The following is a 72,089-nucleotide window of genomic DNA, read 5'->3' as shown; positions in this document are numbered from 1 at the left end:
GCTTAGCTTAGTTAGCCAGCTAGCTTGGTGCATATTTTGGGCCTAAACCAGATGAAACAATATTGTGACCTGTGAGGTGGTCAAAATTGACTTGAAATGAGTGGAAATTTATGTTATTGAGGTTAGTAATACAAAAACTCCCAAATTATGTGATTTTATCAGATTTTATCAATTTTTGAAAAAAAATACAGATCCAAAACCAAAACAAAAACATGCAAGGGCAGTTTTGCTAAAACTAAATTCAGATCCAAAACACAAGGAGATACAGATTCAAAAGTAAACCAAAACTTTACTCACATCCATAATGCTTTGCAAGTCTGCAAAACCTTCTGTAACATTGAGTACCATCAATAGCTCATACACAATTGCACATGGTCAGACCTTATGCAGATTTTGCTAACCTCGTTGCTCACAGTGAAAGCTCAAGCTGTGTATGCTATTGCAGTGGCAAATTTATGTACGACCCTGTAACATAGTATAAACATACTGACACACCAGTGTTTTGCTGACCACTACCCCATCACCACCCCCAAACACTCACTTCCTGTCAATCACTCTGCGATGGGTCTGCATGGTCACTGTGATTGTAGTCTGATCACTATAAAGCCTTCACTCATGCTCACTGTGATGCATACACATGCGCAGTACATTACAATTGGCCATCTGCATGTGTAATTTCAGTTGTGATCCATAATGAATCATGCTCATTATTTGATATACTTTGATTGAAAAGTTTATGTGTGTTGTAACACCACCCACAATTTTGTGCTCTGATATGTGCAACTCAGTAATTAAAGGTATAATAATATTGATTACAAAATGAGTGGGAGTGGGAGTATTGAGGTTACCGAATGGGAATATTGTGGGCCTTGATTGGGATGTGTGTGCCACATAATCTCAGACCTCAATTGCATATACTGCATGTGTGTATTCCAATGAGCACACAATTCTGTAAATTAGCAGCTCCACCATTATGTGTATGACAGCAATCTCACTCTGTGAGACTGCTGAACCTTCAGTTAACCACAGGGTGTGAAGGCATACCTTATATGTATTGTGCTAGGAACAAGTCCATTAAGGTGTGAGCCTTAATGATCATAATTTAATTGCTTTTGTTAGTTTGAGTGGCAGAAATGTAGTGGGTTTTGAGAGATTTCAGATCATGTCTAAAATGCCTTAATGGCACATGTGAAACTGTAAGGTTTTTTATCTATAGATATTCATTGCTTTTTTATAATTTATTAACCATCATAGTTTGGAGAAGCAAACCTTGCTACCTGCAGAAGAGAAGGGCAACAAAATGGTACACTCATGCGGGTGGAGGCCAATGCTCGCACTGCTACGGGGTCCCAATACCTACACCGCTGCCACCTGCACCACCACTGCTAACACCTGCAACCCCCACCAGGGCCTGCCACCACTAACACCTGCTACCTCTACCATGTCCTAAGCCATCGCTAATGCCCGCTACCTCCCCCAAATCTCACCTCCACCAATGCCTGCAAAGTGTGTGTTCTATGGTTATTTTAATATATATTGTGCAGTAGAACTACATCTTCCAGCAGGCCTGTAATGCCCCGCATTCTGGTAATTGTGGTTCTCCAAGTTTCAGCATGTGTTTGAGGATTACTGGACCTGTAGTTCTACTGCAAAAGCCAATATTTTTAACTATTTCATTTACACTACACTACTCTCAAAACCAAGCTCCACCGCACCAATGGTACAAGGCATAACACCAGGGTTTCATCTATGGCCTGGAGTGCCCTTGAGAGGGGGAACCCTTTTTTAAGGGAGTCCCCAAATCCAAAAGGAATCCTGGCTTGATCTGACTAGCAGTCAGGGGTAATACTTTGACTGGGGACCCGGCGAAAGTGTTCTGCTGGCTGTGCATTACCTGCCCTGCTAGAAAAAGCTTGTTGGTTGTTATGGAAATTACAGGGGATACCTTCGCATTTTTTCCCCTTTATTTCCAGAACCAGGACTGAATCAGAGCCCGGTGCTGGTTGCACTGAATACAGGGGACCACTACATCAATTTGCGTCAGTATTTTAGCAACCAGGGCTGGTTCTGAATAGCCTGGTGCTGGTTGTGCTTAAAATAGGGGACATCTACATTTGGTGTCCCCTGTATTTAGCACAAACAGTACTGGGTCTCCGAAGCCCATGTCTGGTTGTTCTTGGGGGGGCATGCCATTTTCCACAATCTAAATTTGTCCTCTATCCTGACTTATTCCTTTCCAAAATTTCCCCATAGATTATAGCAGAAATTGGTCATAACTGAAAGTGGCAGAAAAAAATTACAGTTGAAATATTAGATTACTCCCAAATCCTCATTTTTTTCCCTGAGATTTGACATGTAGCACTGAATAACAGTTCTATCCACTCATGCCAAATTTCAGCTCAGTACGTCCAATATATTTTGAGGTGTAGTCCCTTAAACACCTTTATCCCCTTAGGAATTCTCTATGGGAGAATTCCATTTTTTTATTGAGCCTTAATATAAATGCACGACCAAGCCCTTTTAAAATATGTTTATCTAAAATTATTCATTTGTATGTATGTTCAGGATAAGCTTGAGAACTACCCAATTTTTACTGTGTTTTCACTGAAATGTTCTTTGTGATCCTTAAAATAACATAGACTATGCACACACACGCACACAACCACATCAATCCTAGCTATTACAGAGATAACTTACTGGGCTTTTTCCAGCAGCAGCTCCTCATGTAAACTAGGGGACAGAGCCTCTTGGCCTCACACTACTTTGAGAGACAGCAGTCAGTTAGCTATTGATCTGTCTCCTGCCCTCCCCTCTCTCCTGCCAGATGGTCCCATCCATCCCACCTCCTCATTGGCTGGCTATAGTACTGAGCAGCTTGGGTGGAAGGCTTTCCCTAGTACAACAAGGGGAGGGTGACAATTGATTAATCTTGTGACATCATAACACCACATTGGTACAGTGGTAAGGCAATTGGCTGTAACACACATGTTTGGGGCAGGGCCAGGCTATGGCTAGCTGGAGGTGTGTGAAACTGCATGTTAATGTGACCAGCTATGGAGAGACAAGGATGGCCTGAGAGAAGTTAGTGTCCTATGAGTGAGGGATCCAGCTTAGCTACTTCCAGCTGATAGTCTCTGCAAAGGTCCAGAACACAAGCCCCATCACACCGTGCAACCTGTATGGCGCCAGATGCATGAGGTTCTGGAAAAAGTTACTGGTTTGTGCTGCATGGCTCTGGTGCTCTGTGCCTGGGAAGGCAGAGGAGGGGCTGCCCAGAACTCACCTCTTTTATAGTGACCTGGCATGCAGCCTCTTCCATCTGGATGTTTACAGACCACTTCTGCATCCACCCTGCCACCACCAGTGTGCATCATCTTTCCCTTCCTCCAAGTATGAGTCCCCAGGGTCACTGATGCTGCTGATTCCCCACCTGTTGGTTGGAGGAATGAGCCATTCTGATCATCGGGCACATGGCCCACTCTGGGATCTACTTGCCCAGCTTTTCCAGGGTGACTTCTGTATCCAAAACTTACCCAGAAAACTTTGCTGGGTAAATCAGACAGTGCACAGAGAAGCAGAAACATGGAGAGCAATCAGGAGTACCTGGGGTGCTGTCTCCTTATCATTGAATAAAATTAATAATCACTCAGTAATGACGGATAGGCACTGCTAGTATTTTTATAATTATGTTTAGGAACATTCATTGCTATAAGTAAAATAGAGGAGCATTTGAAATTAGTTAAAGAATTTGACCAGTTACATTCAGGTAGACTTTGGTCTAAACAAAATAGTCATTGCTGTAAAATTTAATACCTAACTTACAGTAGACAAATATCCACCACTTTCATCAATATCAAACTATTGTAACAATGAATGTTTGACTGATATATTTTTAAAGCTGGATTGAATAAACTGCTAATCTCACTTTGGTCCTGATTCTGTAAAAACAGGAACATATCTCATTTTTGCGAATCTGGATTGCAAAACATTGTGGGTGCATATTCCACACAATGGACATGACTCAGATGTGGAAACAATGCAGATATTTATGCAGATTGAGTGATGTGTGTAAGCCGCAATGGACATGAGAAGCTATTGTATTGTGATTACGCTCACACAGAGGATTCATTCACAAAGTGAGTAACAGGTAGTCAGCATTTGGGAGAGGTAATGGGGATGGTCAGAAAAATGCAGACATGTTGGACCATTTAAATACTGTTTTCTGCATGTACATAAATTAGCCACTGAATTTTTGCTCACAGCAGGAGAGCCCTCTGTGTATCTAGAAATCAGCTATGTCCGAGACAGCTTAGCCTTACCCAGAAGGTTGTTGTCTCCCTGATCTGCATTCCATTTTTCTATTATCTGGCTTGATAAAATCAAGTGGCACAGTCTCTAATATAGAATTCCTATAGAAATACCCTCCCCTTACCTGCTATTCCATTGGCTAACTGGTCTAAAGCAAGAGCCCACTGTTTTACTCTTTGATAGCCCTCACTGCCTCAAAGTTTAACCCCTGTAATGACAAATATCCTTCTGTCAGCCTTCTTGTAATGGCCAATGATCTTGCTCCCAATCTGTGACTGATAAATACAATGTACATTTTCAGCATATTACTTACCTTGCACAAAGTAGTATTTGGGTTCCAAATGTATATGGTACAACAAAGCCATTAACTGTGAATATTCCACCTATAATAAAATCTCCTTCTTGGGAATATTTATATTCAAATATATATTGAAGATTTTGGTTTAAATTACATCCAGGCTCTGGTTTCTGTGTTTCCGATCTACAGAGTGCAATGCTCAGTATGCACAGCCACATTATTTGATGGAAAATATTAAATACATTTTCAAAAGGTTGAAAACTATTTTTGAATTTGTGCTCTTCTTTATATCTTCTCACTGACAGAATCATAGTTCTAATAATATATTTAAGACACAGGAAAAGTACAGTGAGATAAATATTAGTAAATGCACATTATGACCTCATTTACTGTTGTTGAACAATCAATTTTTCCTACATAAAATACCCTTGATGTTGCACATGTGTAAATAATAAATTTGTATTTAGAGTTAAAAGTAGACATGTGCTTGCCCCTGTTTTTTTACTTTGGTTTTGGTTTTGCATATGGATTCATCTTCGTGTTTTGGTTTTGCAAAACTACCCTGAAATATTTTAGTTTTGCATTTGGACATGCATTTTTTTTACGTTTTTAAAAACAGCTAAAATTATTTAATTTCTACAATCCAAAACATAACATTCAGATTTAAAATTCTGAACGGCAGGAAGATCAAAACCGTGACTCAGATCTGTGTTATCTACAAAATTAGGGTGTATTTGGATTTCTGTAGAACCGAACCACACATCTCTAGTTAAAAGTATCTATTACTTCTAGGCAATTGCATTGTTATTTTATAGTTAGACCCCCTTTCCTTCAAATGTCCTGACAAGCAATTAATAGCATTACCATTTAATAAAAAGGCATATTTCCACCTACCAACCCAAACATTAAATGAAAAACATTCACATAACTACAACCAATATCATGTTTATAAATTTAAAAATTCACACAATGGGCCATCACATTAAGTTTTTAGTCCCATGGAGACCCAAAATTTTCCTAATAAAACTCCCCAACCCCACATTACATTAATACACCTCACCAATACAACATAATATTAATACACCAACATATCACTAATACCCCACAAACCCCCATTTTAGTACCTATACTTGCACTTGTTTAAACAATTCCCCCCAAATAATTATAATAAAATGAACTGCTCTCCTGCTGTCGGGGAGAGTAAATTATGGAAATTGAGTGCAGCAGAGGAGATGAGAAATAAATAGAAGGAGCAGAGGAGTGGAGCAAGCAAAATGTGTGTTCTTTCTTGTCTTAACAAACCTTAGCCCCATATATTAATTGTCTCTGTTCTCCACCACATTGGCCAATTATATATCTTGGGCTATATTTTACAAAGCAAAGTTTTTTAAGCCACTACTTCTAGGTGGGTTGGAGGTGAATATTTAAAGCAGTGCTAACATTGAGTGAAAAGCCGGCATGCTTCACACTGAATATTAGTGCTACTTTAAGTTCTGAATACCAAACAGTTAAGAAGGGATGGCTAGCAAATACTGTTTAATAAGTATAACCATTTAAAGGTAATACTTATTGCTAACAACTTGAGTTTTTTGAGTTTCACCTCTCACAAAGATTTCCACTCTGAGGGCCTAATTAAAATTTGGGAATAGAGTAATATAGAGCAAGTACCTGTGCACCTGGACCATGTTGCAGTGGAAGGGGTGCAAATACATATATATTGTTTGCACATGGGGTAAATACTGTCTGCTTATGTATGTAGTCCACAAATGCTGGACAGCTTAATTTTTACACTGCAATTTAGATTTCAGTGTGGACACACTCCACCCAATCTAAACCTCTCAGTACATTTTAAATCTGCCCCACCTGCAGTGGAGCATGGTTTCACCAAGATGATCAGTTACTTGCTATATCTTACTCTATTTCTAAATCTGAATCAGGCTCAAATTTATACTCTGAGTATCACTATGATACCCATTCTTTTTTATCTTTGCTAGGAAAATGAGCCTGCTTGCATTGATATAGTGTATGGTTTGTAATCATCCCTTCTCTGTTGAGCCACAGACACACTGGACAGAATTTACACCATATTGATGTAAACTATTGTCTAATTTGTCTATTAGCCAATTAGTGGCCTGGCTGTTGATTGACAGACAGGTCACTCACAGCCAATCAGCAGCAGCTTACTATAGTAGTATCTGCTGATTGGCTGGAGGCCAGGAAACTGCAAGAAAACTCGAGGGTCTTTTCCCTTGCTGTGGAATAGCTGTTTGTGTAAACACATATAGCTCTTCAGTCCAAAATTATTCCAGACAATGCATTTTTTATTGGCCTGTGACACTACTGAAGTAGAGGACCAATGTGCACCAAGTGGTACATGAGTATTTTCTTATCCATGCACTGGGATGCTACTAGAGAAGAGGACCAGACATTGGGGACAAAGTGAGCATAGTGTGAGTGTATGTCATAAACATTTACTTTCTATGTTGTGTGTGTGTCCTGTCTTTATTTTAATATTTTATTACAGTGGGGTAACGGTGCCAGCCACCTGCTGTCACTTGAATTTCTACAAGTGCAAAAAGGTAGGCACGCTAGGGCTTGTAGACCAACTGTAAAAAACAATACTACATTATGATCATTATTATTCTTACCTCTAAACCCAAAGGTTCTAAAAAAAAGGGGACAAAATGTGTAGAGGTCCCCCGTATTTTGGTTGTAATCCAAAATAGTTCAGTTTACTTACTTTTTTATAGCTGGGATCTCAACAGGAGAATAGGAACAACCTGAGCCAAGGGGTAGGTGATGAATGTTTTAGAGATAATCTGGGATTTCTACTGGACATGGAGACTGAACACCAGGGACAAGTTGAGTTTAGTGTGTGTTTATTATTGTGTAATAAACTTTTAATTTCTAAGGTGTGTGTCTCCTGTTATTATTATACTAGTTTTTTACAGTGGATGTACAGGTGCCAACTGCCTGCTGGCACTTATAATTCTAGAAATCTCTAAGGGTAGGCATGCTGGGACCTGTAGTCCAAATGTTAAAAAACAATAGTAGATATTTATTATGATGACTATTACACCTGTACCCACCATCCAGGGGTGCAGGAGAGTGTCCTGTGCTTCAGCCCAGGCCTGGGGTGCTCAGGAAAGGGGGGCCAAATTTATTAGGGGACACCCATCTCCCCTGGGATTCCTGGCCTAAGCTGTATAGTTTGGGGTGTTAAAGCTTTGTCCATGGTCCCCTGAATGTAGCATTATACCCCAGCTAGTGATGCCCAGTGTTGCTTTTAAAAAAATCAGGGAACCCCATGCCAATTTCCCAAATTTTTAAAATGAGAAATTGCTCACAGAGCACAGTGGTGGTTCATTAAATTTGGGGGAGGGGGACCCCTACACATTTTGTCCCCCATGTTTTTTTAACCAGAACTGGCTCAGAGAACATTGGGCTGGTTATGCTTTTGAGGAATGGTTCTACTCTGTTTTCTTTACTTTTAATCTTTTCTTTGCTTTATCACAGACAAATACAAACACAGATCATAATGATCTGTGTATGTTTCTAATAAACACGCTGCTCAGGAAGGGGGTCTATATAAAACTTCTATTTTTGGACTGAGTTTGCTTAAATCACACCCGTTATCGCAATCATGATTCTTCATAAATTCCTGTGTTGTCTTCCAATCTATGGAAAGTACTTGTGAGTTTGGTCAATGGTGTATTTATTTCTATTTGTGTTTTCACCCATGTTTTGCAGAGAGAATCATGATTTCACACCTGTTTCCCTTTAGTAAATTTTTGATTTTTAAAAAATGGCTGAGTATGCAATCTTGACCAAAGTCTTAGTAAATTTACCACTCAATATAAGATTCCACAGTAACTATGTAGTATAGGTGTCATATACACAATTGTCAGATGTTCCCAAATTTACTTGCTTTATGCTGGAGATGTGGCCATTTCTTGGGTTTTCCTCTCCATATTTGGTGGCACTGTCCAGTACTGGCTGACCTCTGGTGGACAGTTCAGTGGCTATCAAGGTGGATCATTGGTCTCCCCTTTCATTAAATGCCTGAGTTTGAGCTGGTTAAATTAAAGGTCATATCCATTTTTACTTAAAAAAGTTTTTATTTTATCCATGCACTGGGATGCTACTAGAGAAGAGGGCCAGACATTGGGGACAAGATGAGCATAGTGTGAGTGTGAGTGTATGTCATAAACTTTTACTTTCTATGGTGTGTGTGTGCGTCCTGTCTTTATTTTAATATTTTAATACAGTGGGGGTAACGGTGCCAGCCACCTGCTGTCACTTGAAGTGATATGTGATGAATGTTGTAAAGGCAACTGTGCCATATTACTAGTGGTCCTCAACCTTCTCTCCTATCTCCCAGTGGTTCATGAGAGTAAATCATTATATGTTTATGGAAGATATCACCTCTTCTATGAAATTACCCTCCTCTGCTTTTGACTACTTGGTATAGTTGGTTGAGTTTTAAGGAGACCTCTTTGTTATGTTTGAGTGTGGCATTTCTGATACTTTAATTTCTTAGAAGAGTTTCCTTCCACCATATCTGCACCTTTGAAAATGTGGGGTTAATTATCACAAGAAAAGATGATAACAGAATTTGAGGATGCTACTGCAGAAGTGTTTATGCAATATTTGCATATCTGATGCTGTTTAGAATATTGTTTGTGTCAAAGTAATTGGAAACAAAAAAAGGTGAAAATAAATCAGTTATAGTAGGGCACTCAACCTCCAAATGGTTTATAGCATATACAAATATTTCTTTATTAGGTATACTTTAAAACATGAAACTGGTAACAATAAATGCAAAAGTATTTGCCAAGAATGTTTTCATTAATCAAGAACAAAAGTCAGAGGTTTGAAGACGATCAGATTCCCTCGTAGTTCTGGCCATAAACAATGCTGATCGACAATCTGCATCATTATTCCCATAATACTGAGGAGCCGTCTCATTTATGAAGAACTTTGCACATACACTCTAATTGTATTTAATTAATAACTTGTTGCCATATGATTAATTATTGAAGTCAATCTAACTTCACAATAATACTATCAAACTGACATATTCATAGGAAGCATTCATTTAATAACAGGTTGTGATATTACCTTTATTGATCATATTAGGATTATAATCCCTTAATATTATATATGATATTCTTTATATTTAAGGAAGAATTACTGGCACTATATTATATCCAAACCATTTTGGTGGAATTTCATTTACACTCACATAACTGAATCCATTTATTTATATGTGATTAATATCTGATTACCTACTGTATATAAACATAGTATATCTATAAAGAATAGAGACATTAGAAAGCAGTTTTCAATCATATTAATCACTTTATTTCATTCTTTATGCACATAAAAAATTTTTTACTTTTATCTTATACTTCACTTGCTATTAACCAATTTGTGTTTTGATAAACTAGCATATGTATATTAAACTATTATCCAATTTATTGTTACCAGTTTCATATTTTCAATTATACCTAATAAAGAAAGATTGTATATGCTATAAACCACTATTACTGATTTATTTTTCCCCTTTTTTGTTTCTGAATATTTGTATCAAATCAGTAGGTAGCACCACTACTTTATTGCCTATATCCATAGAATAAATTATCCTTATTTTGATATATTTTAGGTACAAAATTCTCCTACTTGTTAATATTACTTATAATACCCTACATTACATTTTGTGGAAAGACCTGTTCTTTTGTGTTCTATTGTGTAAAGTAAGTCAGTTATTAGTGGCAGTAGTTATTTCCCATGACAAAATGAATGCCATTCTCATGCCTGTGAAAAGACCAAAAAAGCCCTCTTTTTTGTGTGGAGCTATTTTTACCCAAATCTGACAACATTTGTCAAGCCATCTATACCATTTGTGAACCCACAGTAAGTAGAGTTGGGGATGTTAACACTATATGTACCTAATCCCTGTTACATCATTTGCAGCAAGCTAATGCAAAGTTTTAGAAAAATCTGGTAAATAATAACAATAAGTCCAGCATAAGCTAGGTCGTAGCTTTTTGCTAGATCCTAGCACATGCAATTTCCACTGCCAACATGTTCATTATTAATCTCCTTATTATTAATTGGAGGTAGTCCCCATGTATCAAATTTGCTAAAGCTAACTGACTCTTCCCCTATCCTGGATTCCCCAGAAGAATTGTGGCGCAATAAGGTTGATGCTGCTGCCTTGGGTGACTCTTCATCCTTAGAAGACTAATTTAAAATAATAATTGACTGAAACAATCCTTTGCAAGAGGAATCAAACATGAAATAAGCCATCCAGTTGCCCAACAGGGCTATGCAAGCATTTTACTTGCATCAATTATCCACCATCAATGCATGTGCTTTTAGACAGTTAATTGAGGTTATTTATACAAATTCCATCTCAATAATATTTTTCTAGAAGAGCAATTCCTTGCCTGTACTGAGACATTAGCGACACATTAGAGAAAGAAAGAAGAAACTAGTTCATGGCATAAAGGAATGGAGTATGTGAAAATATGCTTATGGTCTGTGTCTGACAGTCCATATTTGTTGGTGATGGTTGTGTAAAACAGTAAATTAACTTTTATATACAGTCATTATATGTAATATAAATATACCATGTAGAACTGTGCCTGTATATGGTGATAAGGGAAAGTGAGGACACTAAAGATACGGTGTGTTAAACTGGTCCTTTTGATATTCTATATGAAATAAGAGGGCTGAAACATTGTATAATTAAAATCCAAATACCTTTTTTGGGGATTATGTGAGAATGTAAATAGAATAGGGGTTTTATTAAAGAGGTATTCTGACCGCCAGCTTTGTGTGTGCCAGAATCGTGTACCAATCCATATTTTGGCAACCATTCTCATTCCTTAGTTTAAGCCATCTTTCTTTCTGACTGGTACAGATCTTAATAGATGCAAAGAGCTTATTGCCAGCAAGTTATCAGCTCAAATGACACATGACAAAACAATGTCTCCTGCTTCAGTTTCTCATGAATAGTTGTTGCCAGGAAAGAACTGACCTTTTCCTATAGACCTATTTGGAGTGTGAATGATGAGTGTGGATGTACAACAAAGTGAAGCACCGTTTTGAAATCTACCTTTATTCAAACTGACACACTGAGCATCAATAAGATGATGGAGGAATATTTAAATGACAAAGTACAAATTAGCATATCACACAGTCCTTTTGATTACTGTGAAGAAAAAAAAGCAAGCCCCTTGTACAAAATAACTTTGGTGTACTTAAGCTGCCCACCCTCCAATGAGTACTCGGAAAGAGAGGTTATCAGAGCCGGGGAACCATGTGAGCATTCAGCAAAGGAGGTAACTTCCCCAATATTTGGAAAAACTCATGATTGCTGCCAATCTGCAGTGTAGTAAGAAATCTGTGGGCCCCTTAGCAAAATTATGAAGGCCCATCTCCCTTACTGGGCACACTTAGCATCCCCCCTTACTGAGCACACTAAGCACTCCCTCACTTACTGGGCACACTTTGCACCCCTCCCCTACAGGGAAAACCTAGCACCTCTACCCCCCTGCCAGGCAGACTTAGCACCCACATTACTGAGCACAGATATGTGGGATGGCCCTAGATGCAGGGATAGATAACTGTGTGTGGCATTGCTGGGAAAAGTCATGCCATCATCACCCCTCCAAGTAGGCTGAAATAACAATATGCAGGTGGCACTAAATGCAGGGAGAGATAGCTGGGTGTGTTGATGTTGACAGGACGCATGACATCATCACCCCTTCCAGCATGCTGGCATATCCCTCACTCATAGTGTTTGCCTCTGAATGCAGGCATAAATTGCTTGGCATGAGGATACTTGGAGGTGGCATGATGTCTTCACCCCTCCTAGCTGGTTGGTATATCTTTCAGTAGGGGTGACACTAAATTCGGGGGGTGAAGGACTGGGGAAGGGCTGCTGGGAGGTGTGACTTGAGAGTCTCTACCAGCATCCTGGAAACACTGCTTTATTATATAAATGAAGCACCTTGATTCAGGAGATACTGGCCTGGTGGTGCGGTCAGGCCACATAGCTGTTGCACCCCCTGCCCCAAAGGTTTCTATGCCACTGGACCACTTTGCTTTTCATTATGGGCTGTTTTAGGGCTTTGTTATTGGCCTTTTTTGCATAGGCAAACATTATTGCTCTAAAATATTTCTATATGCAACTATTTGTAACCAGATATAATGTAGTGCCTCACAAAATCTAAAATAATTAACAGAATTATGGACCATATTTTGTATTATTTGATAATATTAACAAGAAGATAGAAAGCCAGTTTTTTTTTCTAAATTAATCAATTGATTATAATTTTTTACCTGCCTACCACTTTTTATGTTTCCCTGTACTGTTCTCAGGCCTCTGAGCTAGTTTCCATCATACTCTGGCTCTTCTTTGCACCTCATAAATATATTACAGGTGTATTTTACCTGATTAGAAAGGAGGGAGAGGGGGTAATATGGACAGCATTTCTTGCAACCCTTATCAGGAATTCTTGGCTATAAACATCATATTCTTTTATTGACTTTTCTCTTCTCAGTTTCTGCAAAACAGCTCTTACAAGGACAAGGCCACATCTCAAATTAACTTTTCTTAATCAATTAATGCTTTAGCTGCCTTCCACTACATACTACACCTCATTTTCCCTGTACTGTCCTATGGCCCCTTATATACAGTAGTTCTTGATGAATGAAAACAACCTTTTTATGGGGTTATATACTGTAGTTTATTAACCTGCCATCCTCTCTGCCACTGTTGTGCCATAATTTTTCATAAATGTGCTATATTCTTTAAAACTGCCATGTGTTTGTGCTGCTGCTCTGTTGCTTAGCTTAGCCAGCCTTTGGCCAAAATTGGTGATTAAAATTGTGAGCTGTGAGGTGGTCACTCAAGACTGATTGGAAATGACAGGAACTTAATGTTAGTGAGGTAAATAATACTGTACAAAAAAGGCCAAAATTACTTGATTTTAGCCAGTTTTTATCAATATGTGGAAACAATACAGATCCAAAACCAAAACACATGAGGGTGGTTTTGCCAAAACCAAACAATGACAATGAATTAGAACCAAAACCAAAACTCACGGACAACACTCTCTATTGTCTGAAAACATGGCAGTCTAGTTGGAAAACAAAAATAAATAGTAAACTAATATAATACTAATACACTTAAAACATAATATAGAAAATTAAAAGTTCATCTTACATTGACATAAAAATAATCAGCCAGAAATAATTATTCTTTGCTCTTCTAGCACTAATAGGATTTGGTACGGGATCCTGGCAATTGGAATCCTGGCAGTCAGAATACTGACAGCAGCATGTAAGTACCCTAAAGCTTCCCCTAACCCAACTTTTCTGCAAAGTAACCCTAACCCTCCACTCATGCAGCCTATCCCTAATCCTCTCCCCTGCAGCCTAATCATAAGCCCATGCCAACTACTTAACATTGGGATGCCAATGGTTGGGATTGTGTAGCCAGGATTCAGACTGCTCATGGGATTCTGACTGCCAGCATCCCGGCTGCTGGGATGCCACCTACATCCCCATTATATAATGCTCTGATATGTATAAACATTCACATTATGTCCTGAATCAATGAAACTTACAGTAACATTTTCTGTCATACAATATAGAGGAAAAAGTCATAGGGTTAAAGTGATGCAATAATGAGATAAATATAACACCTGACTTTTATAACATTTTAATCAATGTGACTTGATTCTTAAACCGGGTACACACTAGATGGTATGCCCACATCTGGCCGGGTACACACTAGACAGCCGGGTACACACTAGACAATATGCCCACATCATGGCCCCCACAAGTGGTTGCCATGATGCATTCTGCTGTCATTCTGTCACTGCCGGCATTGGCTAGTGAGTATTGTGTATGGATTAGCCAATGCTGGTAACCCCATCGGGACCTGGTGCATATGACACTGTGCTGGGTACACATCAATAAGTGTGTACCCAGCATTAGAACCAGAGAGATAATACAACATAGAAAAGTGCAATATAAATGTAATGCATGAGATGATGGGATTCCCTGTTACTGTTACTGATGGAAGTCAACTGAACATATTCTCATGTTTCAGCAGGGTATACAACATCCTCCAATATGCTTTCTTTCTGCTCATTATGGGCCACATCATGCTCGATCTGGTATAATGTCTGTTGCCAAAGTCACGGGTGCAATACTATGTGTACTAGCATGCAAAGGTGCCAAGAAGGGGTAGGGGCGGGTACTAATTACCCAGGAATGAACTTGCTAGAGGGGCCCAGCAGGGGCCCAGCAGATGCCTGGGTCTGGCACCACCTCCCTCACTCTTATCTCACAGCAGCCCAACACACGCTGCTATGTGCTAGGTTGCAAAGGGAGACTGTTCTTTGCTTATTAGCAGCCACAGCAGTATACTATGAAAAAAATAGACGGCGCTGATATATGACAGCAGATAAAAATTGCAATATAAAAATTATTATTTATTAATAAACACATATGATATGTGAATAGTCCCTACATGGGATTCCTAGAGACCATCTTTAAAAAACATATATTATAAAGAACATAAATCATACACAAAATAACAATAAAATATAAATATAGCAGCCGGTGAATAAAGATCTCCAATCCCCTGTATTAAGGGTGCCAAAGTCACTTTCAAGAGCAAAAAAACTGTACACAGTATAAGCTCAAGATCCAGCGGTAAAGGTATCGTTCCCAATAGTTATGACACTATGTAACAGACGGGCCACAAGCTGATAATTGTAACAACATAGATATCAAAACACAATGCAGGTGAGTTGGAGTTCAAGATGGAATGAATACTGATAGCCACCCAATACTGGGGCAATATTGATAGTGGATATATACAAGAGCTCAGCGGTACTCACAGTACTATAGTGAGCAAAGCCACTCCGGTATTGATATGTAATAAGCAGCCTCCGTGGTCAATAGCAATGTCCCAGGCAGAATGAAACAAGTGCCCTCTCTCTATACCGCTCCGGCGGTCTGCAGTCTGCGGCGTCCATAGCCATCAGGCTTCCTTGAGAGGTAGAAGAACAGGGACTGAACTTTCTTAGGCAGTGATCCCGTAATGAAGACCACCTGCGCTGCTGAAGTGGATCCCGGCAAGCCGCTATGTGTCAGCCAGTCAATTAGCCGCTGAGGAGGAAAGGATAAACAGGCAAAAGAGCTCACACTGCAGCATGCAGTAATGGATGGAGTCACACCACCGGATAACACAGCCGTATCCTCAACGCGTTTCCCCGCTCTTGGCGGCTTTCTCAAGAGGCTGGTATACTATCCTGTGGAGGGGAGTGATCACATTTATTGTGCCCCCCTTTGGATTTGTGCCAGGCTGATGGGTTATGGGGACATGGCAATGCCCCTTTTACCCAGGCCCAGCACAGCTCTTGACGCCCCTGTTAGCATGTGCTTGAATGTTCAAGCAGTGAGATGTTCAATCTCAGTGCCCATGCAAGCAGTAACACCACCAGTGGATCTAGATAATCCACCATTGGTGCACCATCACGTTCACCATTGACACATGCACCAGCCCATTGGCAGGTGCAGTTTCTCTTTCTGAACATGGCCTACAGTATGTGGAAGAGTCTAGGTGTCTGTTACTGCAGCTTTGTTTACTGAAACAACAAAAGGTAATGCCCCAGCACTCAGAATGAAATCAGTAATAAGAGTTGAAAAACTACATGGTGGTAGCTAATTCAGAGATCTCAGTTGCATATATTTGCAAAAATATGGCTAAGCCTCAATGCCACTTCATGGTGTCTCTGATACTGGTAGTCCCTCTCACTTGGTCTTGGGGAAGAACCCCAAAAATGTCAGTGAAGGCCTGCCACTCGAGGGAATCACACCAGTGAAAGACTAAAGTGTTAATATGTGTTAATAGGAATAAAGCATGTGATACACGTGAAAGGTGTAATTAAAATGCTAAGAAAAACATATTAAAAAAAATATATACAGTATATCTATATCTATCGGCAGATAATGTTCGGTATCAGCCGAAGGAACCAGTGTAATATTTTTATATCAGTGATAATATTGCTGTAATAAATTATGTAATAATATACCTTATGCTTTAAGAGCAGCGTTTAAATGATATTGCAGTTATACAATGTTGATGTATTTAATTATGGTGTTTAGTAATAAATCTGGTATGTATTTGTGCTCATATATTACTTGTATATTACTTGTTTATTTTTTAACATTCCAGCTGCAAGTCGGAGTGAGAGACTAGTTAGCGTGTCATAGGCGTTTCCATGGCAACGCATACCAACAGGGTGATGACGCCATCAGTGTGTGCCACCGGATGGACGCGGACGCCGCACTCAGCTCTGGCAGCAGTATGGATTTGAGCACAGGGGATATAAGGTAAGCGGGTGTTTACACTTGTTTTTTAAGTTATTGTGATCTTGAGGACTGGACTCTGCGCAGTCCCGAAACATCGATCAAACACTACTATAAAGAAATCTTTTGCTAAATCTTGGAGTGACCTGTGTGGCTCTGTACTTGATATTAAATACTCTTCCAAACATATCTATATTATTTATAACAATAGCCCCCAGGTAGTTGACAACTTTAATACTGGTAGTGATGGACTATTGGACATATATATATATATATATATATATATATATATATATATAGATAGATAGATAGATAGATAGATAGATAGATAGATAGATAAATATAATAATGTACATATATACTAACAGAAAAAATATATAATTTGAAGGTGTTACAGTGCTAAATAAAGTGTCAAAGTGTGCGACCCCAGAGCAGCCCAGCCACACAAACCCTGGGGGGGCACCGCACCCCAAACCCATCCCCAAAATGAAAACTATATCCAATTTGGGTCAAACAATTGCCCTATATAAGGCCACATGATAATGGAGTTTTTACATGCAAAATAGCAATAATCACTCAACTGTGTGGACATTGGAATTGTGTGCAGTTTCCATGCACCTCTATTCTAAGCCCTAAACTAGAATAACAGATGATCTGAAAAAAATGTTAGTGGGATTCCTGATTATAATATGTGCTATATCATGTAATTTCCCCATAGACATATTATTATGTACAATTCTTAAGTTAAAAGGTGGCGTTCATGATCGTTACCTATGCAGGAACATATGACAAAGAAGGAAACTAAAGTGAACATAATATTAAGCAATTATAAGAAATCTGAATACACATAATCATTTAAACATCTTATTTTTTCTCGAATTTAACGTAATATATTTTACTACATTTAATCTGCTGTGTATTTAAGAGTAAGGGTTCTTCTTTTTTCCTAGAACACATGTTTAGCAATGTGGCTGTTGAGCACTCAGAATGTCGGATATATTTGATGCATTTACTGTTTTCTGCTACAAATCTAATTTCCTAACCAGAGGATCATGGTCACAGAGCAGAAAATTCAGAGTCGGGGGGAGAGTGGGGCGACTATACCACACACAGATTGTGACCTGATCAGTTGTCATCAGGGTTACCCAGCACTAAGAGCCAGCAACACTAATCACAGTGTAAACAGACTATTGGTAACCGATTAATGTAAGCATGACTTTTTAGCATTTGATTATTATTTACTAAATAGTTTCATTTATACAGAAAATGTTATAGATCTAATGCTTGCTTCCACAAAAATAAATATTGTTATTCTAATCTGCATGAAATTATATAGTGAAACAGAAATCTTTTAACAACAGATTTTCTGGAAAGGAAAATATCACAGCATTAATAAATATTAGAATAGATCACAGCAGTAATGAACATGAGGATAGATCACAGTATTAATGATTGTGAGAATCACTGTAAATTGGGAATATGCATCTTTCATAGCTAATATTTATATAAAATATCAAAATGGACCCTGTGCAAGTGAGAAACCACAATAAAGAAACAATGACTTTCTGTAGTAAGATGACAGAGTAATATTGTTAGTTTTTATATTGAGAAATGCCAAAAATAGTGACAAACCATCTCTATGTTTTTTTAAATATCCCCGTAAAGTTTATGTAGCATCTACTATACTTACATTACACAGATGAAAATATTCCCTCCATACCGCCTTAAACATGTCCTCGAATGTAGAATAAATATTTCTTCAATAATGATATTTTCTTCCTCAGAGTATTTAGGCTTAAATGTATATTCATTTGTTACAGGGTGACTTCCAGGTCTGGAATTCTGTATCACAGATCTGCAAAGTGTCACACGTAGGACCAACATCCAAAAGAAAATAAATAAAAAAATAGTCCCATTGTTACAGAAAATCAGGTGCATTTGAAAGTGTTTGTCCTGTCTGTCCAAGCTCAGCACTGACAGCTGCAAAGGAATATTCAGAGTGTAGGTAATTTAAGAGATAGTGGGAGCTTTATATGCAGTGTAAATTACTCATTGTCATGAATAAAAATAATAAATAATAAAACAGTGTAAATAGAACTTTAGAAAATAACACAGAAAGCAAACACAGGCAACACAAGGGGCCACTATACATAGAAGTTAGTACATGATTTTTATAGTACATTATAATCAAAATCTAAAAGACTTGAACTCAGGAAGGCTATATAACAGTTCCAAAGTAAACTGATATCAAACCTAAAATAAAATATAGCATTATTTTTTTGTTTCATTTAATGTAATAATAATGATATTGGCCACTTACAGCCTGGACATAAACAATATGTTTTATTAAGTTCTAACAGGGTAAAGGTAATGTAAGGCCAAAAAGGATAGATCCAATCCCCAAAACTGTTTAAATAAGCTGAGTCTCAATCCTCCTTCTACTATTACTCTACTCTAACTTACTGTTTATACATGATAACATACTGTGGTAAACTACTGTATCACACTGTACAAGTAACATATTTATGTGAAGAACAGCATATTATATTGTGCCTAGCATAAGATAATGCCAGCCAATCAATAAGGAAGTGGGAAAATGGTCCTAATAAGTGTACAATTTATAATAAACAATTATATATGAAGATTAATTTAAGATACTAAGACACAGCTCATGAATGCACACCTTGAGGATGAGAGTACATTAAAAGGACAAAGTTAAAAATCCAATTCACAAGGCAAAAAAAATATGTTATTAACTATTTATATAAACTAATATTTTCAGAATTCAGACTAATTGTTATGGATTTAGTATTCTGTAGATCAAGCCAGGGACCTTTAGGTAGGATTGAAGTGCAAAGGAAATGTGGAGGCTTGATGATACTCTGACTCATGAGTCAACACAGGAAAATAGGCACACTAGTATCTACTGTATGTAGGAACCATGGACCGGTGATATGCATGGATACAGAACTGTCCAGATACTCTGGGTGGCCTATAGCTTAGTGACCTGTGAAGGCCAGCAAGACCAAGGACACACCCCAGGGACAAGGGTGACCTCCTAAACTTAGAACAATGTATTACCATCAGAGTGGAACTGAGAACTCAGGCCAGGAATTGGAGTCTTATGAAATCAGGATAGAGCTTGAGGAAGCTAAAACCCTGATACTGATCTGACACAGGACCTGGTACTGGAATCCAGTGAGGAACACAGGCACTGAGAGTCAGGATAGATAAAACAGTTTACTGGACACCTCAGTATACAGAGCACATACTGCCCACTAAAACCTAGCCCTTGAACTTGCACTCTACTCTGAACCAGCCCAATTCAATAGCACACAGCACAGGGAAACAATAAAAGGTCAGCACAATAATAAAGCCATTTAACCTAAAGTGAACTACAGAGCATGAAGTTATCAGAGTACAGGTAACTTGCATGTACTGTCCCAATGGAAGCAACCAGTGGCACTGATGCAGAGTGGGATCCATGGAGAAGGTATAAGTGATGATACACAGCAGCAGATGGGATGAGCTACATATGCACATGCTGGCTAGGTAACCAAGCAGCAGCTCTGTTTGCAGTGTGGAAGCTGCAGCCCTGGCAGATGACTGTGATACACAGTGACAGGCAGAATGCAGGGAGTGCAACACAGAGAGTAGCACTGGAAAGCTGAGGATGGTGAACAGCGAGTAGCCCACAAAGTAACAAATAAAAGTAACTGAAGACCCGATACTAGGGAGTGAGACCTGGAGCCTAGAATTATTCTGGGAAGGAACATGTTGTTCAGGCACTTGGTTGAAACCAGGGACTGGATAAAAAAGAATGCAACAAAATATCATTGGCCTAGGTGACCACGTCAGCACAGGTGCATCAGACAATTTGAGGTATATGTCTCAGAGGTGTGTTTCAATCTGTATGGGATGCTAAGACCCTTATATGTGACATTAATTTTGAATATGCATCATACTAACCTGAATTTGCACTGGAAAAAGCAAATGCAGGGAGTCTAATGAACACAAGCATAGTTTTAGGCTATGCTGCAATAGGCTTGCAGGTTGCTGTCCTCTGCTGTGGCACCAGATGTGATGTGCTGATGATGTTTTGGTCAATAGATCAAGGCTGTTACACTATCAGACTATGAAGAGCCAATACAAATCTCAAGAAGAAATGTGAGGATGAGCAAAGTAAAAATTGAAGAGGGGCTGATCATTATCACTGGGTCAAAATATAAGTTATTGGTTCGCACAAGTTCAATATTATTTATAAATATGGAAATGCAGAATTCAAAAATTTACGTAGAGAAACCAACATTTAGGTCCATCACAACTGTAATATTCATTGGATGACTCCAGGTTGGTGGTGCACCCACAAATTTTGTGTAGAACACATAAAACAGAGGTTTGGAAATATTACTATGCAAAGGGCATCTTTGGATCTACTTCTATGCCCTTTGCATAGTAATATTTCCAAACCTCTGTTTTACATTATCACTGGGTGGAAGATTTATTTTAGAAACAGTCTGAGGACACAAAAAAACAGCAACAGGACACATATGTTGAGGAACAATGGATCATATGTAGGAATGTGCACCAACCCCAGTGTTTTGGTTTTGGATCTGTATCTCTTTTGTGTTTTGGATCTGGATTTGGTTTTGGCAAAACCTACCTTCCTTTTTTTGGTTTTGGATCCTTATTTTTTTCTACAAAGTCATAAAAACAGCTAAAGTGACATAATTTGGACCGGTTTTTGTTCCTACTGTATTATTAACCTCAATAACATTTATTTGAAGTCATTTCCAGTCAATTTTGACCACCTTTCAGCTCACAATATTGATTTAATCTAGTTTAGGCAAAAAGGTTGTTACCAGCTAGCTGGCTGATTAAACTAAGTGACAGTAGTGGGCGGCTCTAAAATGTGGCAGATCAGCTTCAAACATGGCACATAGAGGCACTGCAGTGGTAGACAGGATGGCAGAGAAGGAGGAGATGCTGCCATATCACGTGCCACTTGAGTTAACAATTTTTACAAAAACAGCTATTTGCATCTCTTTAGATTTGTGTCCATTGGAAAGAAAGACAAAACATATGACTTAAACCTAAAGTCAAATATGGTTACCAAAATATAGTGATCTGATATCAAGAGATTTATGATCCTGGCAAAGCGAATGAAAGGCTTGATCTACAAGTCCAACATAATGTCACAAGCTGCCGCACTGCCAATGCTGTGCGGGGTGAACGCCGGATAAACGTTCACGTGTTTTCGGTTGTCATTTTGGTCTCCTGTTTCACAGTCGAGTTCCCAGCACCTAGCCTGCTTCGCTGTTCCTGCTGTTTGTGCCATCTAGGTGGTATGTTCTGAATTTGCTCCAGCTGTTGTTTGTGTCATCCAGGCAGCGCGGTCTGCATTTGCTCCAGCTGTCGTTTGTGTCATCCTGGCAGCACAGCCTGCACTCAGCATTCTGAGTGTGCAACCCAGCATCTTGTGTCAACCCGGTGACACAGGCCGCACATCAGAGTACACAAACTTGTGTATACCGTTGGTGTCATCTCAATGGCATTAAGCGCACCTCAGCATCCTGTGTATGCACCCTGTGTACAACCGCTGGTGTCATCGTGGCGGCACTAAGTGCACCTTAGCGTCCTCTGTATGTAACTCTGCATCCTTCCACTGATGTCATCCTGGTGACACGGTGCGCACTTCAACATCCTCTTGCCAAGTAATTCTGCCATCAAGGCAACATCCAGGACAGAGGTTACGACCAGTCCAAAGGCCGCACAACAGCTTACTTGCCCTCAGGCCTCAACCAGCCCAGAAGCTGCTACCGGCCCAAAGGCCGCACCTCAACTCATTTGCTACAGGCTTCAATAGTCCCGGGGCTTTTACTGGCCCAAAGGCCGCACCACAACTTATTGGCCATCAGGCCTCAACCAGCCCAGAGGCTGTGACTGGCCCAAAGGCTGCATCACCACTCACTGGCCCACAGGCCTCAACCAGCCCTGTGGCTACTACCGGCCCAAAGGAAGCACCCCCACTATACGTCAGCAACTAGCCAAGATACTCCAGCCCTGAAGGCTGTGCAAGACTTTTTCCCTCAATGTTTGCTCTGAGCCTTAACACATATTTAGCGGAATCACTCCATTTCAGATCCTCCTTCAGTTTCTCCAGGTGCTTTTGCAAAAGTCAGATTTTTTTTATCTCTTTGATAAAGCCCCAATGTTGTGGAGCAAAACAGGTTAGAGGACAACATTGGACCCACTTAGGATACTTCTAACACCTACCTGCAGTATTGGGAAGACTTGAGAGACGTGAGAAGGACATTATCTGGACTTTTGCAGAGTTCTATGGAGCTTGTTACAATATATATTAAGTAAAAGTGTGACTGTGAGGTGTAACTTAGATACACTTGGATATTACTTATTATCACAACTACTGCAGGTGTGTATGATTTGAAACTATCCCCCTTTTTTGTTTTTTAACTTTTTTGACTATGAAAAATCTTTTTGGATGGTTTATGATCCACCTCCTTGAACCAGTCCTATTTAAATATAGTTCTGCTATTTAAGCTAAATGTATTTATTAATATAAAATTTGCAATGTTGCTTTCTCTATATATTTGTGTATGATTTATAATGTGTTATTGTGATTTTATTTGACCGGTCAATAATTTATAATTTATTTTATTAGTTATTAAAACTGTTTATAGCCAATTTGTGCAGTGTATGAATGATTTCATGCTGCTCCTTTCTTTGTATACATTATCAAGCGCAGAGGACTAATTCTTAATTTGATTAGGGGAATGACCTGACTCAAGCTGGCAGTATCTAAACTAATTTCACATGTGGCAAGTTCAAAGGGTTTAAGAACCTTGCAAAAAACAAAAATTATTCTCCACTGCACTTGACTAAGGTGCATTAGTGTTCCTTTCCCTATGTCATAGGCCATTGTGTAGCCTTGGGTGGCCTTTTGCTGCTCTTCCATCAGCTGAAGCATACAGAGGGTAGAATTCCACCTAGTTATTACCTCTACCTTCAGCTGATGGCAGGGAAAATGCAACAGTACTTGCTGTTGCTGCAATCGTCGACATGCAGTTGCTGAATGTCAAAAATGTCCCCAAAATTTTCAGGCCATAATGAGCATCTCCTGCATGCCTGTGTAATTTTTTAAAAACTTTGCACCACCAAATGAATTGTGTGAGCAAAACACGGGAGTGTTTGAATTTGCCCAGATGTAATGCTCTCACAATATTGGTGGCATTGCAAGGAATTACAAATCCTGAGGAGGATCCAAGTTGGGTGAGACAATTTGCAATGATTTCCCTCGGTTTTTCTAAGAGGTTCTCAGTGGTATGCCTATTAGTGAAATCGATGATACACAGTGTAACTTGCCTCTGAATGAGCTGGCATTTTTAGATGCTGCTGCTGTTGCTGTTTGCACTGTTGGAGTCAATACACCTATCCAGTGGGCTGTCACAGTAATGTAATCTTTTATTTCCCCTGTCCCACTTGTCAACATATCTGTGGTTAAGTGGAGAGTGGTTACAATGACATTTTGGAGGACACTTTTAAGTTTTTTTAATATCCTTGTACAGACTGGGAATTGCTGTACTATTGAAGTGGATTCTAGAAGGGACATGGTAGCAGGGAAAATCGACCTCAATTAACTTTCTCAGACCCACTACATAACACACAAATGGAGGAGATATTCTTTTCAGAAATACCATCAACCATCTATCTATAGGATGTTCCAATTGGATTTTGTGCATTACTCCATTACCAAGTGGAATTATTTATGGTGATTATTTTATATATTTTTTTTCTTCACTGACCTTGTGTTCGGAAGAGCACTAGAGGTGGACACACATATTATTTGTAATCTTTATGCTTTCTGAGTTTTGGGTGTCTACTCTTTTGTGTTTTCACCACCTGCTGCACTTCTGAATTTATTGTGCACCTATTATCAACATTGTTTTTGCCACTACATTAAGGGTAGAGTCTGGATGCATATCTAATACCAGCATAGCTGTTATGTTGTCAGTAATCCGCTGTGCAATTGGCTGACTACTGTCAAAATTGTTCCCCATTGCAAAGGATTGTTTGGCAGTCAATTGTTTTGTTAAACTACTAAAAGTAGTCTTCTTCCTATTCCCCTTCTGGGATGAGAATATGCTCACAGCAGCAGCATCAACAGGAGTAGCACTCATGGATCCTTCTAAGGAATCACAGATAGGAGTGGAGTCAGTCATGCTTATGAAATTGGATGCAGCAGGACTATTTCCAATCATGATTCAGAATGTTATTGATATAGGTATTGGTGGTGGAGATTAGATGCACTTGGATCTAACAGAAAGAAATGAGTAGCTAGGTAATGCTGGACAGATTGTTATGTTTTTAGCAAAATTTTCTGAATTTTGGAAACACTTTGGAATTTGATGAATGTGCTGCAAGTGACATAAAAGGGAGGAGGTTCCTAGATGGTTAATATCCTTATCTCTACTCACTCTTGCTTTGCAAACACTACAGATGGCTTGGCTATTGTTGTCCAGATTTGGTTGGAAATAATTCCATACATGAGAAGTGGATTTTTTTGTATTTTGTCTCAGCATGACAATGGGATTTTTCATACCGTGGGCAACAACTGTTGCCTGATTTACAAGAATAACATCCTTAGCATCAACATCCTCATCATCAACATCCTTTTCATCCTTATTAGCACCAAATACAGAAATATCCTCATCATCCTCCTGGTGCATATCCACAGCAGCATCCTCAATTTCTACATTAGCATAATGACTTGTGCTGCTTATCCCCACATTTGCAGAGGGCACACAATTGGTGGAAGGAGGATCCTCTTCAAGTACAATATTGGAAAGTTCAGGCTCATACAAAGCAACAGCGTACACACTTGGACTCTCCTCTGGGATCTGTGACTTTTCTGAGCACACAGTTTGTTCATGTGCCAATGCACTTTTCATTTTTTTGACACTTCTTCAGGGTAAAGGGATTTCATCATCATAAGATGCATAAACACTAGTCATAAATAAAGGCTAAGGCCACTTTGTGTAGTAAATGGCATATTGTATTTTTTTGTTTATCTGCAGCTAACTCAGTTTTTCATTTTTTTTTCTTTTACACTGTAAAACATTGCCTGTTTTATTTTACATGCCGTGACTTAAGCCCTTGGGCATTGGCCTTTTTAGATGATGTTGAGGGCCTTGTATCATCACCATGACTGCTGGAAGCAGCTGCAGTACAAGTACTTTGTGGTTCCTGCTCTCCTCTCATTTGATCGTACTCCATATTAACAAACTTACACTGCGGTCTGAGTGGCAATGTCACCAAACAATAATTTATTTTACACTGGGGAAGAACACCCCCAGATGAGGCAACAGCCCCTTGATGAACAACACAGCACCTCTTTATGGACAACAAAACACCCCTGTGGAGCAGCAGAGTATGAATGGACCACCTGCAGAGTCACAAATACATGGATGATAAACTGTGTTCTGGCTGGCCTTTTCATCAAACAATAACAGCCCACTGTAGCTACTAGCTACAGTAGCACACACACAAAAATTGTATATATATATTTTTTGTGGAATGATAATTTTATTCATCTTTAATTTTTTAAACACTGATGAAGAAGTAGCCCCTTGATGAACAGCACAGCATGCCTTTATGGACAATAAAGCACTGCTGCAGAGCAGTGGAGTGTGAAATGACCACCTGCAGTCACAAATATGTGGATGATAAACTGCGGTCTGGCTGGCAGTGTCAGCGAACAATAATAGCTTAGCTACTAGCTACAGTAGCACACACATAAAAAAGTCAAAACAGATCTTTTTTGTGGAATGATAATTTTATTTAACTTTTGTTTTTAAACACTGGGGAAGAGCACCCCTGGATGGCACAGCACCCCTTTATGTACTGCTGCCCCAGCCCCTTGATAGACAGGACAAAACAGCAGCACCCCTTTATGTGCTGCAACCCCCTTTATTTACTGCATCCCCAGCCTGACAACACTGCATCTTGAAAAACAGCAGCAGAGACACCCAACCCAACAACACTGCACCCTTGAACAACAGACAGAGCATATCTGTTTTGCACACTGTCTACAGCTGGAGTGAAAAAGGCTCTGATCACTGGGACCTTTATAGAATCCAAAACACACAAGAATACAACAGCAGGAGAATGACGCATTTTGCCTCATTTTAGGATCCGAATCAGGCGAGAAAACCTTGAGCCAGACTCAGATCCGAGCCCAGATTGTGAAGTTTGGGTGGGTAGAATTCTTTAAGAACCAGACCCACTTATTTCCAATCATATGTAGAGGGTAACACTCTGGCACAGATTTCTGGTCATAGCATATTTATATATGCTGGGTAAAATTGTATTAGGTGGTCTTTGTGATGTCAGTGATCTTGTGTTGAGTTTAACACCCACTATTATAAAACCAAAAAACACAAGTGCCAGGCACTAATGAATAAATTAATTATTATAGCAGCACTTCACCCAGTAAGCCTGTGTAAGCTCACTCCAAATTACAAAACCCTACAATACAGATGATGGTGATGCGCTAATTAGAAAACACTTGAACCTTCTTGGCATAAACAGAAATAAAAGTTCAGGACACCAAATGATGTATATAATCAATTTTATATTCTAAAACATATAAAAATACTAATACTTTTACAAGTATTAATCACACAAAGATGGTAAGTGACTGATATAAAACTATAAATTGCAACAATCTACTGCTTCAATTACTGAGTATTCAGAATTAACATAGTCTCTTGGCAGAGATCAGAGCTTTTAATCAGGGTCCGGTATGGCTGCTAGTATGAATGTGTAACAAAGTTTGAAAATATATAATGGCAATAGTCTCACCACATTAATAACAGTGATCATGGAGTCCAGTACAATTCCTATGGTGTTGGATGAATATACCTCCTATTACACATGCCATGGAGAGGTGCTCCTGGTTACTGTGTGGGAGATTGGAATAAATTCTGCCAAATCAGGGCTCCAGTTGTGAGCGGAGCTCCTCTAGTACACAGTCCCTCAGTCTTGAGAGCAGGTAGCTGTCCTTCTGGATCCCAGCTCAAATGAGTAGTTAATAAAACTCCAGCTTCCATAGGTAATGTGCTATCACTCCACAAATAGATGTCACCACATAGCAGGTAGATACTATTGTGTTTCACTCTGGTTTAGGGGGCTTTATCAAAGAGGGACCAAGAGACTATGTTAATTCTGAATACTCAGTCATGAAGCAGAAGATTGCAGCAATTTATTGTGCTATATCAGTCACTTACCATGATTGTGTTATTAATACTTTGAAAAGTATTAGTATCTTATTTTTGTATATTTTAGTATATAAAATTGATTACACCCACTATTATAGCACACAGGCAGGAGTTTTAAGTAGCAGAACACCAGTAGAAAGGACAATGATTAGATCAGAATTATTAATAAATCATCATATGTTAGGTGAATTGTTGAGTGGCAATACCTACAGATGAGTCAACATACATTTTGCCTCCTTGCGCATTAAAAAGCCTATCTAGTTGTGCTATGCTGTGGTTTGAATTAATAGCACCAAACATCTTTTTGTGCAACTTTTCCCTTCAAATGCATCTTTTTCACAAAGGAATTCAACTAGGATGCACAAGCAGCTTTTGAAGACTAATATTATATGTGGCATGTCTATATTCTGTGTGCGACTGTAGTTGTATCTGAATGTGAAGTGCTATGTGACAGTGATATACAGTATAATATTTGCATGTACAATCTCAAGTATTAACATTGGATCCACTTTCGTATTTTTGTATTATTGTGTGTTTGTAATGTGTATATATGTGGTGTCTCACTTGTCACGGAAGCGAATGCTGATGTTCCGTTATGAACATTGTATATAAATCGTTGTTTTGTTATTGTTTACATTTGGGAGGGCATCACTTCTGGGACACGGGATCCTTTCATTCTTCCCCACCCATGTGGACTGGTAGCTTAGTTCCACTTGCTTGTTTCACTTCTGGTGCAGTGCTCCTGTCCACGTGGATCGGGGGGTGATTGTGAGTCCCATGGTGACCGGCGGTGATAGCCTGCAGGTGCTCACACAGGTGAGTTGTATTCCATTCATGGAAGGGGTATTTAGGTTGAGCTTTTGCCATAGTATGTGTGACAGTCTCTTGACAAAGGTGCTGACGCACCGAAACAGCTGTTGAGACTAGGACTATGTCTGTTATATGGCTCTTTCAGAAACCAGCAGACTGCTGATAAGTATATCTTTAGTATGTATACATTGTTCTGCAAGCTCATGACTGCTTACCTGTTTACACAGTAAAACGGCTTTTTTGTACCTTTCCATGGAGTGCCAGTTTTTCTTACACTTGGGGTAACCTGGTCACAGGTTTGCTCCAAATGGATTGTTGGACTAGAATTTTCTTCACCGTGCACCCGCAATTTATGCCAGTAAGTGTGTGCAGCTCCCACACCACATTATATATATATATATATATATATATATATATATATAAAAATGTGTATGGAACCTTTTCGGAAGACAATGAACATGGATAATGGTAGAGATACCCCAACTGCATTGCTAGGGACCATAAACCTTTCAATTTGCAAGAAATTGAAGACCACCCTTGTAGTTACAGGAACCAAAGTGTTGAATCTTCTTGTATTCTTCTCATTTATCATCAATGGGTTTAATATAAGAGACATGAAACATCTTAAACATCCATAATGAGCATGGCAATTCCAAAATGAATAATAGAGTATTCTTTGAAGGATATAAAAAAATCAATTACACTTGAAAACTTTATGTATGGTACTCAGAGACAAAAGTTCTGAATGGATAGCTACAGTATATCATATTACCTAATCTTATTTAAGAACTATCCTTTTTCTCAAGTGTGTCAATGATTTGTAGCAAGATGAAGTCTGGATTAAGTTTCCTGTAATTTGAGTAGAAATGTTATACAACTCTTGTAACTGTGAGATTACACAGGACTGCACAAGGGAATGGAGACTCTGCATGATGAAGAATTGAGACTTAGGGGTATACTTACTAACATGACAGTTTTTAGAAGAGAAGATGTTGCCCCTGGCAACCAATCAGATTCCACTTAACAATTATTTAGCACCATCAATAAGATAGTAGCTAGAATCTGATTGGTTGCTATGGGCAACATTTCCACTTCTAAAAACTCTCACTTTAGTAAATATAACCCTTAAAGGTCAATTCATGTGTATGGTTATTATGTGAAAGGGAGCTCAATGTAGTATATCCATTACATTATCTTAATAAGCCAAAAATTATGATATAGTAGGTCTCCCAAATATTGATTCATCCTCTCAATATATTAATTGAAATGTGAATGAAATTATGGTGAAATGTTTAGTTTAACAACAAAAATTTAACCAGTGGCCAACATTTTTAAACAAACTGTACCCTTTGATCCAAAATAATTTCCTTTAGATATAATGTAGCCTGAATGTCTCTTTTAAGTGAAAGTGCAAGCAAGCCCTTTCTTTTATACATTTTATTTGTTAGTCAAGGTAAAATATAATGTTGTTCCAAACAAGGAATAAAGCACAATGGATTGCAATTACATAAGTATATTAGAAATACAGAAGAAAGAGAAGAACAATGTTCATTTAATCATCAAAATAAAAAAATAAAAATAAATAAAAAATGCTTCGGGGAGATATTATTATTATTATTATTATTATTATTATTAATATTATCATTTATTTCTATGGCGCCACATGTGTTCTGCAGCGCCTTAGAAAGTACATAAACAGATTGTAGACAAGCAACTTACAGAACAATACAATACAGGACATGCATAATATATGTTGTTACACTAGTGACCATATCACCCAGATAAGCAACAGAGCATAAGCAACCAAGTGTTAGGTGCCCTAGTGGTGAGTAAGAAGTAAATGACACTAAAGTAAGGAGAAGCACTAGAGGGTAGATGGCCCTGCTTATGAGAGCTTACATTCTAAAAAGGTGGGGGAAGACAAACTGGTTTGACACAGATGGGGTAGATGGGGAGGAAGGAGCATGTAGCATGGAGTTAGAATGATAGCTGGAAGGCTTTGATGAAATAGTGAGTCTTGAGAGCCCATTTGAAGGATTGCAAAGAGTTGGAAAGTCTGATGGGGAGTGGGAGAGAGTTCCAGAGGTGGAGAGCAGTGCGGGCAAAGTCTTGGAGGCAGGAGTTGAAGGAAGTAATCAGCTGGCATGAAAGGCAGTGTGCATTAGTTGGAATGAAGAGAGAGGAGAGGAGAGTGAAGGTAGATGAGATCAGAGTTATATATGGGAAAAGATTGGGTGAGGGCTTTGTAAGTGAGCATGAGAACCTTAAATTGGGTTATAAAAGGGAAGGGGAGCCAGTGGAGGGTTTGTAGGAGAGGGAAGACAGATGTAGAGTGTTTGGAGAGGAAGATAAGCTATGCAGAAGCATTAAGGATACACTGGAGAGGAGAGAGATGGAGTTGGGGGGCCAGATAGGAGGAGGTTACAGTACTCCAATCTGGAGATGACCAGTGAGTGTATGAGGGTTTTAGTAGCATCCTGGGTGAGATAGGGTCTGATCTTAGAAATATTTTTGAGATGGAAATGACAGGACTGTGAATGGTTCTGGATATGAGAGGGATGAGTCCAGGATAACTCCCAGACAGCGTACCTTGGGACTAGATGAGATAGTTATTCCATCAATTGATAAAGAAATAGTGGGAAGTGAGGTTATGTGGGAGGGTGGGAAGATGATCAGCTCTGTATTAGACATATTAAGTTTAAGAAATTGCTGGGACATCCAGGAAGAGATAGCAGAGAGAGATTTGGATAGAGTTCAGGGGAGGAAAGGTAGATTTGAGCATCATCAGTATAGAGATGATAATGGAGGACAAAAGAGCTGATCAGTTCACCTAGAGAGGAAGCATAGAGGGAGAGTAGGAGTGGTCCAAGAACAGAACCTTGGGGAACACCTACTGTAAGAGGTTGTGGGGGGAAGAGGAGTCATGAGAGGAAACTGCGAAAGATCGGTCAGAGTGGTAGGATGACAGTCAGGAGAGTGCAGTGTCACATAGACCAAGGGAGTGAAGGATATGCAGCAGGAGAGGGTGGTTCACAGTGTCAAAAGCAGCAGAGAGATAAAGGAGAATGAGAAGAGAGTAGTGGCCTTTGCATTTGGCAGCAAGGAGGATGATGCTGACTTTTGTGAGGGCAGTTTCAGTGGAGTGGAGATAATGGAAGCCGGACTGAAAAGGGTCAAGGAGGGAGTGGGAGGAAAGAAAAGTGGTAAAGCATTTGTAGACAATCTGCTCATGGAGTTTGGTGGCAAAAGGTAGGAGAGAGATGGGTTGGTAGTTAGAAAAGAAGGTTAGGATCAAGGGTAGGTTTTTAAAAAAAGGGGGAGACAAGGGCATGCTTGAATGCAGAAGGAACAGTGCCTGATGAGAGGGTGAGGTTAATGAGGTGGGCAAGATGGGAGCAGGCAGAAAGAGAGAGGAAGCGGAGGAAGCGGGAGGAGATAGGATAAAGAGTGGAGGTGGAAGTGGGGGAGGACCGGATGAAGGCCATGACTTCCTCTCCAGATACAGGGGAGAAGGATGTTAGAGTTGGTAAAGTTGATGGGGAGGGGTGATCTGGAAAAGGAGGAGGTGGAGAGCTGGGGGACTGGTTGGATATGATGTCCTGACTTATGGAATCAATTTTAGATGTAAAGTAGGTCGCAAAGTAAAGGGCAGAGAGCAAGGAAGGGAGACAAGGAGGGGGTGGGCGAAGGAGGGAGTTGAAAGTGGTGAAGAGATGCTGGGGATTAGAGGAATGAGAGGAGATGAGGATCTTGAAATATGACTGTTCAGAGAGGGAGAGAGCAGCACTATAGGATGAGAGCATACATTTGAAATGGAGAAAATCTGGCTTAGAGCGTGATCTTCTCCACCATCGCTCGGCTGTTTGTGATCACTTTTGCAGGTATCTGGTGCATTTGGAATGCCAAGGTTGGGGAGTAGATCAGCGAGTGTGAATAGTGATTGCCGGAGCAACAGAGTCCACAGCAGAAGTAAGGGAGTCGTTGTATAGGGAAGTGGCTTGATCAGGGCAGGAGAGAGAGAGGATAGGGGAGAGAAGTGAGTCAAGCAGGGAAGAAAAGGAAACTGTGTCGATAGCATCAATGTGATGCTTAGTGATGGTGGCTTTTGGAGGTAGAGGAGGGGAAGGAGAGAGGGACAGGTTAAAAGAGAGAAGGTGATGGTCAGAGGGTGGGAAAGGGGAATTGGAGTGATCAGAAATATCACATCGGTGAGTGAAGACCAGATCAAGCATATGGCCACTCACATGGGAGGGTGAGGCGGTCCATTGGGAGAGACCAAGTGAAGATGTGAGGGTGAGGAGTTTGGAGGCAGCAGATTCTGTGGGGATATCAATTGGAATATTGAAGTCACCTAGGATAATGGAGGGAAGGTCTGAGGAGAAAAAGTGAGGGAGCCAGGAAGAAAAGTTGTCAAGGAACTAGGAGGGAGGGCCTGGGGGACAGTAAATGACAGCTACTCAGAGGTGTACTGGGTGGAAGAGGCGTATAGCATGGACTCTAAATGTAGAGAATGTAAGGGATGGTTCAGAGGGAATTGGTTGGTATGAGTAACCAGGGGATAGAAGGACCCCAACACCACCACCATGGCGACCCCCAGGTTGTGGGGTGTGGGAAATGGTGAGGCCCCCAGAGGAGAGAGCTGTAGGAGAAGTGGTGTCAGATGGTAAAATACAGGTTTCAGTAATGGCTAGGAGATTCAGGGAGTTGGAGATGAAAAGGTCATGAGTTGGGACCAGTTTATTATAGACTGACCTGGCATGCCAGAGGGCACAGGATAGATGGACAAAGTTTGTTGGAGAGATTTGATTGAGATTATTAGGGTTGCTGTAGCATGGAGGTGAGATTAATTTGGGGGACCGAGATGAATAGAGTGTAGTGATGGTGCCGTCTCCAGTGCTAGAAGGGGAGCCAGTAGAAGGTGGGCAGGAAGGTAGCTTAATGATATGTGGATGGATGTGGGGTGAAGTGACATGGAGAGGGGGTGGGAGGAGGGATTAGCAGTGAGTTCGTAAGACCCTGGTGGAGTATAAGAGAATGAAAGTAGAGTAATGGGAGAAGATGGGGAGGAAGGTAAACAGAGGAGAGGAGATAAGTTGAAGAGGAAGTAGAGGAGAGAAGGGGGAAAGGATAAAGGTGGAAGCAAGGCGCAGAACAAAATATTAGGTAGACACTGAGTGAAGGTGGGAGTTGAAGAAAACATGGTAATGGTAAGGATGATGTAACTAGGGAAAGAAAAAGGTGAATGTAAGAGTGCAGTTTTACAGAAATGTAAGTTAGAGTACAGTGCGGGAGAAATGTGTCAGTAAAACAAAAGTTTATTATTGAGCATAATAAAAGTGGAGATTTGGTGGGAGCAGAAATTAAATAATAAGATAGACAGTGGTTGGTGCTAGATGATATAAGACTTAGAAAAAAGAGCTAAGGTAAAAGTAAATTATTATAGAGGTAAACTGACATTAACACATATAGGTATGCATTAGGATTATATGTAAAGCAAAGAGCCAGCACAAACAGTAGCAAGGGAGGCACCCGGTTTATGTAGCCACCAGACAGGGAGTTCAGTGATGAAAGTCCAGGTTATGTAGTCCACAGGATCTAGTAGTATGGAGAATGTGAACTCACAATTGTTCTTCTCACTTTGTCCAATTTATTTTTGTGTTGTTGTTTGTTTGTAGATCGGTGGGTTTCCTTCTGTTTCACTTCTGTTTAATGCTGATATAATGCCAATAATCAATTAAAAATGTAATTGGCGCTTCTAAGATAGGGCACTCCAGCCAAAGACTAACCAGCCTTACTATGAACCTTACATAGGAGACCTGGCATGTGAAACCAATGATTACTAACTACTCCCACAACACTCCCACTAATATTGCCAGCAATAAATTACCTTAAACAAACAAATAGCACATACCATTAAGCTAGCATCTGGTCTATATATCTAGAAGCTAACAAAGAAACCAAAAACATAAAAAACTAAATTCAAAGCCATCAGCTACAGATAATGTGCAGTGATAAACTACTTAATCTAACATTAGTTCTAAGTTAATTGTTCAGAGCAGTAGTCAATTACCGAATACAGCTGAGGCAGGGACATACAAATACAATGCAGCAAGAGTATGCTGGGAACAGTAGTCAATTACTGAATACAGCTGAGGCAAGGACAGTTTCTGTGAATAAGGAGGATCAGTACAGACTTTAAAATATCTGAAGATCATATTGATATCATGCTAGCTAAATTCAGACATAGGGGTTATGACCTAGAGTTACTGTACTACATATGGCTAAAACCAAATCCCTTAATATGGATCATACAATGCTGCTTATTAATCATAGGAAGGACAAAAACATTGAAATACTTCTTTGTGTATTACATTATAACCCTGTGAGTACTTAAATTATTCGGATCAGCAAAAAACATTTTGCTGATGGTACAATCAGATACTGATCTTAATCTGCAATAGTTAATCTATTATCTAGTTACAAATGTGGCTGTAATTTATGTGATTATTTAGTTAGAACAGATATCACCAATTTCAAAGTAGAAGCCCTCAGGCATTTTTTGATTGTTAAATGTTGCCTCAAATGCTCTTGCACTACTTGTGGATTTTTGCTATCTGGTGAGAGTTTTTACCACACTCACTGGTAAACCATATGCAATCAATTATACATTAACCTGTAACTCTAAATATATAATTAACAAATCATTTGCCCCTGCGGGCTCTCTTATGTAGGCAAAACAGAACGGGCCTTTAATTAACATATGGCTGCACACAGGTCGGCTATGATAGTAGTGATCAACCTGTTGCTCACCATTTCTGCAGTATTCCCTATCCATTATCTTCCATTTGTTATAGGATGATAGATCATGTCCCTGGTTCCATCAGAGAGGGAAAGAGGGATCTTAAACTTCTTCAGCTAGAAACCAGGTAGATCTATAAAATGGGTGCCCTTGTCCCCAATGGACTTAATGACCACTTTGGTCTTAACCATTGTTTATGATCTGCCATTTTCTCTATGTTTTGGATCATATAGACATTCACATTATAAGTTTGGATGAAAGCATGCAAATTACCTCTATTTGTTTATATAGATTGGGTAACATTACTTTACTACATATTATATGGATCTAATGCCCAAATCTCACGGGCACGTGAGATTCAGGGTTTCGCTGGATAACAGCCGGCTACCAGGAGCTTGAGGCAGGATCAAGATGCGGCCGGACGGACATTGGTATATTAAGGAGCCGTTCACAGTTTGTCTCTCTAGAGCCTCCTCTGATGCTCACAGCTATTTAACCACGCACACAGGATTGTGAACCATGGAGGTGATATGCTTATTTAAGCAAGGATACAGGTTCCCCGTGATTCATATCATACCGTTGATCTTGCTGAGTGAGACTGAAGATTTCTAACATTGCTGAGATGTGGACACTATGGAATAAGATTTATATTTTTTAAAAATAAATTCTTTTCACATACATTTTACATTTTTTGATCCACCTCCTCCAGCGGATTTTTTCAGATTTTTTCAGATCTGTTTAATTCCATTTAGACTTTTCTGCTAGCTATAAATTTATTATAATACAGCATGCATTATTTGGGATTAATTTATAATTCTATAAATGTCTGATTCATGAAGTCTAAATTACTGTAGGTGATTAATCATTGTATGTAATTATATTGTTTGTTGTTATTTTGACCGGTCAAATAATTTTATTCATTATATTAAATTGTTTGTATTCTTTATAATCTAGTCTTGGTGGTGATCTGCTTGTATCAATTCTCCTTACTATCCATTATCACAGATATTTTAGTTGACTAATTGAGAAATATCCATATATATATAATATAATCTATTTTCTCCAGTAGTTGCATGATTATGCCTATGTAATATTATATGTCATATCATTTATAATTAGATTAGTTTTTATTCGTATATGCTGTTCCTTATTAAGATTATGTATTATCTAATGTTAGTTTGTATTTTCTTGTCTAGTTGTGGATAGTTCCAATGGTGATGGTCACGGCGCTATGACAAACCTTTTGGTGTTTACATAATCATTCATGTGCCACCAGGCTGGGTTTGCAGTCTTGGCTCCAGAGATGATGTGCATGTGGTGCCCCTCTGTATTGTTATAAGGTGTGGATTTTATTCATTATTTGTTAGCCTGATGACAATGTTGGTAGTGCATTGAAATGTTGCTCTTGTTTTAGTCACTTTAAATAAATAATTTAGAACTGAGTGCCATGGCCTTGGATTTATCTTTGGAAACTTATATCATGGGCACCTGTTCCAGCTATTGGTGATTCGGGTGAGCTAGACCACACACACAATGGAGATGTATATATATATATATATATATATATATATATATATATATATTGTATACTATTATAATATTCTGGCATTTACTACAAAAATGTTGTGGCTTTATAAGAAGTAGTTTTTACATTTTGTTTGCCAGAATAGTTACCATTTTAGAAATGCAGAGAACTCTTTCTCTCACTGAGTCCCCCAGGGTTGAGACTTCCAGTCTCATCTCATATTGCCAATTGAATTTGTCAAATCCAAAATAAATTCAGGCCTTTGGAATTTCCAATACAATATTAATAGAAATGCATAGCTATAGATGTGGTGATTTTATATTTAGCTAAATCTTGATTGACACTGCAAATATTGCCCACATGTTCAAATATCCTAATGTTTAAAAGTATAGATGTTTTGCCTAAATATCATTCACTACATGGGCATTCAAGATGATATACATCCCCCATAATTGTACAATTAATATAACTTAATATGATTAATAGATGGTAAACATAATGCAAGATCTGCATCTGTTTGGAGAATTGACCAATGTTTTAGGAGGATACTGCTAATATCCCTTCAATGTGTGTGAAAATTTCCAGTGAAGACAATGTGTTATTTTCCATGCTGTTCCACTTTTGTTCTAAACAGAGATTCTCAATTATATTGTTTTATATCTCTAACTGAATCTTTAATTAGTCTATTACAATACACTATTTTGTTTTTGTCTTTCACATAGTTGTTGTTTTCCACTTTTGTATTGTAGGACTCTGTATTTAAACAATTTCTCTTTGTACAGAGTTTTCCCTTTGGGATCGCTCCTATAGTAGCAGGTGAGTGTGAACTAATAGAATGAAGAATTCTGCAGTTGTTTTTCTGTATATGTCAGTTGTGATAAATCCATTTTCTTCAATCCATATTATCAAGTAAAACAACTGTATTTCTTTTTTTACTAATCTGTCAGGTGGATTTCAAAAGCAAGTCATTGGTATTTAAAATAGATATGAATTCCTCATTTTATTTTTTTTCTCCTGTCCACAGTAACAAAATACCATCAATGAAATGGAGGTATATTAAGACATTTTTTATGTATATCTCAATGGGTTTACCAAAAACCACTTCATTCTCCTTCCACCCCAGCTAGAGGTTTGCAAATGTGGGTGCACAGGCTGTCCCCATTACCATCCCTCTAACCTTGACAGCCTATGCCCCAACTAATGCAATTCTCTATCTAAGGTGGAGGGAGATGGAAGTGGTCTTTGCTAAACCCAATGACATATACATGGAAATTATACTTTTTATTATTTTAACACCAGCACTTTTAAATTCAATTTACACTGGCATTTAATAATGTCTTATGGTGCATACACACAGTCAGATTTTCCTTTAGATTTGTACAATAACGATTTTAAAAATTGTTCAATCATTCATATCTGAAGGAAAATCTGACATATCTGACATGTTTGTCAGATGAATGATGAATGATGCACGTTCCCACTTGTCAGATAACCATATCTGACATCTGATGTGTTTGCAGTGAGATTTGGATGGTTCCATTAATTTTAATGCAGTCAAATAATGGTTCAATCCTTCAAATCGTTCAAATTGATCAATTATTCATCTGACAAATCTGTCACATCTGACCATGTGTATGCAGCATTAGACACTTTTTACTTTCACACATATTATCTATTATTTTATGACAATTTAAACATATGTTATATAGAGTTATTTGTATATTTTGAATTATTACTATTCACTTTCCCACTTTGATCACCTCACAGATTTTTGGCAAATGTTTTTATTTATTTTTTTATTTTTACAAAAACATACTTTATCATGGTTTGCACATATTTATATTTTTATTATTTTTTGGAGACTTCAGTTCACATTCAAGTTTTTATATTCACATCATAAATCCATTATAAAGATAAAATTGTTTGGCATGACCAAATAACTATAAAGTAAATAAGGATTCAAGATTTTTGAATCCGATTATACAAAATAAATATTAATCTCAGATACCAATGAAGATAATAACTAACATACTGAGACCATTGTCCCACAGCAAGTTAAAAGATCTAATATGAATATGAATAAGACTAAACTATAGACATGTGTGGGGTTGGTTCCCAGAGAACCAACAACCAAATTTAGGGGTTCCAAGTCATGCCATTAAATCCAGCAGTAACTTGGTTTTGTTTACATACACCTCTGCAATCATTGGATCAACTAACTCAGATGGAAACAAATAATGTGTGTGAGTCACTGTTCATTGACATGGATGCCAACTGGAATCACCAGCCATGTGAGATTAGGATGGCCTTGATTTGTAGACTGGTACTAAAATATTGGATTGGTCCCGAAAATGTAATAAATCCCAGATGCCTGGAACTAACAGTTTAGCCTTGAAAAAGCTCACATGACAATGAAATGCATGTTGGAACAGTATGTGTTACTATGATTTTTAATGTTTTAAATGTTTTGTGAAAATTGCTCTTGCCAGTCTAGTTGGGGCACCCTCTGGATTATAGATTAGTCAGAGTGTGGCACCATTGTGTATAAATTGTTTGAATGTTAATTTTTAACTGTGTATCTCAAACAGGAGAATTTTATCTGGCTAATTCACAGCCTTTATACTGTAGGAGCAGTCTGTTATTTGCACCAGATACCCTACCAGTCTGGCAGCGTACATTACTAAGAAATAAATGGCAACATTACATTAAAAAAATAAATAACATTCACACACAGAATAACTAAATTAATTTATTAATATCCATTAAATTAATTTCTGCAATTGTATGGAGAGCAAAGTTAAATGCCCAATATATAACAACAAGCTAACACTATAATTATTAGATGAAATATCCCTATAACCACATTAAAGACACTTTTTGCAGCTCCCAACAAGCAACTCCGGAATGCTTTAAATACAACACTAGAATAATAAATCAATTATCAAAAAACTGAGGACCTGATTCAGACCCGGTCGCAAGCGCTGAGCGCTCGCAACTGGGTCGATGGTGGCCCACAGCCCATGCGCACGATGGAGCCGGCTCCATCATGCGCATGTGCGAGACCCGGCTAACAACAGGCAATCCATCGCTCCTGGTCTCGCACCAAAGGGGGCAAGCTGTCGATGTTGAGTGACAGCTCGCCACGTTTGGTGGGTGGGCCGGGGGGTGGCTGCCCAAATGGAGGCATTCCTGAGGGAACACTTGCCATTTGGGAGCGGCCCCACCGACATCACAAGTAATGTCAGTGGAGAGTTTCTGGCTCTGTTAGAGCCGAAAGCTCTCAAGGGCTTGCGATTAATGAGACCTTACCACAAGGGTGTCATCACAAGCTCGATGGTTGTGATGGTCTTGACCATCATGACCATCATCTTGGCCGCTCGCTTTAGTTGTGGGTGGTCACCCACATCTATGCGAGCAGTCAGGAGGCCGCTCCAAAAAAGAAAAAATGCCCTGATTCAGAGCGAACTCAGGCCCTGCGTGCATATATGAAAATATGAACAATTTAATAGTTTATACACAGAACATGTTAAAAAACATTAAAAACAAGAATTCTTGAAAAAAAACTCTCATAATTTATGAATGGATTGGCTCCATCATGTAAGCTTAACTATCAAGATTGCTAAAATGTATATTATTAAATTAATTTGAAACAAAAGATTCCACAGGAAATAGTCATTGTCCAGAAAAATGTAACAGCAGTTTCCAATGGTAACTAAGAAGCTTCCATGTACATGGGACTCCACTATGAGGTGCCTGTGTGAATCCCAGTGATAATTAGCCCTCAGTAGATATAAATATTTAGGCCAGATGTAAGTTTAAATCCTTGAGTCAATAATTATTTTATGTGGTCTCCTGAACACACCCAGTACATGTTTCCACTTCTCATGCTGATCACCACAGATGTAGTAACCTCAGCAAGGGCTGGCAATAATGAAGAGCATTCTGGTGATCAGAGGGTGGAGGGAGAGCACACCCATCTTTATGTATGATGAGCAGTTTAGCATGATAATAGGCATCAACAGCAGTGGGCAGTTTCCTTGAAGGAGTATAATTTTTGATAATTTATTTATCATTTCTACTCTTATGTCAAGTGCTTATGCTGACACATCACTATGTGATATGTGCTGGCAAGTATAATTTGATGGTGTACATAAGTGAGTGTTCAAAATTTGCTATTTTTAGTCCTTTCACACACTCATTTCATCATTGGTAACTATGTGCTAAATTGCAAAAGTAATTACTATAATAGAAATAGAATAACCTAAAACACTTCACTTTCATGATGGTAAGGTAATTTTGGCAGATTATTAACTCCGGTTGCAATAAAATAGGAGAAGAAAATCACTAAAGTATAATATTGTAAAAGAACATAAATTATAAGTAGTAAAAGTCCATGGATCATCCATTTATAAAGTTTCCCATTGAACTTCAAAGCACCTATATGTGGTTACTAAGGTGCTAATAGTGAAGGTTTGAAAGTAATTTTCTGATTATGGAAAAATAACAAGTTGTTGGCAATCGGTAATAGATTTGGGGCCAAGTATATAAGGATGAGAGTTTAGAACATGTAAGAGTTCAGCATTAAGCTTTCACACTATTATAAGGGTCGAGTTGTATTTGTAAAATGGTAAAACATCTGGATGAGAGTTTAAATAGCAAGAGTTTTTTGAAAATTGTGCGAGTTTGCCTGTTCTCAGACTCTATTACATTGGCCAAGTTTAATAAGTTTAAGAGTTTACTCTCCCATTTTCTAAACTCTCACCCTATTACATTTTGTCCATAGGAGAGAATATAAATAATTCAGGCCTTTGCAAATATTTACATTTTAATATGAAGTTATATTGACAAATACCATCACAATAATCTTTCTCCAAATTATTCTATGCATTGTTCCTTGAGCAGGGCCGTAGCTAGTGTAGTACGGCTGGTGCCATCGCACAGGGCACCACAGGTCAGGGGGCCCTGTTTGGGCCTGTAAAATTTCTGTTTATTATCATTCTCACTTGTTGCTTCCTCTATTTTCATCCCCAGCATCTCCTGGCCTATCCTATCTCTTCCCTGGCCCTTCCCCATGAGGCATGCATTATGTACCTTTGAAAAATGAGGGAAGTGCCAATGCTCTTTCTGGCACAGGGCATCAAAAAGTCTAGTTATGGCTCTGTCCTTGAGCAAAGAGCTTACATTGTAATGGACCATGAATATCAAGTTAATAGATCCTGGTTATATAACAGTGCACATGTGATGTGTTACAGACAATAACTTATGTGCTATGTTGGATGGTGGGGCTTTGTGCAGCTGCGTGAACCCTAGCACTGCAGAGTCAGAGTTATCAATGCTAAGTTTAACTGAAGACTGTTGATATTTGGATCAGCTGTCTCGGCATGGTTGAAATACTCCATTGATTTTGTATCCACCACTGCTACTCACAGAGAGATGGAATTTTTATTACTGGGGTCACCTAGCCTGTAATAATTAACTTATTGAATAGGCCCTACAATAAATTAAATGAGACAGTGCAACAAAAATAGATTATGAATGATTGCATTAATATGCTGTAAATTAATTAAAATTGTGAGTAGTGTGTAATCTCTAATGAGCATAATTTATAATATGGACACTTTTCAGTCCTTGGCTAACTTGAGGGCAAACACAGCTGATGTATTTAGTCCATATACATCTATTGCAGAAACATAAACATATTCCCAGCTCTGCATCTGACCACAAATTCTAGCTCATCTGCAGATGTGGAGCATACTGTATTCAACTCAATATGTACATGGAAGAAGCAAACTATGTTACTTTTGCATGTGCTTCTTCAAACATAAATTCCTTTATTATTGTGAACAACTAAGCATCAGGACCATTGTTATGATAGTTTTTCTATTTTGTTACAGGAAATCAGATCCTATTAAAAGGGATTATTTTTTCCATGGAAAACAAGTGATTTTTTGTTCATTTCAGGTTTTATAATTATAAAGTAGCATTTAGGGAAGAATATACAGCCTAATATTCCAATACATGAAGCTAATATGGCAAACACCTCTACAATTACAGTGTTTTTCCCCTTACTGCTCAGATAAGCTGGGATGGCACAGACCCAAACACTGCAGAACACCAGCATGCTGAATGTGATGTATTTGGCCTCATTATAGATGTCAGGTAATGTCCTCACCATGAAAGCTAAAACAAAGCTCACAGCTGCCAGGAATCCCATGTAACCCAACATGAAATAAAAGGCCAACAAAGAACCCTCATTACATTGGATGATGATAGTCCCAGGAGTAGTGTCCATGTTAAACTCTTCAAATGGGGGAGAAACTGACAACCAAATGATGCAATTGAGGACCTGGAAAGATGAGCAGATCATTAGTAAAAAATTTGGTAGTTTGACTCCCATCCATTTTCTCCAGTAGCTTCCGGGTCTTGTGGCCTTAAAAGCGATGCAAACTGTAATAGTCTTGGCCAGGACAGAAGACACAACGATAGTAAATATGATTCCAAAGCAGATTTGGCGCAGCATGCAGGTTATATGCTTTGGATGTCCCAAGAACAGAAATGCACAAAGTAAACCCAACTGTAGAGATACAAGTAGAATAAAGCTGAGGTTCTGATTATTCGCTCTGACAATTTGGCTGTTTCGAGAGATAATAAATATTGCAATTATGAAAACAATTATAGCAGAAAATAATATGGCTGTGACAGAAAAAACTGAGGTTATAGTGTCCATTTCATAAGAAAGAAACTCTTGAGTTTTGGCAATACATTGGTTTTTTGCATCATTTGGCCATTCAGTGTCGCAGCATTTTACACAATGTTCATTGTCTATGGAATAAAAAAACAAATACAATATTTCATCAGTAATGGTGCCTTCTACCTCAGTACCTTAATTGTCTTTTTACTCTCACATGTTATTGCTCTATCCTTTCTTCATTCCCTTTCTCTTTTACATTTTGTTGATCTTTTACTTTCAGTCTATCATTACCTACCTTTGACTACATTTTAGTAAAAAAAAAACAGTTTAAACCCTGCTTTGTTCATTTCTGAATAATGATGATTCATTTTCTTATCTGTAGATATTGGTATTACCAATACAATTGTGTCTATGGGGATGTGGCATATTAAATGTCAACAGTCATTTGGTTCAAATGAGAATGTTGACATATTTCTCATGCCAACATTGATCATGTTGACATGTCATAATGTTGATTGACAGCAACCAAGTAAACATTTGATGTGTCAACATGGATAAATGTTGACATTGCTGAAATGCTGGCAATATATATTTGTGTAAATCTCGCCAGGACCATAAAGCTAACTTTATACTTAAACCTAATAGTAACTCTAACCACTACCCTTAATCCTGACCCTAACCTTATCTCTAGATGTAACCTTAACTAATGGAAATGCCAAAATTATGACAATCTTCACAATTCATTTGTCAACATTCTATGTATGACATTTTGCAGGTATTAATGTTAATGATGTTGACATTTTAAACTTATTGACATTATCAATGATCACAGTGTGGTGTCAGCATTGTAAATTGAGTCATTATGATCAAGGACATAGTAAGTATATAACTCCCATGGGAGTAGAAAAAAATCTTTATGAAGGTATGTTTTTGTGCATATATGAACCTAAACATATCATGTAAGCAACTAATTAGTATTTTTTGCAGTCTACTTAAGATTTAGTAAAATGTTAAAAATCAGAGAGAGGAGTTAACACTTGTGGTAATAAATGATGAAAAATGTTTGCTTTGTTGGCCTCATGTATCATAAAAGCAAAATTATATTTTCTATTAATTAATATTTTTACAGCTATGAAAGCTCATTTTTGAATGTCATATGTTGTAGAATCACCATACTGTATATATAGTACTGCTACAATGATTAACACTCATTTAATTACCAATAATATTATATTGATTTTAAGGTATTTATGTGATGTTGATTTCAAATATGACATTGTTTTTTTTATCACTTGAGAGTATCCATTATCTAAAAAATTCGAGAACATAAAAAAATACTTTTAATATTAGAAGTTGAGACAATATTGCTCTTTTATAAATACGGTAAATGTTTTTTACTCTGAGTTTTTCAAGTACGCAAATAAATGTGTGCAAAAATTATTTACTGGTCTGTTTAATCATCCATGAATAGTGGATAATAGGCATTTACAAAGTATATTTCATAGAGATTGTAGACATTGGAACATCATGCTTGAGAATGAGACACTTAGTGACCTACTCCCAGGGAAACCTAGAACCACCTTTAGGAAAACACCTGACTTAAAAAAGGAATTAGTGCACAGCTATATAAAGGAAGCAAGTCTGCCACTGGGCCTGATTCAGAGCCAGAAGCTATTTGGAGACGGTCATTCCAATAAAGGGGCTGGCTATTTAAATTGAGCGCTCGCTCTTTGTGGTTTGTTGACGCCTCCATGTCTGAGCGAGCGAACGAAAAATGCGCTCGCTATTTTGAAAAGACGCCACTTTTCCATTCGCAAAACACACGTCATCTCCGGTATTTATTAGATTAATCGGGTACATCGAAAGGTATCTGAACTGCTCGCAGTGCTTGTGGTAGGTTTTTCTTACCGCTATCACTGCGAGCAGTTCAGGCTAAAAGACAACCAAGTGATGTGGTCGATGACGCTCCTTTACTAACTATACACTCCCATTAAATGCCCTTTTGACCATTTGGCACACCTGCGTTCGGATCTCCACTCCCCCGTTTTCAAGCACCTTCCCCTGTTACCACGCACAAAAGGTACATTCTGTCAATCAAATTAGCAGCACCTTGCTGTTTTGCGAGTGCACGATTTCCGACCTCAATGACTGGTTTGTGCATGCGCATTATGACCCATACGCATGCGCAGTTGTGCGAACAACGCTCAGAGCGAACGAGCGGCCGCTTACGAGCGGCTATGAATCAGGCCCACAGTCCACACTAAGAGGGACCAAACCCAACAAAGTTTTTTTTCTATTGTGGCACATGTCCTAATTAAAAACGCCAACCTCACATAACTAAGTAGTGCTGCTCACAAAAAAACATTCGGAAAATATCTGAACAAATAGCCTAGAACAGCATAGTTGCCTATTATCTGTTGACATGCTTCTGTGGACTACAGAATGTAGGAAGAACTACAAGAAAAATTTAATTAAGATATGCATTGCAGAGCATACAGTATAAGAAATATACAAATAGGCCTGAGACACATTGGGTCAAATGTAATAGAGTGACAGTTTAGAAAATGTAAGACTATACTCACATTTTTTAACTCAGCCATTGTAATAGAGTCTGAGAACATGCAAACCCGCATATTTTTCAGACTCAAGTAACTCTCAAGATGTAAACTATTATCCAAATGTTTTTCCATTTTGAAAATACAACTTGATCAATGTAATAGTGTAAGAGTTTACTGCTAAACACTCAAATTTTCTAAACTTTCACCTTATCATGACTAAGATCCTAACAGTCTTCATTTACAGGAATAAATTTAGTCAGTAGGAATTGAAGAGGGAGAGACTTTAACAGAAAAATTAACATGGAGAGTTGAAATGGATGCAAACCCATAATACTTTTTAATCCAAAAGCTCTTTATCTAGATAATGAGGTGAAATAGTCATTATAGGTTAACTTATTATATCAGTATTTCATCTGAGGCATTTTCTCTAGCCACCCCGCTTGGCCCCTTTCTATTATGATCACTCCCTGATATCTGGATTATTATGTTTTTTACTTTTATTCTCATTCCCCCTTATCTGGTCCAATCTCGTCTATTCACAACTTTCCACATTGTATAGCTTGTTACCAATGCAACCAATTATTTGACTCATTCAGAACATCATCAGTTGCTTGTGTTTTTTTGCTGTACAAGCAGAAATGTAAACAGCAGTGATTTTAAGAGCCAAGTCACAGATTCAAGCTGAATAATTTTTTGTCCCTTTCACACATGTTAACCATTTACCATGGAGACCATAAACAATCAGTGACATCATCACATCATCAGTAATACATATCAATTCCCCTACCAACATAGCAAACACAGCACTCCCTGAGGAAGGCCTGAGTGACCGATATGCATAGGAGCTATCACACAACATCACTCTCTGAACTACTAATGCCTTTATTACACCTAAGCCTCCTAGCCTCACTGGCCAAGTTGAGCCATGGTGTCCCCGGGTTTTATAGAGTCTTGGCCATGTGAGATCACGGCACCAGAGGTCTCAGGTAACCCAGAAGACTCTGTGGAGACCACGTTGGTATGTTTGTAGCCTACACACACCAGGACACACTCCTTTCCCCCACAGGTTGTGTTTGGAGAAGAAGATGCACAGGAAGGCATCATGGAAAATAAGGTGAGCCCTCACAGGGACTTTTAATTGGGTGCTGAATACAAGGCCAGCATTATGGGAGGTGAGGGACACGTTACTCCAAAACACTGACTTATTTTTTTAATATTTTTTTTTCTTACCCCCTTACAATTGCCACCTAGCAGCTGTACATCCATTGCCCAGTCTGCTACTCTTCAGTAGCAATCCCCACATTTGCACGTATAATTTTTATACCACTGTTTGGAGCATTGTGTACCTCCATATTATAGTGATTCAAACCTCATACTGTATATATATATATATATATATATATATAAGTTAGAAATCCAATGCACCACATTGCTTAAATAAATACAAACAGAAAACTCTGCACTCACCATTGTTAAATCACTCACAAAAATATAGAAATAATTGGGTTTTGGTTCAAGCATTGATCAATGCATTCAAACCTGCAGCCCACAATGGTGAGTGTTGAGTTTTATATATATATATATATATATATATATATATATATGTATATATATATATATATATACACAGATGGTGGTGTATAAGGGTGTATCAACAAGTACTACTGCATAAGCAGACTGAAAATAAGCATCTCAGTCATTGCACACAAGGGGAGGAGTTTATGCTAATAATAACTGTTATGCTTTGGATGCATCTTGTGATAATATGGTTGACATGTCCGAATTTAATAGCCTTGCAGGACATATAGTATAAATACACTTGTGTAGTCTTTTATCCTCCATTCTGAAATTGAATAGAAAAATGGTCGCTACCTTATTTTGACTAGTCTATTGCAGAATAAACTGGTTAATAAAGTAGCACAGTGCCCCATTAGACTTTGGAGAGCAGGACCACACATGGGTAATCCATCTCAGAATCCACCTCCACCTTGTGCTTTCTTATTTTAAAAAAATCTCTACTGTACAGTATGTCTTCCTAACTGCTTTCAGAAGATTGTAGGGTAAACTGGAACTAAACAAGTATTGTATTGCAACTTTTCAATTCAAAGCAATTAATTACGGAACATGATTTTATTAAGATTTTGGAATTGATTTACAAATTCTATTAATTTCATCCACCGAAACTTTTAGACAAAGTTGTAAAATTAAGTTGAATCCTCACTATAGTCTATTGGCTAAAACATTTTATAACCCTTTAAAATAAACAGTACAATGTTATTGTAAGCTGATGCATAAATTAGGTTTGCTGTGAAAAAAATTACTCTTTATTTCATTAGCAAATTAAAATGGTAAAATATTTAATTTATACATATACCAGTTTTATTAGATATTTCCCCTTCTGAACACGGCACACAGTTATAGCAACACGCATGGTATCCTTCCCTTGTAGCTTTTCTGAATCCACTGAGACACTTTTCTGAACATTGACCTTGTGGCATCTATTAAAAAAAAAACAGTTAAGACTATGGATGTTTCCTGTAACTGAGTCTTCCATCATATCCCCTTATTTTAAAATTGCAACAACTTTGGAATAGTAAAAACAAAAAATCTTCAGGATTATTTGCAAGCAGGTACATAATCCATAGGTGAATATTTATATTTATGGAAAATGTACTTAGCTGATTATGGAGACAAAACACAAAACATAGATAACAATTTTTCATAACTATTTTCTTTGAAACTTAAATATGTAAAACCAAAGTCAGGCAGAAAAATCATCTATGAGACGTGATATAGGTGGCTGTGCTGGACAGAGGACCTGATTCAGACCCGGTCGCTAAGGAGCAATTGCTCGCTGCCGGGCAATTGTTACTCAGTGCGCATGTGTATAATTCGCAGTGTGGGCATGCAAGCCAGTCTCAGCAATGGGGAATCATGCACTCGTAGCACACAGACTGGATGCTACTCTAAGTGACAGATAGTGTTGTTTGTGGGTGGTAACAGGGCAAGGTGGTTGTATACGGGAGTGTGGTGTTGCGAACACAGGCATGTCAGGCCAACAAAACACCATTTAAAGGGTTTGCATAATTAGCAAAGTAGCATCATTGTACATGTCACCTGCATGTATTTCAGCCAGCACTTGCGGTGGGGTAAGGCTACATCAAGGGCTTCGAGCAGCTCCGATGGCTCTCGATGTTACTGATTAATCAAACTATTCCAGGAGACGACGGGTGTTGCCAGGCAAAAGGGGGAGTCTTAATACACTTGTGGGCGCTCAGTGCCATAGCTCGCTAAGACATAGAGGGCATCCGTAAGCCACGCAGTGCAAGCATTTAATTTAAATATCTGGCCCCTTTTTGCCAGCGAGCGGTCGCATCTTGCGAGCGGGTCTGAATGGGCTCCATTGTGTGTTGTAAATTTATGTTTTTAACTTCACACAATCATATTTGAGATAAGTAATTTATTATCAAGGAACATGAAGTTTATGTAGAGCTGTATGCTTTAGAAAAAGGGAGAGGGGATTAGGTAGAACCTTTGCTCAAAATCTATCCTGTTATTTTAAATGTGAATACCCCATATTATGTATGTCTTCATATACAATAATAATTATTTGTTACTATGGGAGTGCAGCCTATTACAACTGATAAGGTGAGTTACAAACAAAAGAAAAAAAATACACCTCAGAGTGATGCACAAAAGGGTTAAAATATAACTTTTATTAGTTGTGTATAAAAATTTTGGTAGTAGCAGCAAAATATTGATATCAATTATACATAGAGTGATTGGAATAATTGTGACTAAAGAAAGAAATGTGATTGAACACAAGAACAATTTTCCCACTATGTATTTCTTACTGGGCCTGATTCAGAGAGATGCAATGCCGATATTTACGTAGGGTGAGTGATTGTTTGCCAGAGTGCATGCTTATAAGTTACAATGTGCACATGCCGTGATAGCTTTGTGATTACATTCACACTTGGAAAGTGAGTGACAGGTGGTCAGCATTTGGGGGTGGTGGGTCAGAAAAATGCAGCCATGTCTGACCATTTGAATGATGTTTCATGGGTGTGCATAAATTAGACATTGCAATTGCATTTGCAGCATGAGAGCTCTCAGCACACAGTGTGGGCAGCGGGTCAGACCTTCCGCAAGTACAAAATAGCTTCTTGATGTTACCAATATTTAAGCAAGTAAGTAATGTTGTATGCTGATTAGAATACAGCAGTGGGCTTCCCAATGCTTGGGTGATCTTTGCAACCATTAGTATATTTTGGCAGCTGCATTGCGAACAAAATCACAGCTGCAATTGCATTAGTGTCATCTTTGAAACAGGCCCAGGATTTCCCCTCATTGGGAAAAGATGTGTATTTCTGTGTTCTTTCTCTTAGGGTGATATAATTATGGTCAAATAAGTAAGGAAATATTAATCCAGTGTCTATACAGTTGATATGGGAGTGGGGGAAAACTTTTTAGGGTATATGTTTAGTTCTAAATAAATTTGGTTAGTAAAAGTGTATTACGGTAGATTTGTTGTTAAAGTTTCCAAAATATTTATTTTAGTCCTTCACAATAGCTTAGCTTCTGTGATTAGTGGTGATTTCCATTACAAAAAAAGCAGATAGTTGAACATACAAGATAAAGTGATTTTTTACATACTTCAAAAAGTTACAGTGTTAAATATTGTTTATAGTTTGTATCCACAAAAATAAATGTAATATTTGTTGATATTCCTGTCAGTTCTGGATCTGAAATAGCACTTTACTGTTAGGAAACTAATAATTTTAAGGTGCCTATACTGATCATAATCAGTCCACATCTCTTATTTGTTCCTATATGGCAGGAATGAGATGGATGGACTTTCTCATTTAGTAATTTTTGGGCCGACATAACTATGTTTATTTAAAATGTGATAAAATGTGATATAACATTAAAGTCGATTTCACATTTAAGAGACACATAAACAAAATAAAGTTCTTAATATAATCAAAAGAGTGACAAATAGAATAAGTTGCCCTTGATTAAATTATGTAATTTGCCTTGGAGAATTTATTGCTGCTAAAATACTTACAGTATTCATGTTATTTGGTCTATTTATACATTTAAAGTAGCAATTAAAGTAGCATTTACTTTATGGATAGTGATAGATAGATAGATAGATAGATAGATAGATAGATAGATAGAGAACAGGGTTCTATAAAAGAAAATACCACTACATTTCAGTCATATAGGACCAGATTCAGCAATCACAACTGTAATCGCCTACAGATAGAAGTTTAAAAAATATGCTAATGCTTGCCAAAGCACTACCAACATAAAGACGCCCACTGCTTTTCCTCATATCCATCCAATGTCGCTCTTCTGCATAAACATAGGTACCAAACAGTGTAAGAGGTCTAGTTACTAAGCAGTGTTAGGAGACAAAGTGAAATGAGATAAGGTACCAGCCAATAAGCTCCTAACTGCCATATCATAGGCTGTGTTTAAAAAATTCCAGTTGGGAGCTGATTGGCTGGTACATTATCTCCTTTCACTTTGTCTCCAAACACTGCTTAGTAAATAGACCTCTGAGTGTCCTAGAACACAGAGAACTCTCATGTTCAGACAGATTTTTCAAGGCTAACCCGACTGATATGATCGGGCACTGTAATTTGGTTATCTAGGGACAATCATACTGTATGTCTCAATTCAGTCACATATTTTAACTGTCCAACTGGAGTCATTAATCTTTTTAAGGAGAGTGAAATAGTGTGACATCTGGTATTACATTGTGCTGACCAATAAAAAAAACTAGGGTTTGTGTTTCGTTCCACCCAAACATCATGTTATCCTATAAGAGCCAAGGGTTTATATTTTTACAACTAACCACATCATGTTAATTAAGATATTGACGTCATATATTGAAATCTAATCTTGAGTTATTATATTAAGGGTTTTAACATACAGTAGCTTAATAATCATATTCATCCAATAAAGATCATTCCTCATTAGAAAATGATCATTACCTAGAATATTGGTCATAGTTTCATCTTATCCAATAAAATCTGAGGTGGGGGTTGGGAGGTTGTATATTTGCAACCAACCACATCATGTATATTAGCATATGTAAATATTGACATACTGGGGTCATTTTATTTTGGTTCCATTTAAAATCGACCAAAATAGAGCCACCATCCCCACAAAATTTCCAAGTGTTTCTATTCAAAATAGATAATTTACTAAAAGTAGATTTTGGGTTTTATTCTGATTTTGATGGTGCATTGATTTCTGTTTAAAGTTGTATTTGAATTCTAAATGTGTTCTAATAGAACCCCAAATCATCCAAAAAAGCATAGCTATTGGCAAAAACATGTAATGTATTACCTACAAACACCTTCATCCCAGTGCTAATATGCAGTGCCTTTAAATACCTTATTTATGAAGCTAAAGTTTACCTTGTGCTTCTCTCCCATGTTTTTACCCATCATATTGATTTTTCAGGCAATTCTACATGATTTAAATCAAGTACATCTGTTTCTCATGGTACTATTGAAAATGGCAATTTTGAGTCGATTATGGGTTGATTTTCATATCGACTGTTAGTAAATAAGCATTGGGGAAGTAACAATGGTCAATTTTAAGTTCTAATTTTGTGTGAAGTTGAATTTCTGGGGATATTGAAAGTTTACCATTAGTAAATACCTGATTACCAAAATTACAACCAAATTAACCTCAAAACAGAATGGAACTAAAAATCAACCCTTAGTTAATTTATGCCCAGGTGTTCTCGAATATGGGCCTGATTTAGCTGTGATCACAAAAACAACTACATACGCAGATCGAGCTATTGCAAAATTTGTGAGCATATCCTAAGCATATACTAAGAAAAACTCAGGCACAGACTAATATGGCAATACCATTGACATCAGAAAATTTATGAACTGCCGTGCAATGAATGTGGTCTACTGCATTACCTGTGACTGTCAGATTATGTATGCTTTAATGCAACATGGATGCTTAAGGAAAGAGCATTGGAACACATTGGTTCCATTAGGAATGCTGAACTTCAGTAGAATAAATAACTTACGACCATGGTGAGACATTTCCATTTTGAACATACAAATACTTACAAAGATTTCAAAATCTTTGACCTGTAGAGAATTCATCTTTGGATTTGAAGTGGCAACATCACCACCAAACTTTTAAAAAAGGAGAGTATGTGGACCTTCAAACTATTAGTCATTAAATTTTTTTCTTTCTCTTTTTTAGTTATCATGTTTTTTCTCATTACTAGTATCATCATTTTGTCTCACCCATTTTCATACCATTTGCCATTTGTTAAAATGTCACCTCTTTTTCTATTTTTCTCACACAACACATCATTCTCTTTATTAAATGACATATATTTTCACAACACTTCACTATGTATTTACATTATATACATCAAGTACACACACATCACTTTTATGTTATTATTTCTCACCTATTTAATCACTATTTTGGATGATACATCAGACTCTTTTTAGATGGCATCACCACCGCTCACATTTTTTTTTGTATTTTATTTGTCATCAGTATCATTCTTTATGCTTAATGATTATTATTATTATTATTATTATTATTATTATTATTATTATATGTTTATATTTATTTTAGTTTTTGGTTTCATTTTTTTATTTTCATTTCCATCTCTATTTCTATATTTCTATTATTTTTATTTCCTTTTATGTCATTTTTTTCTCTTGTTTTATTATTTATGTTCATTATCATATTCAGGATTTTATGACCTTTTGTCTTCAGCCATGAAAACTACAATACTTTGCTTCCCTCTCCTTTCTTTCACATATTATGTCCTTGATTGTCCAATGATATCACCGATTTATCTACTCATATATGTGATCTTATGAATTTAGTGTTTCTTTTCTTTCATGTTACATAATTGCAACATTCAATATTTATATGATGCAAACATCATCTATTCTACAGTATAAAGATCTTCAGTACTGAGGCAATTATCATGTGGCAAGATTATATAATTATCTTTGCACTTTTCCAGCAGCATTTATTTTTCACTTAATTTTCCAGATTTACTTTTTGTATTTATATATCATAGGACTTACTTTGAATTTTTACCTGCTTTACCCATTTTATACCCACCATTCAAAATTGTATTATTTTTGCTATGTGTAATCCCTTTTTTTCTCAAACACCATGTCTCTAATTACAAACCATCCAATTCTTTTCAAACCTATTTTTTCTACTCTGAATACCATTGGGTTATATGCACATATCTCCATTGGCTAATCAAGATGCCACTCATTCTAATGTGCTAAGCCATTGGCTTAGCAATGCTATTTCAGCCTGAACCTTGACACTAGCAAGTTAGGCTGATATCTGTTGAACAAGCTCTTCTTACTTAGGGTGAAACGTGCATCCAGCTACAGGTCCTGCCGGTGCCTACAGGAGCTTCTATCTCTGGGCATTTGGAGGATACCCACTGCTATCACTGATCAGGCATATAAGCATATTCAAGGTACTCTCCTTGCTCATCACCCTCTCATCTGGTCAGGCATATGTACTCTGCAATACTTTGTAAACGTTGGTTAACTTTCTACACAGACTACAGAGATTAACTATCTTCTTTCACTTTGCTATCACCATATGTTGGAACCCTGAGCTGTTTGTTCATTGCTTTAGCACACATCCATCTTCTGACCATGACTGTACAATGCCATTATTATTTTCTATTTAGACTCTTGTTTGTATTTTTAGTGATCCAGAGATGTCTGGTCACATAAGATCTATTTATCAAACATTGTATTTCGCTTTTGGGTGCATACACTATAGATACTTTTGCTTTATTTACCTCCAGATTTCTCTTATCTTTGAGTACAATTTTACTAATATGTTAATTCTATCTAGTTAACTTGATACTTGTTATGTTGATTCTTACAAGACATCCAGGTGACATTATGTATCTCTCTCATTTGCATTGATGTTTTTATATCCTTGAGTAGAGTTACAAATTATCAATTATGCACAGCCATCTATTTGAACTCTTTGCACTAACTGATAAATTGATTAGTTAACTACTAGGTTATTTGCATCCTGATAACAGCTAGATTATCCTGCTAATCAGATAATAACTAGATTGATTCTAACAAGCAATCCAGGTAATATTATATATCTCTCTCATTTTTTTGTCTCATGAAGGACCATATATTTACCCCAACAAGTGTATTTGAGCAGTCAGGATACTGACTGCTTTACTTATTATTATAATAATAGGGGTGTGTCATCTTAGAATACTCTTTTCATATGTCAATGTGCTACCAATAAGAACTAAATGATTATCTAACAAAGCATTTACAAGTAACAGAGATTTGAGCAGTCAAGATACAGACCTTTATTAACTGATAACTATTGGGATGTGTGTATTTTTAGAATACTCATTTAATTTGTCAATGCACTACCAATAAGGACTGAAAGATTATCTCAATAAGCATTCATTTATAATGAATGCATTTATAATAAATTAATGCATTCAATTAAAGTAACAGAAATTCTGGAAAATAACTTTTGTAATTCTTGGGAACCTTTATCTCCATGAAAGGGTTAATTGTTTCCTCCTGTCTTCATCTCACACATATGTAATCTGTGGGAATATATTAACCTGAAAATATTCACCAAGGTGGGCAATTTCAGTTACTAGTAGCCATCTGTAAGATTACGTGTTTTTCTTTTTAGACTACTAACACCAACCAATAATTATAAATAAAGTTGATGCTAATATGTATGTCCTTACCATATTTATTTTCCTTCATGTATGAATTAAAGGCTATGTATTGTGTGTGAAGTAGCACCATTATGCATAATGAGCCTGACAAATGTATATTATTTCATTAATATTAAAAGTTATATTTTAATCTAATTACCATTATCTGTATATAAGTTGTGCCCCCACAAAGGGTTCTCCAATGTTCAACATTCTTGCAGGTTCTTCTTTTCTAGTTTTTCCTGTAGAGATGTTTCAAATGAATATTCTATGATATTGTTGTCCACCATGGGGAGAACCGCCAACAATATTTATTTTTATTAGGCATTATTGTCTTCATAGTGTATCTTATTTGATGGTTGGTTCTATAATTTATTATCTTTAATTATCACTATATGATAAGCAACCACTACTGTTATCTTGTACCCAGAAATCCCCCCTGATAGATTCAACAGCAGGCAGCATTTTATTATGCTCTGTCCCCTTTTGAGAAAATGCAGTGATTTGCATGTCAATAAAGTGGAGGGGGAGCCAATTTAACAAGATTCATTCAGAATAAAGTCTTTTGGCATTGCCCCCAATTGACCCATGAATCTTGGCTTTTGCTGCTAGGGGATCTAATGACATGGTGCTAGCCTGCCAGGTCACATCTTCATCAGAGTAAGTATGTGTAATGCATGTGTGACACATGTATGTGTGTATATACTGTATATGTGTGTATGTATTAGGGATGTGCAGGCTCGGTTCTACTCGGTTCCGTTCGGTTCTTTTTACCGGATCTTATTGGGTTTCAGCTGTCACGAGTTTTGGATAGCCAATAAGATTCGGTAAAAAGAACCGAACGGAACCGAGTAGAACCGAGCCTGCACATCCCTAGTATGTATATCTATATGAATGGGTGTGCATGTACAGTATATCTATGTGTATATGCATGTATGTATATATTCAGGTATGTGTGAGTGTATATATATATATATATATATATATATATATATATATATATGGATAAAGTGTGTGTGTGTATATATATATATATATATATATATATGCCACAAACAAATGAAGGAACTGCTCCTTAATTTCAGTTTTAATCTTCACCACCCAGTACAAAATACACCATCGCTGTACACTTTATCCAGCCTTTAACAACAAATGTAGGCAGTGCATATAAACATAGGAAAAGTTCAGAATATCCCAACAGCAAAATACTTATTGCATCAATACTTATTGCGTCTGTCGACTTCAGTCCATAAAGGGCCATTCAAGACTTCCAGCAATTAGACAGCATAGCACCAACAGTTACAGCATGGCATATAGGTATGACACCCCTCCCTTCAAGAACTGGATCTATAACCCTTACCTGTAATTCAACATTCAATGCAACTGTGCCTTCCAGATGACCGCGCATGTGCACTCCGTAAGTCGCGCGAGACAGAGCACATCATGTGCCCTCTTTAGCTACGCGCGGTCATGTGGCAAATGTTTACTTCTGGGATTTAGATGGTCAAAACAGTGACCTAAAGAAGAAACTAAGTAGAAAAAATGGAAAATCCCCATAAAGGAATTTAAATAAACAGAAAAAATATACAGAATAGAAAAAAGAGGAAAAAATGGAAAAAAATAATAACAGAGGGAAAAACAGGAAGAAATCAAAAAAGAACAGGGGAAGAAAAGAAAAAAGAAAAAAATGGGGAGAGGGGAAAAAAAGAGAAAAAAGGAGTAAGGGAGTAATACATATTCAAATAAAACAAGATAATCCAAGATGCTCATTAAGGCCTTTGGGGGACAGCGTTTCTAAGCAGTGAATCCATCTGCTCTCAGCCTGTAGGAACATCAGTGAACAGTTGCCTACACATTTGAGTACAGGGATGTGATCAATGATACAATATCATAAGGTAGCAAGGCCATGTCCATATTCCACGATGTGTCTGGCTATGGGATGTTCACTCCATCCTGAAGAGAGGGCCAAGTGAATGGTGGACTGATGGATGGCCATCCTTTCTTTAAAAGCTCGCTCAGTCTTTCCAATTTAAATACGCCCACAAGGGCAGCTGATAAGATACAGTATATCACTAACTTGCTATGGCAAAAAGCCAGTGTCATACAAATAACTTTTTCCCTGTGTAGGGATGATAGAAAGTGTCCCCAGGTATCATATACCTGCACATAGTGCAGTTGATGCACTTAAAGCAGCCACATTTGTTGCTGTTCAAAAATTTTTCTTTTACAGCATTGCCAAGTTCAGGTGGGGTATTGTTCATAATATTGGTGTGGACCACATAATCTCTAATGTTATGTCCTCTCTTGTAGGCTGTCATGAGCTTGCACACTTGTAATGTTTAAAGTGCCAGATCTGACTGGAACTATGTTGATTAAACAGATTGACTAAAATTAAGTTTTTATTGGTATTGCTTAGTTTGCGGAATCCATTGATGGCCTCCTCTCGTGGTATCTTCTTAACCTGTAGCATGGTGGAGAGCAGTTGAGATCTAATGTACCCACAAGCTTCAAATAGATTCACCATATTGAGAAGCTTGCTCTGTAGTGTGGATGTATCACTCGTTATCCTTCTTACCCTCAGCATCTGCGAGTGTGGCAGTCCTTGTTTCAGAGGAGTGGGTGGTGGCTTGTTGCAAGGAGAAGATTATTACAATCTGTGCACTTGTGAAAGATAGCTGTGGATATTTGTCCATTATTGACAGAGATTGACACATCCAGAAAGTTGACACATTTTGTGTCAATATTGTACGTAAGTTGAACTGGTGACAAGGATGCATTGTGTGTTTCAAGGAGTTGAATTAGATCTTCATATTCACCCTTCCATAGCAGTAGAAGGTCATCAATAAACTATTTATAGAAGACCACATTTTCCATTACACATTAATTTTGATAAAACAACACCTGCTCTATATCGACCACGTGGCTGTTGGCAAATGAGGTGGCCACATTTGAGCCCATGGCACAGCCAGACACTTGTAAAACATAAGTGTCATTAAACACAAAGTAATTTCTTTTAAGGATAAGAGTAAGTAGTTTCAAAAACAATGCTATGTCAAATCCAGTGAAGATGGGATTGTTGGTGATCATCTTTCATACAGCAACTAATCCCTCCTAATGAGGGATACAGGTGTAGAGACTTTTGACATCAATGGTACAAAATAGGCATTTATTGAAGTCTCTGCAGAAGATCACTTGTGTCTTTAAGATAACTTTTGCTTGCTTGTATACATGGCTGTAGTAACAAAACAAGAAAATTAGAGACAGGTTGATAGAGGGAGCCCCTTGCCAATATTTTCGGTCTCTCAGGAGGATGATGGCAATCCTTATGGAGTTTCAGTAAGGTGTATAATACAGGGGTGATCAGAAACTCAGTGGTTAATGCTTCCTGTAGTGCTTTGGACAGTACTTGTTCTTTAAATGCATCATCCAAAATCATATCAAGTTCTTGTTTGTATGCACAAATTGGGTCACCGTCCAATGGTGTGTAAACTCTTGAATCAGCTAATTGGCCATTGATCTCCAGTATGTAATGTGCTGTATTTTGAATGACAATGTCACCACCTTTGTCTTCTTGCCTAATGGTGATGAAAGAATCTTCACTAAGACACCATAGCACTTGCAACTCTGCTTTTGCAAAATTAAATTGAAAACTTGTTTTTTGGTTGTTTGATAGTCTCTTGAGTGTTGTTGTGAATCATCCTGGCAAATGTTCTAATGGATGAATTGGTGGATACAGGATCAAATTTAGATCGTTTCTTGATACATAATGGAACTAGATTATCCAGTTTTTTATTTTTTTGGGTAACTGTCAACTGAGTTTAAATTGCTAAACTTTCCATTGAAAAGAGTCTTGATAAGACCTTGGTTTCCATGGGTGACAGCTGCCTTGTAGAGGGATTGAATATTATTGCCATTTGGGCAGAGGAGGCTTCTTGCTTCCTCTTCCTTTAATTTTGGCCCCTCGTCAGGTGTATCTCTTCTGTTGTATGTTCCCTGTGCCTGGGTACGAACTTCTAAAGGGACATGACCACGGAAATTTACATCGCTGGTGGAAGAAGAGCCATCACCAGATACATCTGTATTAACGTTCCTTCTATTGGATCTATTGAAAGGACATCTTCTTTCACCCCACTGGGGTTGTGACGTGCCAGTCAGCTATGGATAAACCAAATTACATTCATTCCATTTAAAGCTTAAGTCAGCTTCCAGTATGGGTTTATACAAGGTTTCAAAGGTGTCTATCCTGCTCTTGATCACAGATAACTCCCTTTTCACCTTCTGTATGACCAGGATCATCCGATCATTTAAGCACTTATTTAAATTGGACACACATTTTTTGAAAACTAGAAAGTTGAAATGTCCGATTGTGGGGATGTTTCTAATCTTGAACCTACGTGGGATTCTTTTTTCTTTAAAATGGTCAGACTGTGCACATGGACTTGGCACAGTGTCTTATTTCCTATTTACATTGTCCATGTATCTTAGCAACCTGTTTGTCCTATCCCTGCTTTCTTAGGAGATCATGTCTGGACCTCCATGATGCTGCATCGCTGATTACATCACCGTGCTTTCTGGGTCTCGTTGGCCCCTCGATGCCATGGACGGTCTGCAAGGGGATTAAGGTTGGTAAGTTTGTTTTTAATTGTCATGCACCCTGACAAAAATATGCCATGTATTGAAAAGTTGGTAACTAATCTTGCCTGCAGAGTCTTTATTGTTGCAATGAGTACCATTGATCTGCTTTATATATATATATATATATATATATATATATATATTATGTGGCACACCTCCCCCCATAAATTCCTTAATTTGCCCATGATGTATCAATTTTTATTCTTCTTTTGATTATAATAGAGCAAAAAGGGCTCTGTCAAACCCATGATGACTTCTCAGTCTTATTACTGTGTAAGTACCCAAATGTTAATCTGTTTGGAATGCAAACACTATGTATATTAATTTTATTAATAAATTGTAAAAAGTGGAGACTTCATTTAGACAAAAAACAACAGTCTCTAAGATAAACTAAAGTCAATGTGATGATTCATTATTAAGATTTCTGTAAGTTTTAAAATGACCAATTGATCTGTCTCCTGGCTGGTTGTATGTATCCCCTGTATATTTATCAAACAATATACAGAACAATATATCTTGTCAATTTTCATGCAGATTTGTGGTACTATTCAAAATTTGTAACATCTGTATAAATGGGTTATACGGAAATGTTCCATTATACAATAATAATAAACATGGCCCTAGTAACACTCCAACAGTTCATGTATTGTAGAGAGTCATGCTTGAGCAGAGGTGGTTAAATCAAAATGACTGAGGGTATTATTAAGTCATCTGTGGTGAATCATGGATATAATGTAAACCTGGACTGTTAGGGTGCCTTGAGAGCAAGTTTTGGAACCTCTGTTTTAGTTGATTATAACACTTAGCACATGAGGAATATTGTATATTTTCCTAAGTACATGGCTACACAAACAATGCAGTGGGAGATACTACACATAAACCATATCAGGCATTATGCATTGCCTGACTACAGTACATACCTTTCTAGTTAATACAATCAAAAAGGGTAAAGGTTGAAAGTATGTTACATTATAGACAGAAAGATAGATAGATAAATAGATAGATAGATAGATAGATAGATAGATAGATAGATATGAGATAGATGAATAGATAATTAGATAGATATGAAATAGATAGATATGAGATAGATAGATAGATAGATAGATAGATAGATAGATAGATAGATAGATAGATAGATAGATACTGTAGATAGAAATCAGCATACATTAATAACATACCCTTCCATTTTGCCAATGTATTTTCTTTAGCTGAATGTACAGCTGTCCATCACCTGGAACTGATCCATCAAATGTTCCCACATGGTCATACTGAAAAACATAATTTTCTCCTACATCCTTATATATCCAATTTAGAATGTGTAATGGAGAAGGGGATTCTCCCTTTTCATCAAAGAATATTTTTCTACCATAATTATCTTTCAAAATAAAATTTCTTATGTATCTGTGAAGCTTTACAAGAGAATAAAAGTGCAAGAGAGACAAAAAAATTATTTTGCTGAGATTATGTCAAATTATCAGCATGTGTAATATATATTTACATTTGTAATGAAATTATACAGTATGGTTATGTAGATTTAAAACAAAGCATGTACACAAGTCTACAGGAAAACACTAAATTCATATTAGCATAAAGATTACACTTTAATTCAGGTTCATCAGATATTTAGTATTCTGGACACATGACATGAATTTGAACTACTGAAATATTTAGGTAAATTTCATTAAAATAAAGCATTAGAATGCAGGGGAAAATGAAGGAAGTTTGCAGATATAACTATAAATTCTTGCCACTCAGAGCCATTTACCAGTTCAGCGCAGGTAACTAACAGTGAGACATTTTCCAAACCTGGCCATACACTAGACCAACTTACATCCAAACATCCAACTAGTTGGTTGATTGGAATTAATATCTGGTAAGGTATGGAAGCAATTACAATAAACAATTTGCTTCCAAACCCTGGAAAATGGAAAAAATCAGTTTAAACAAATTATTTAAATAAAACGTTTAACCAGCTTGTCTGCACGAGCAATATTGTCTGTTTTCTAGTGTTTGGGAGCAAATTGCTGATGATCATTTGCTCCCATACATTACCAGATATTCATTAGAACCAGACATCTATTTGGATGGTTGGATGATCTTTGGTATAGTGTATAGCCATCTTTAGAGCACACATCTTGCTAAATTGTATCAGCCTCCAACTAATTCAGAGTTGAAAAAGAAATATGTATGCATCTTCTACGTGTTAAAAATTAATATAAATGTTGCTTATTGTCATACTTACCTGGCCATGTGTCAAATAGACATGTTTATTTAAGCAGGCAACTGCAAGCATTGTATGCATGCGGAAAAAAATGTGTGGATATAGGTACATACTCATAGTTAGGCTGACTAACATAAAAGAGCCATGGGCACAGATGCATCAGTGTTGGGGCAGCCATATTTACATCTAATTCAGGCTGAAAAGTATTTTATTACTCAATAGATACTGTAGCACAATTTAAAACAAATTAAAACTACTGCAGGTTATTTAACCATTTTTGGAAACTATATTACTCTATCTTCTAACACTTAAATTCCAACAATCCCACTTTTGGTGGGACAGTCCCTATTATTTAACCACTTACCTGGCAATGTCGTTTGTGATGCAATGGCAGCCAGAACTGCTTCAGATGGCAATGTCGCACCACATGCAACCGTGCCATCCTTCTCTGTCACTCAGCTTTAGAAGACCCAGGGCTCTTCGGTATTTGTATGGCATTCCAGAGCACAAGCACCGGGTATCAAAGTGTGAGTTCTTCTCCAAGTACTAATATGCTGATCATTGCAAGTGTACAGATCAACTGAAGCAGGGGGTGGGGTGATCATCAGTCTCCTCTGACACACTCTGCTGTGCAGTGAATGTGGGGAGGGAAGTTATATACCCCTAGGGGCTACGTTTTTTTACAGGGGAGGTTTGGTTTATAAAACAGGATTTTTTTTACTATCAAGGGTGTGTGGGGGTTATTGTTATTAGGATTTATGACCACTGGGGGATCCATTGCCAATGGGGAAGGTGAAGTTATTTTACAACAGGGTTCTATGGACATGGGTTGATGGGGTTGGTGCAAAAAACCCAATATATATTAAGATATAATGACAAGGGTCTGCTCCATAGTGCATAAAAGCCTGCTATACATCAGCAATCTAAAGGTATAGTAGGTAGAAATAGGTTACCGCACCAACGGACTATAATATCTGCGGACTTTATTGGGAGTTCACCGCTATACCTCCATTCCTACACTTAGTCTATTAAGACTATAAACATTAACTATTTTTATGTTTGTTTGTGTATTATGCATTGTATATTTTCCAAGCACTCAATTCCCCTTTTAATGATAATAACATATTTAGTTTTCCGAACATAAAACAGTTACCTTCAGATTAAAACATCACCTTCACTACAAACCTAAAAAATGCAAACCTACAGATTGCCTTTCCAATTATTCCTGGGGGGATACCATCCATACTCAGTATTCTTACATACAGTATCTTTCCACTTACTAGTTTTCAATAAATGGAGTTATTTCATAATCTTCATTTAGGCCTTTTGGGACGAATGTATTCAGGGTTAGAATCCAGTAGGTTTCTCTTCTAAGTAACGAGTTTTCACTATATCCCACTCTTTTACTTTGAAGCACTACTTCTATACCCTTGAACTTTAAACCTTCAGGGTTCCCTTTGTGATGTTGTTTAAAGTGCCTCAGAACAGTATGATTTGTAACACCATGTTTTATGTTATGTAAGTGTTTGAGGACTCTTATTTTTAGTACTTGTTTACTTTGTCCAATGTATGTTACAATTGAAATGGCCTTTTAAGCCTAATAATTTTATTATATTAAGCAGCAAGCAGGTGCTAGCTAAAACTTCTAAATATATGAAGCACAATACTAAATGCATCTATTTGAATGTCCCTGGTGATAAATATCTAATGATATCAGCATTGTTATAAGTAAAGGCTTATGAATATTCATGCAACTCCTACAAGGGAGCTGATTGATTAAAAGCCTTGATAAGAATATCCATCAGCATCAACCATACCAGCCCTCTGATGAAGTTTGAATACAAAATATGTTAGGGCCTTTACTGGTGAGGCTTTTCTAGTGTGATCTAGCATTCCTGGAAACCTTCCTAAACCTGAAGTGGTCTCACCAGGCTGCATCTCCACTGGCAGCTGGCAGTTTGTGGATTCCACCCAAAGGTCAAGAGCTGGAGGTTACTTGGGTTTGCAATTATCAAAGCCAAGTGATAAACAGCCCAATCAGCTACATTATTGATACGAGATCACTCCATGAGTGTGTGTTTTACTATATGTGAATTATTTTAAAGATTTTTATGCACTGTGGAGCTGATCCTTCTAATTCTATATTAAAAAAACTCACATGTGCCTGAAGGATTCCAGGATTTCTTTAAATGAAGGGGAGCTGTGGTCTTACAAGCAGAGCCTTGTTTGAAGATTGATACACTAAGGTGGTTTTTATGAGCTGGACTATATAGAGAGAGTATATCCAGGCATGCAAGGCTGGGATGAAGGGGACATGGCCAATTCACAGGAGGCATGGCCATACCTCCTTAGGGAACAAAAAAAAACATTTTTGCAGCACCAAGAAGCGGCACTGTGCAAATGTTTTTGTGCACTGTGAGCCCCCTCAGCCTGGTGCATAGCCAGTGGGGGATATGATCAGTGTGATTGATCCCCTCACGGGCAAAGGATATTTCTGCATCTCCTTCAAGCAGTCTCATAGTGCAGCCAAGCACACAGCAGCATGTGCTTTGATTTTTGTACATTATATGTCTTTAAATATTCCACATATGTCCCTTAATTTTCTTATGTTTATTTGACATTACTGTACATGTATTTCACTTAAGGATGTATAAAGGAGTATAATAAAGCAACATAACACATTATCAACTTAACAAAAATGTTTTGAATTTATTTGGAATATGAATAAAACTAAAATATATACAGATTTCATGGTATGACATAGTACATACCTGATATACTGCAAACAGGGATAACTATTAATATGTGGGTGGTGGGAGATTGCATATCCACACTGAGAAATGATTGTATAGTATATGCTAAAAGAAAATGACTACACTTGGACCCTTGGTAAATATTTAAGAACTTTAGGAGAAAATTTTTAACTTTACTGGATTTATAATATTAATACCATGTAACACAGAAGAAGTGAAAATTACACACTTATTATTTACCTGCTGCCACATACACAGTAGGATCCTGCCCAACATGATCCTGTTCAGAAGACAGGACTGGAAACAGGGGGTGCAGGGCTGAAAGTGCGCTGGTAATAGAAGTTGTACAAGGCTGGAGGTGTGGTTACAGGCTGGGTCATAGAATGGGGGAGATTGGGGCAGAGAGAGGGTGGGGGACTGAGCAGGAAAACTGGTAGGGAAACTTGGGGGGAGACTGTGCAAAACTAAGCTACAACATCCACATCTGGTCTCATACATTTTACTACTCCTTCTGTATACATTTGTTTCCTGTCAAACACTTGAAAACTAAAGTAAAAAAGGTTTTCATACTGTAATAAAATAGCAAAACATAAGAAAAGTAAATAGATGTCCAAGCAGGGGCTGGATGGCAACTTTAAGCCTGAGGGGCCAAAACAATCATGTGGCCCTCGATTTTCTACCGAATAACTGTGACAGAAACAATATCTTAATACATTTCTTAGAGGCATCTAATGTGGGTGTGGTTTATATTTATTACTTGTTATGTCAAAGAGCTATAAACAAATACATTACCTACCAGCCCCATCTGACAATACAGAAACTATACTTGTGTCTTGTCTACAATACAGAGACCATAATAGTGACCTCTATAGAATAGTTAGACATAAAACCAGAACCACCATCTGACCACCTCTCCTTGCTCATTAAAAATCTGCCCCCCTTTTTAAAGAGACACCAGATTTAAAAAACCCTAACCTCCAATATTAAAAATCCTACTACAGATATGACTCCCCACACTCCTGATTAAATGCTGTACCTCAAATATAACACTCCTTCCCCCTCATGAAATATCAAAACCACAGATTTTCTCCCTCACGTGCACACACACACACAATTATCTTATTACAAATATACTGCACTAGATTAAAACCACACACACAAATCCATTGTTAAAAATAATGCCACAGATACCCTCTCATTAACCATCTAACCCAAAATATGCCTTTTTATTAAAACTTATGAATCAAATCTATTCTCCTCCCTCCTTCTTTGCAAATAGTGCCCAGAGACCTCAGTTTTATGAGGCAACCCAACCATAGAATATATATACCCTGCCTGCTGGAATCAGTCCATATCTTCCTACCTCCTTCTGAATTCTGATTGGTGGTTGGCTGGAGCTATCCACCAATCAGTGTGGGGAGACATTCCACCACTATGATTGTTGGATTGTACTAGAGCCATCCACCAATCAGCGTTTTGCCAAGCCAAATATAGCTGGATGCTGCGGCTGCATCACAGAAATGTGACATGTGGTCGGAAGACAGAGAGAGTAGGCTCCCTGGCTGCTCTGACTATGAATAACATAAATGGAGCAGTCAGGGAGCATCTTCTCTCTGTCACCCAGCCATCGGGCATGTGATTCAGGTAGCAAGTGGGTGCTGCCAGCCGGCTGACCCTATATTTAAAATTGTATCTGCCCACCCCTGTGTCCAAAATATACAATATAGAGACATGGAAATTATATGAGATGAGACTATGACTGCCTGTTAACATACCATTATCTAATCTGGTTACATACTTGGACGTCATTTTGATATATGCCACTATCACAGAATAGGTACTCTGTTTAAAAGTGCAGAGGAGAATAACACATTTTCAAGATCATAAGACGATACTTAGGGTGGATGGACCATTATGCTTGGATACAGGTTTCTGCAGCTTCCACCTCCCTTAGACCAGTTTGCCATCTGAGGATGATGTCTGTGTCCTACTGTCCTCATTTTTGCCAAGTTTGGACATTCTGCTGTCCTAGGATGATGCAGTCTTCCTTGGTGGATGTGCTGGCCAGCAAAAACCCTGCATTGGCCAAACCCTTTGGGCAACAGCTTCCCACAAGTGATATTTTTACCATAACCTCACAGTGCTTGTGAAGATATGGATTTTCCTTCTCCTCCTCTAATGGCAGCCTGTTTCACATCATCTGCAAAACCATTTAGACTATGCCCTGCAATGGTCCTACAGAGTCAGTCCTATATTCTTGTTTCTGCAGCCCACTCTTAACCAGTTTGGGTGCAGAGACAGACATTGTGCAGGCAATCCACTGCACTACTGAGCTCCCACAATTGTAACTACTTACTTCCCCACAATATGACACAGATTATTTACCATCTTACCTCATCTTATTATGACACAGGGTTTTATTATTTTTATCATTTGGAGCCGAAGAGTATGCAAACTTGGTACTTACTGGACTGTTAAACTCTAATTTGGATCTTGTCCTCTCAAGATTGCCCCAACCTGTAAAGCATTCCATTTGTGGGTGATCCTGTAGCTAGTGATTTTGTTTTTGATTCATGCCAAGATATTGTATGTATATTTTATATACTGTATGACACACTGACTGTGCTTTATATTGTTTATTGCCATCATCCCTGCAGTTTGGGTGGTTTGGTTGGTGTGTGCTATGGTCCATATATGACCTTCCCTCCATGCATTCATCACTTGCAATGCCTTTCTCAATGGTGTGACCTGTTTGGATTGCTGTTATATATGTGATCATCACACACTGTTAGTTTTTTAGGGTAGTGCTGCTATTCATGGTTGCTAATCACATTAAAATTAGGCCACACCAGCCATACTATGACTCTCCAATGATTCTTGGCTCTGATGCAAAAGAAACTGGTTCCTCTCAAATGATGGCATCTCTGGATTCTCACTATTCTGTGGCTGCTGCTAAATATGCTTCCGCTCTAGCTCATGGACTTATCCAAAAAGTTTGATGGATTTCAAGAATCTCTCAATTCCCTTATCTCACACGTGGTTGTTAATTTACTATAGTTAGGGGTGTATTTACTAAAGTGTAGGTTTTTGAAGTGGAGATGTTGCCCATAGCAACCAATCAGATTCTACTTAACCTAGTACCGTCTAGAAGATAATAGCTAAAATCTGATTGTTGTTATGGGCAACATCTCCACTTCTAAAAACCCTCACTTTGGTTTCAAGGATTAATGGTTGATACCAGTCAATAAAACTATATTTACTATATATCAGTTTTGACTTTCACTTTTCCTCATATGTCAACACATTGGATATTTCAGCCCCACTTTCCCCCATAAATCTGACATTCATATCATTGCTAAAGCAGGGGTGTGCTGTTCTGTCCAAAGGAGTGTGTTGTACTTGGTTGTGCTGCCAAACTACTGTGCAGTCTGTCCGTGGGCTGTAAAAATTTAAAAGTGACTAAAAATAAAAAAAAACAAATAAAAAAATAAGGAAAAAAAAGTTAAAATTTTCTTGGGATGTACCCCACAGTGTGATGCTGTTTGCCATACACCTCCCAGCACTGTGATGCTGCTGGCCATAATGTGAGTGATGCTGTAGTTTCATCATACTGCAGTATATAATTCATAAATTACTGTGACTGATGCTGTTGGTCAGTAATACTGCAGTGTAATATATTCATAAAAGAAATTGTGACAGTGTAAATGGTAGCACATTGTAATAATTGTAAAAAAAAGTGTGACACTAAGTGGAAATGAAGTGTAATGTTACTAAAAATATTGTGACACTAAGTGGTAGCTCAGTGTAATATTCAACACAAATTGTGACACTAAATGGTAGCACATTGTAATATTCATAAGTGTATTGTGACTCTGTAAATGTTAATGCAGTGTATTATACATAAACAATATTGTGACACTCTAAAAATGTAGCACAGTTTGTTATTCATAAAAATATTGTGACTCTGTATGTGGTAGTGCAGTACATTATTCATAAAAATTATTGTGACACTGTAGGTCATTGATACCACAGTGTAATATTCATAAATGATTTTGTGACACTGTAAGTAGAACCTCATTGTATTATTCATAAAAAATATTGTGACTCTGTATGGTATGTGGTAGTGCAGTGAATTATTCATAAAATATATTGTGACACTTTAGGTCTTTGATACCGCAATGTAATATTCATAAATATTTTTGTGACACTACAAGTGTATCATCAGTGTAATATTCCTAAAAAAATATTGTGACACTGTAAGTGGTAGTGCAGTGTTTCATTATTAAAAAATGTTGTGACACTGTAAGTTGTAGCACAGTGTATTATTCATAAATAATATTGTTACACTGTAAGTGCAGTGTTTTAATCACAAAAAATATTATGACACTGTAGGTCATTGACACCGCTTTGTTATATTCATAAAAAAGTGATACTGTAAGTGGAACCGCAGTGTAATATTCCTAATAAATATTGTGACCCTGTAACTGGTAGCTTAGTGTAATATTCAACATATATTGTGACACTGTAAGTGGTAGTGCAGTGTTTAATTCATTAAAAATATTGTGACACTGTAAGTGGTAGCTCAGTGTATTATTCATAAATAATATTGAGACACTGTAAGTGGTAGTGTAGTGTAATATTCCTAAAAAGAATTGTGACTCTACAACTGGTAGCTTAGTGTAATATCCAATACATATTATGACACTATAAGTGGTACTGCTGTGTAAAATTCATATTGTGACTCTCTTAGTGGTAGCACAGTGTATTATTTATAAAAAAATTGTGGCACTGTGTGGTAGCACAGTGTATTAATCATAAAAATGATTGTGACACTGTAAGAGCGCAATGTATTATTCATAAAAAAATATTGTGATTCTGAAAGTTGTAGCGCAGTGTGTTATTCATAAAAAAATATTGTGACTGTAAGTAATAGCGCAGATTATTATTCATAAAAAATATTGTGACACTCTATGTGGTAGCACAGTGTATTATTCATATTGTGACACTGTAGGTCATTGATACCGCAGTGTAATATTAAAATTGGTACACATTTACATGTGTACTATACTCCACTTTGTTCATGTTTGTTGATATGGAGAGTGATCAGTTGGGAGCAGAGTAGGAACCACATACTAGTTCAGGAGCTGCTGTCAGTGACACCATTCATGACGATACTAGTCTGTCTATGTCATCTACTAAAGCAGACTCCCAAGGGCATGCATGGCTTAAATCAGGACATCTAAAATCAAAGAACCAATCTTTTACAGTGGTAAAGAAAAAACATCAAAAGGAAAGCTTGCTGCAGAAATACATAAAATTAGCAATATGCCTTTCAATGCAATGGCACGAAAAGGCTAAGGCCTTGGCCTTTATTTTTGACAGGTGTTTCTGCTTTTTATGATAATATATAAGACATTCTCTCTGTAGACATTTAAAAAAAATAAAAATTTGTTAAAGCACAGGAACCAACTGTTTGATCAGAAATGTCACAAATCCCTGAGGAGAGTATAAATTTGTCTGTGGGTGCCATGTGTGAGCCTGACCTTTCCAAAACTGTATTTTTAGAGGAGCCTCATTCCTCCACTTGTTCATCCTCTGCAAATGTGGGTATGAGCAGCAAAAGTCAACATGCTGAAATATAAATCGAGGATGCTTCAGTGGATGCGCACTGGAATGAGGAGGATATTTGTGTAGCTGATGCTAAAAAGGATGTGGATGATGAGGATTCTGATGATGAGGATGTTGTTTGTGTAAATCAGGCACCAGTGGAAACAGTTATTGCCCATGATAAGGAAAAGCCCATTGTCATGCCTGGGCATAAAATAAAAATTTCACTTCTTATGTATGGAATCATTTCTACCAAAATTCGGACAACAATTGCCAAGCCATCTGCACTCAATGTTAGGTCAGACTAAGTAGATGTAAGGATCACAACCATCTAGGAATCTACTCTTTGTTACATCATCTATAGTGCATCCATCAAACATGTTTGCAAAATTCAGAAACTTTAGCTAAAAAAGTTTTAAGCAGTCCAGAATCAGCTA

The 72,089-nt window shown here is 37.7% G+C and overlaps 1 protein-coding gene across 1 annotated transcript; it reads right to left on the bottom strand.

Annotated features, from left to right (window-relative positions):
* Positions 1-43,344: 43,344 nt before the first annotated feature.
* Positions 43,345-49,183, bottom strand: LOC148479260 (vomeronasal type-2 receptor 26-like). Its single transcript, XM_088454676.1, has 2 exons — positions 49,060-49,183; positions 43,345-44,258 (listed from the first exon to the last, which is right to left on the bottom strand). The coding sequence occupies exons 1-2, from the start codon at positions 49,181-49,183 to the stop codon at positions 43,345-43,347; spliced, it is 1,038 nt and encodes a 345-aa protein (XP_088310802.1).
* Positions 49,184-72,089: the final 22,906 nt, after the last annotated feature.

The sequence above is a fragment of the Taudactylus pleione genome, unplaced genomic scaffold, assembly GCF_031769625.1.
Source record: "Taudactylus pleione unplaced genomic scaffold, aTauple2 ptg000627l, whole genome shotgun sequence".
In the NCBI taxonomy this organism is placed as follows: Eukaryota; Metazoa; Chordata; class Amphibia; order Anura; family Myobatrachidae; genus Taudactylus; species Taudactylus pleione.
This window is presented reverse-complemented; position numbering and strand designations above follow the sequence as displayed.

What these genes read in the sequence shown, in the direction of transcription:
- LOC148479260 (XM_088454676.1), bottom strand. Translation starts at nt 49,183, where the DNA reads ATGCCACAAGGTCAATGTTCAGAAAAGTGTCTCAGTGGATTCAGAAAA. An exon ending in GGAAATATCTAATAAAACTG is followed by an intron (nt 44,259 to 49,059) that starts GTATATGTATAA and finishes TTTATTCCATAG; the next exon opens with ACAATGAACATTGTGTAAAA.